This window comes from Diabrotica undecimpunctata, chromosome 9 (assembly GCF_040954645.1).
Source record: "Diabrotica undecimpunctata isolate CICGRU chromosome 9, icDiaUnde3, whole genome shotgun sequence".
Classification (NCBI taxonomy): domain Eukaryota; kingdom Metazoa; phylum Arthropoda; class Insecta; order Coleoptera; family Chrysomelidae; genus Diabrotica; species Diabrotica undecimpunctata.
The window spans coordinates 64844792-64916880 of NC_092811.1; the positions used below are offsets into that span (position 1 = coordinate 64844792).

Below are 72089 nucleotides of genomic sequence, written 5' to 3' on the forward strand. Positions count from 1 at the left end.
CTAGAATTAGTTCAAACGTAAAGCACTTTTGGAATTTTGTTAACAGCAAACGCAAAAATAATGGTCTACCAAACACAATGTTTTTTGGAAACACAATGCTTAATAATGGTGCGGATATCGTTAATAGCTTTGCGCAATGCTTTCAAAATATTTACAGAGCAAATGATGATGATTTAATACAGCCCATCTTAGAGTATGAGAAAACAGTGAGTCTAAATTCTTGTAATGTATCTATTGAAATCATATTTGAAAAATTAGCCAATTTGGACATTTATAAGGGCTCAGGGCCAGATGGAATTCCACCCATACTATTAAAAAAATGTAGATGTACTTTAACCCATCCCTTATATTTTCTGTTTTCTCATTCACTTGATTCAGGTATTTGTCCAAGTTTGTGGAAATCTAGTTTTATTGTTCCTATTCATAAATCAGGTGACAGGAGTAACATAGCTAACTACAGACCAATAAGCATTCTTTCTTCTATTCCTAAAATACTAGAGAGTATAATATGTGACTCTATTAAAACACCTTTATGCAATGTACTAATTGAAGAGCAACATGGTTTTCTTTCAGGTAGATCAACTTCGACAAATCTTTTACTTTTCACGCAATACATATCTGATGCTTTGGAAAGGAGACTACAGGTGGATGCTATTTATACAGATTTCTCCAAAGCATTTGACACTGTGAATCATAAATTGTTGTGTAACAAGCTTAAAACTATTGGATTTACAGGAAATCTGTATAACTGGTTATGTAGTTACCTAACAGAATACAACTTGTTAAAATTAAACACTTTCAATCTAGTGAGATCTCCGTAACATCTGGTGTTCCACAAGGAAGCCACTTAGGGCCTTTCCTTTTTAATATATTTGTTAATGACATTAAATCTCAAATTAACTCTAAATTTTTGCTATTTGCTGATGATTTAAAAATCTATAGAATTGTCGAAGACATCTCAGATTGTGAAAAACTCCAAATTGATATTAACAAAATTATGGCATGGTGCAATTGGAACCAAATGAGCATTAATGTTGGAAAATGTCACTTTATTAGTTTCTGTAGAAGAATTAACAACCTCTCTTATAATTACAAATTAGCTGAAGAACCACTGAAGGCTGTCTCAACTGTAAGAGATCTAGGTGTTCAATTAGATTCCAAACTAAATTTTTGAGCTCATTTTGATTATGTGAATAACCAGGCATTTAAAATGTTAGGCTTCATTATTAGAACCTCTAGATGTTTGCATAACATTAATTCCATCAGACTGATTTACATTTCCCTAGTAAGATCTGTTCTTGAGTATTGCTCAGTCGTTTGGTCACCCACTTATGAAGTCCATATAGCCAAGCTTGAAAAAGTCCAAAATAAATTCATTAGGTACTTAAGTTTTACATTACACAAACCTTTAAGCGACCATTCCTACTCAGAAATTAGAAATACATTAAACCTTCCTAGACTATCTTCCAGACGGATGTATGCTGATGTTTTGTTTCTTCATAAACTACTGAATTCAAAAATTAATTGCAATGATCTACTGTCTCTAATCGACTTTAATGTTCCCTCTAGAGTTACTAGAACATCTCATAATTTTGCAATTAAATTTCATCGCTCTAACTTTGGTAGGCATTCTCCACTGAGTAGAATCATTCTAAATGGAAATAGAATAGACTTTGATTTGTTGCTGTGCGCTTCGGAAAATGTCTGTAGAATGTGTTTAAAAAATTTTTGTAACTTTATGTGATTTGTATTTGCTATGTGCTTTATATAGTTTTAATATTTGTTTTTTTTTTCTATATGGCTGCATCGCCAATTCTTTTCATACATATTTGCTATATCTTTGTAATTATTGTATCACTAGATAATACTTGTAATACTTTGTGTATATATTGAATTGGGTGGTATCCCGTTAATAAATAAATAAATAAAAAAAAGATGCTACATTGATTTCCTCCAAAACAGATCTTATTAGAAATTGCATAGTAGGCTGAGGCTAGTTTATTACTTAACAAATCGATATGAAAGAACCATTTAAGGTTGCTGTCTAAAAAAAAATAATAACAATTTTACAGTAACACATTAAAAAGTTTTAAACTGGTATAATCATATGAATTCTGAGTCTTCGTTAATCTACAAAATGAAAGATATTATAATGGAGTTTTTTCTAGTTGCATAACTATGCACATCACTCAGTTTATCCAAATGTTTTTAAAAGCACCTATTTTTAACACATAACAAACATTCAAAAATAGCGATGGTTCATGAAGAATAAAAATGAATTAATGCAGAGCTGGATGAATTACTGCAGAGTCCAGAGATTTGTAAAGTCAGAAAGACTAAACTGGCTTGACCACTTAAAAAGAATGCCCGATAATCGAGCTGTACAAGTAATCCAGAGATTAAAACCCCAAACGAACAGGACAAGAGGTAGGCCCAATAAAAGGTGGATAGAGGATATAGAGGAAGATCTTCAAACCATGAACATCAGGCAGTGGTGAAACAAAGTAGCAACATGGTATTCAACATTTTACCCATCAAATTTTTAAGCCCTTGCGAAGTAGATATTTGTATAAAGAGACTTATTTAAGCATATATCTAAATTATTTTTCTATTATAAAATAGATGACTCAAATGTCATGCGCGATATCATACCTTGTATTCATTGTACCATGGGTTCGAGCCACAGTTCGTAGACTTACTACGGTTGCTTCTTCCGACTGGGGTGGGGATGCTTGAGTTACGTCACCAGAGTACACAAGAATACAAAACTCATTTATTCGCGATTGAAACTGAATGTAGACGGCAGGTCGATTGCAGTGTTGATTGGTTGAAGGGGAAGATTACGTCACGAGAGTACAGTTTCGGGGTTAATGTTCATTTTTTAGGCTGAAGAGGCAACCGTAGTAAGTCTACAAACCGTGGGTTCGAGTGGTCTTGACTACGTCACACTCCTGGCCAGCTGTCAAATGTCATGCGCAATAGCACAGCGTGGCGGATGGCGTATCCCGCGTATCAGTATGCAGTGATGCCACTCCTCACGATTTATCGTGAAATCTCACGAATTGAAGACAAATCTCACGATTGACGTCTCATATCTTACGTTTTTTAAAATTTTTAGACTGTTACTAAATCTCAAGATGAATAATGGATACCTAATAAAATGTATACGAGAAAATCAGCATTTTTAAAGTGCTCTTAGATTGTCACCTTGAAATATTCATAAATCGACTGTATTTTTATATAGAAGTGCTTGCACTACTCCAATTAATATACACAAAATAATATAAAAATAGCTTAAAAGGTTCTGTATTGCTTTGAAAGTGTAAATATCGGTCCATAAACAACTGATGTTTATGTATATTTTATCATTAAATTTCAAGAATAGCCGGAATTCTGTATGAAAGGATCAACAGACCAAAATGATTTAAGTGTGTGTTTGAGACATGAAACAAATCGGCAATTTCATATGACAATGACTTATATTTCATCTTCAATCACTTTGAAATCCTACAAGTGCCGATAAAATGTTAAGTCCTCAGAAAATAAAATTAGATTTATGTATAATATACTATACTTAATATTCTTGGGTAAAATAGGTTACTAATTTTCATTGAAGTTTAAACTATAAAGAATGTTTATAATCATTGCCTAATATTGAATCGATAAATCCATAGCTTGCAATATATAGCTGATACTGGTGGTTCCTCTAAAATAGGCCCTTTTCTAGTACACTAAATTTTAATTATGTACTTATATATTAATTTTGTTCTGAAGCTATTTTCTTGTGGCATTTTAAATTAATTACCATTTAAATGGGAATAAGCCACAATTAAAGGTTAAAATACGTTTATTGACGTTTTAATTTCCACTTCGGACATCGTTCTCAAACAAACATTAGTAAATTTTAAAACAATTTACTAATGTTTGAATTTTGAGAACGATTTCCGAAGTGGAAATTGAAACGTCAATAAACGTATTTTAACCTTTAATTGTGGCTTATTCCCATTTAAATAGTAATTATATATTAATTAATACGTATATAACAATATAACGTATTTAAAATAGTTTTTTATAATTATATATCATTTAAAAACTCCCATTTCCTTCAAAATTCAACTGTAGCGAAATCTCACGATTTCTTACGATTTATTTCTTCCGATATGTGTTCCGTTCCGATATCACGATTTCTCTTCGACTTCATGTGGCATCACCCTAGAATAACAGAGACACATGGAAGCGACATAGCGGTCCAAAAGCGTGTACCATTTTTGTATACGCATGCCCGATTCTGGTTGTATTACTGTCAAAAACACGTGCTTATTCTTTAATTCTGGTTGTTTTCGATAGTCCGTAGGCGTCTATGGTAAATACTCGACACAACAAGTGCATTTGACCATTTATATAATTTATTTATAGTTAAAAGGTTATAGTTATAGTTTATAGTTAAATATATAAGTTTATAGTTATAGTTTATAGTTAAAAGTTTAATTTATATTTAAAATGGCTGGATATATTTGTGCGATTCGCGGATGTTCATCTGTGACAGGAAAAGGAATAAGTTTGTTTAGATTTCCTAAGAATAATAACAGGTAATTACTATTGCTTTGTAATTATTATTAGTTATTACTAATTACATAATAGTATTGGTTTGACTTTCGAACAGTAAGCCGACGCCGACGTGTCTGTCCGAGCTATAAAAAAATAAACTTTGGTCTGCCAAGGGATACCTGGTTCAAACTGAAAACATTAAATTTGGTGACAGTGCTATTTCTTTTATTGAAAGACGCAAGTCTCCGAAGGCTCAGGTCATAAAATCAACAGATGGTGGCCAAATGTCGGCGCGCTCGAAGACAACAATACGAATATAGTATTTTTAAGAAATAAAAATATATAGAGGGTTTTATACACGGGAATATTTGATTTAAGAGCGTAGGCGCAAAATTTGGGGCAAATGTTTTTTAAATGTATTCATTTTTTTCGAATCCTGAAAAAACTAATAAGTATTTTTGAAAAATTTAAACGCAGAATGAAAGACCACATTATTACTGAGGGCCAAAAGTCCCCGAAAACTTTTATAATGTTTATTTTAATAAGTTACAGGGGTGAAAAAAAAGAGAAAATTTAGTGTGATTTTTAATTTCAAATATCTCATTCAAAAAAACTTTTTGTTTATTCTAAGGGACTTTCGGCTCTTTGTTTAAAATTTGTTCTGTTAAAAATTTGTAGTGCCAAAGTGTGGATAGAAGCTTGCAGACGAGAAGATTTGTTATTCAAAATGGATTCACTTTATAATAATTATAGGATTTGTGAACTGCATTTTGAAGATAATGTTATTGTAAAAGGAAATAGAAGAAAAACATTGGCGCATGACACAGTACCTTCAATATTTTCATATAATACGACAAACACAATTGACCACGGTGAAGATATCGAAGAACCACCAAAGAAGATTATCGTTTTAGGTTTGTGTACATTTAAGTTATAAAATCATATTTTTCGAAAGCAATATTTTATGCTGATATATTTTCACGCTGAGGTTTTTTTAGAGAATGTTATTGTTTCGGGATCGACCCCACAATTAAAAGAAACAGACAAATTAATTTCAAATTCTGAATGTTTACCTGCTGTTGTTCAAGGTAGGTATATAATTTGACCTAATTGGAGTGGAAGTTAGATTGAGTTCAACTTAGTTACAAGAGGTTGTAATACCAGACAATAATTTATTGTTTAATCTTGATAGTAAAAATCATTACAATATTTTACAATTACTTTTTGGTAATAACCTCTCAACTGTAATGGATTTAATAATGCGTATATTTCACAAACGATAAAAAATAAACGGTCGTTAAATTAATGTATGTTTTAGGACCAAGTACGAGTAACTACTTATTGTCACCTACAGCTGCCACACAGACAGAGAGTAATTTAAGCAACAGATCACCGCGAAAACAAAAACTAAGATTAAAAATAAGACGTTTGCGAAGAAATTGTAAGAAGCTGTTTGTGAAACAAAAGCAAAATACTCCTCTTCGAGATTTTCGACATTTCCAAATACGGTATTTTGAGAACGATTTCCGAAGTGGAAATTGAAACGTCAATAAATGTATTTTAACCATTAATTGTGGCTTATTCCCATTTAAATAGTAATTGAGATATTTCAAATTAAAAATCACACTAAATTTTCTCTTTTTTTTTCACCCCTGTAACTTATTAAAATAAACATTATAGAAGTTTTCAGGGACTTTCGGCCCTCAGTAATAATGTAGTCTTTCACTCTGCGTTTAAATTTTTCAAAAATACTTATTAGTTTTTTCAGGATTCGGAAAAAATAAATGCATTTAAAAAACATTGGCCCGAAATTTTGCGCCTACGCTCGAAGAATTTATATTGTGTAATATGCCCACTGACTATTAATTTTCTGGTTGTTAGCTGTCATTGGCGGCTTGGCCACGTAACTTCAAAGAACTGTCGCTTCTCTGTGTTGGGTTGTTCTCTGGCATCACTGCGTATGTGATGTGCGTACTGCGTATGGCCGCTGGCCGCCATTGAATGGTGACTATGGCGGATTTGTGTAATGTCGATGGGTGTAGGTACAAGTTAATTACGAAAGAAAATATGTTTTTTTTAAGTTAATAGGCAAGAGAGTCAACTTTTACAACTACAGGGTCATTTTTTCGAAAAGATGTTTCTCTAATCAAACTTTTGAATGTATATTTGACCACACGTAAGTGTCGGCAATAATGAATGTATCTTTTTTCCTGGAACAATGAATGTAAGTAATATCTTTAGATCATAACTACTCATTCGTCCTATTTTTAATGTTTTCTCTGTATTTTCCAAACTTTAATCCTATTCTTTAATATTAATCCTATGCTTAGTAACAGTAACATAAATTTCCACATCAAATAAAAATCAAGATGGCGCACAGTATCCAATATCACATTACCAAGCGTTTCTGTGTAGGCATTGCCCTATTATTTGTGAAATCGGGAATTATTTTACTTAGGAATAGTTAATTTAGACTTTGGTGTTGGTAGGTGATCTAGTGATTAAAATTCTCAATATAAGGATATATGAAGCCACACCATTTGTGCATGGCCACTTGGGACATTGTGTAATGTTGAAATGCATATTATTACCTAAATATTGTAAAAATGATTTACCTAACTTTCTTTTAATAAAACCAATGTAAAGAATATATTATTGAATGTTAAAATCGGAGTTCTTAATTTTATGATTTTATGGGAAATAGACTTCTATCTAATGCCTGCCATTATGCCCAAACATATCATCATAAAAAGGGTTGTCCATTAGAGTTGACCGACCCTTTATTGTTTTCTTCCATGTTTTTCCTCCATTCTGATCTGTTCTTTGCTTTATTACATACATTGTATGGGTCTTCCATTTGACTTTTTTCACAATGGTGTTCTCTCAATATTTTCTTTGGTGTTTTCCTTTTGCTTCTCTTGCGCATGGCTCATCCAACGTAAATTTCCAATCTTTATACTTACATGTTATAATGTTTAGGTTTAGTTCTTTGTATGCTGTCTGTAGTTCAAAATTATATCATCTGTACCATACATTATTTTCAGTCAGTCTTATCAGGGCTTTTTATATTTAGCAGCATTAGGTTTTTGTGTTTATATCAGATCTGAAATTGCTAATTAGACCATTATATTTTTTTTGTTAACAATCTGCATCCTTCTTTAAGCCTTTCTGACATTACTGTGGCTGTTGACAGCCAACTTTTCATGTTTTTCTGGTCTGTATAACTAGAATTCAAAAGCCTTGATTCTTTTTAATGTACATTTTTTTAATATCCATGTCTCAGCTCCATATAATAATATATATATATATATATATATATATATATATATATATATATATATATATATATATATATATAGCATTTAATGTTAAAAATGTGTAATATAGCATTTTTTAAATTGAGATGCATGTTAGGAGTGGCATCAATTGTATAAATGCTGATCTGCCATTGTTTGTTTCTTTGTCAAAGTTTCTTAGTATTGATATTTTTCTACTTGTTCTATCACGTTGCCATTTATTGTCAATATTTGTTTCATATTTTGTGATTCGTTTGTAATAAGCATACTGTATTTCATATGTTTAACATTTATATCAATTCCCATCTCTGCACAATTTATATTTAAGATTTCCACTGCTCTTTGCAACCATCACTGTCATCTGCATATTGTAAGTTGTTAAGTAATTTTTTATTGTCAGTCCATCAGATTGTACTGTAGCACTCTGGTTCTGCTATCTTTGGTTTGTGTTTATAATTTGATTGTTCTTATTAATGAGTATTGCTATGAGGTTTTCATGTCTTACTCCATCTAAAGGTTTTTATAGTCAACATGAGTAAGTTAATGTTATCACCATATATTTTATTATAGCAAATAATTCTCTAGTACCTATTTCATTTTGGAATATGGACTGTGACCCACCAATCTCCTCTTCTAACTTTTGATAAATTCACTTATGTCTAAGTTATAATAACTGATAATTTCTAATTAGGGTAATTTGATTGTTAGATTTAATTTCTTGTGCACAATTTCATTTTTCATTTGAGTGTTAGATTAGAATTAGAAGAAGTTTTATTTGAATAGAATAATTAAAGAAATGATTTTTATTGTTGAAATAAAAACAAAAATATAAGAAATATATATGAAATAGGTAAAAGAAATAAAATAAGACTTACTCACAGTCAATTTAATTTTACTACCAAAACGACTGGTTTCGCTTTCTACACTTTGCAAAGCATCTTCAGGTCAAACGATACAAAGTAAATTAAATGCTGAAATTATAAAAAGCCCATATTAGGGTACTGTCTTATAAAGATAAAGATCAAAACAGTTACAGTAATTATGCCAATATTACATGTCTGTGTTTGGATCATGATCTATACCATCATATTGTACATTATCTGGTAGATGAAGTGAGTTTGGTCCAGTCTTAGACATACTGGGCTAGGCTTTCTGATTTGAGGGTATTCCTACAGCACAGATTGATACATATTTGCAAACACCAGCTGCTGTTGGCTAGGGAAACAGTGGCAATTTGATCTTGGTCACTTCTATATTAATCAGGTGATAAAATATCTGTAGCATGGGATTTTGAGTTTTCAGTTGAATGTTGTATCTGCCCATTAGACCATCCATAAGATCAACACCACCCATATGACTGTTGTATATGTTTATTGCAATACAAACCTGCTCAGTAAATCCACCAGCAATTGAATTTGAAAAAGAGCCATCTTGTTCTACCTCTGGTAATGGTAAATGAGGTTGTTTTTTCCTAATTTTAACAGTAATTGTATTGGAATAAGTGTAGTAGTTTTAACAGGACATTTTCACAATGAAATTTCTGCAGTAGGCTTAGCAGAGTGCAATGTTGATGGCATGGTTGTACCAGTCATAATAGGAGATGATATTAATGGAATAACTTCTTAATTGATATTGCAAAAATTCAGTGGTAAATTATCATTTATAAAGTCTATTTGCAGCATCCATTTTCTTCAGATAATGAGACACAGTGGACTGAGTAGTCTCATCAGTGTCAGACGAATAATTATTTTTTACTGAATCTAATAATTGGAATCTGATATATATTAGATATAAAATCATATTCTTTTACTTTCTTTTATACAGTGGCGTTCCAAAAAAAACATGAAGTAAACTGTTATGACCATAGATGGTCATCAATTATAATGCTAAAAATAAATAGTAGCTTATTTATTTTTATAAAACCAATAATATATTCCAAAAATATGTATTATGATGTACTTATAGTAAATTTTTCAGCAAAATATAGACATAAACCACTTTTTCACTTATATGGAAATTCTTTTCAGACTACAATAATTTATACACCTATTTTGGCAGATGACTAAAAGCAACTGCTTGTACCTACTAACTTGGACAACAAGGACTGTTCAAATGCCTATTAATGTGCATCTTTAAGCTCATTTAAAAACAAACAACAACATTTAAGCTATTTATATATTAACAATTCTGGATTTATTTAGAACAAAAGTAAACACTGACTAGAGACAGTTATATAATGGTTAGAGAGTTAAGGTTCAGTGTTCGATAGTCTAAGTACTTTTTCAGGGATAGTTATAAATGCCGACTTCAACCAGTTTTTCAGTATTATTTCCCTGTCATACTGTTTTGTACTCTGTCAACACTCCAAGTTATCTTATTTATTTGACATAAACCCCCATTACAGTATATACATTCAAATCCATGGTTCTTTACGCATGTGTCATCATTTAAGCACATGAAATAAGTTGAAAATTTACTCCATGCAACAGCAAGTGACAGAAAATGGCTGCTGCTCAATCACAGAATATATTATAAAATTTGATTTTATCAAATGTTGTTTCAAAAACTTACGGTTTTTTGTGTTCTTAGACGTTGAGGATCCCTCGCTTCTGGTGGGTTCTGCAATCGGTCCTGTCCTTTGGCTGCTCTGCGGCTCTAGTATGGCTCTCGGCTTTGGTACTGCTCTCGGCTCTAGTCTGGCTCTCGGCTTTGGTACTGCTCTCGGCTCTAGTATGGCTCTCGGCTTTGGTACTGCTCTCGGCTCTAGTATGGCTCTCGGCTTTGGTACTGCTCTCGGCTCTAGTATGGCTCTCGGCTTTGGTACTGCTCTCGGCTCTAGTACCGCTCTCGGCTCTAGTATGGCTCTCGGCTTTGGTACCGCTCTCGGCTCTAGTATGGCTCTCGGCTTTGGTACTGCTCTCGTTCTCCCGGGTCTAGTGGTCTCTCTCTGCTACTGAGGGTGTTGCTGGCGTGGACTGTATAGGCTCTCTCAAACTTCCTTGAAGTATTCTGTTTCTCGATAGGACCATGAACAAATTCCCTTCGTTGGCTCAGTGAAGATGTTCGTTCTGTTGTAATGGAAACACCAAATAATAGTAGCAGAGTTTATTGTTGAGACGTACACTATGGGTGTAGACCCGGGATTACTTTGAGTAGAGACTGATGAAGTTGATCGTTGAAGACTATATGTTCGTTGAGTGAATATTGATTGAATGCTTCTCTAGTCAAGAGATATTAGTTTTATATAAATTCTATTTGGGTCAATATTTTTCTCGTACCTAGCATGATATGTGTATTTAATTTATGTAAATTGTTTAACTTTGTCAGTACTTTTGACTGATGTCCAAATTATTATTTATAATTGACCAAATGTGTATGTAACCTAATTAACTATGTGTGTGTATTTAATAACAAATAGATTCATTCGGTCTACTGGGTGATAAAATTATACTGTCCAATTTCGGATATGAATTATGAAGATTTGATATTGGACAATTATGTAAAGACTGAAACATTATTTAGCTCAAATAATATTGTTGTAAGATTTAAACATATGTTTTTCTTTTCTCATATTTCATTTTCATCACCATCAGAATTGGAACTGTTATCTCCAATGTTAATGATTACAGGTTCGATATTAATATTACACATATTTTCTTCTCTAATAAATTTGTGGTAAAGTTTCTGGCAAAGTAGTGTCTTCTCTTTTATTTCGTCTTAAGTCAACCATTTGAAAAGTGTCACTGTTGAATGAAGTTTTATATTGAAGATATCCAAAATTTTCTTTGGTAACTCTTAAGATCACTGGTTTTGAAATTTGAAATGACTATCTGTCAGTATTTATTTTCCGATTAATACATGGACCTGTTAAAGAATATAAGCATTCAAAATTTTTAAAATCATTAAGTTCCATGTTCACAACTTCGTATTTACTAGAACACTGACAAATAAATTGTTGTCAGTCTCAGGGTGTTAATATATTTAGACTGGGTAGTTTTTTCAGTTTTCTTTCAATACTTTATTTTTAATAATTTACAATCTATTATTTGTAGTTTCGGATATCTTTGTATGAGGTAAAGTGCACACATAACTACACATAGGTTTTTGGTCTAGCCGTAACAGTTATCTGCCCATATGGTGACACATTCGACGTCAGAGGAAGGAGTAGTTAGATCAGCCCACTTTAAAACTGCTGAAACAATTTCATTTCCTCCTCTGTTCGCTTTAGTTTCATCCCACATTACACAATTGTAGCACTGTTATATCCATTGTATAAAGTGTAATTCAAAGTCCATAATCTTTGCTTATAAAAATTTACACAATTGGTCAAAAATAGCGTTGGAAGTCACTTTTGTAGATCACCAGTCAGTACTTTGTGCTTGATACCTATTTGCTTTTGCTTCGATTATATTAACAGATTTAATTTTATATCTGCATTCTGCTTCTATTAAGTGCATATCTTTCTTATTTTCAATCAGTTGTTTGTCAGTATCAATATGAGCTGCTCTTATTTTAGCAGCAAATATATCACAGTCGTCGCAAGTGTCTACTTCTGGAGGTTTAAGTGTTAAATTGAATTGCTAATTAAATATATCGCAATACAGCCAGGGCTTTGTTATGAGTTCAGTAGCATCATTATTCTCTGTTTTTTCCTGTTTGTATAATTTATACATTTTTTCAATGTTTAAATGAGGCCCCAAATAATTCTTTTTGGCCTTTCTCGATTGTAGTGACACTCTTATTTTGGAAAAGATGAATTATGTGATACCACAGAATCAATAATTGTTTGTGTTGTCTTACTTGGCTCATAAGGGCCCGTAAGATCTCGTTGAACCATGCTTCTATCCTGCTGCTATGATAAAGCAGTCTTCACTACTTGTTGTGAAATACTTAACATATTTAAGAACATTGTTTTACATACTACAGTTCTAATACCCTTAATTACAAAAGAGTAAACTAAAGTATTTGTTCTTAGTTTAGATTCATTCTAATGAGTGCAACCTGTGTCGTTCTGTAGGTTTTGTTTGGACACAAGATAATATAAATTGCCTTTGGATATTATGGTCTGCTCCAATAGTTTTTTAAAATATCTTCCCTCTGAGCTTCAGATAATTTTGAACTACATTTCATGCAGTAAGATATTCCGCATGACACTTTTAAGGTTTTGCAAGGAACATTCTTACCCTTCTTACTAACATGGACCTTTTCACTGTCATAGTTTCTTTTTATCTCATTTGCTTTCCAGTGAAGAACATTTCGTGTCCTTTTCTTTGCAGTTTGCTTTATTTTTGTTTTATTGACAACTTTTCTCTTGGTCGCCAGAGAATTGGTATAGTCCCTTCTACTATATTAGCTACGGAGCCTAGTACAGCATTAGATGTACTTGAAACACCTCTGACAATGCCGGTAAAATTGCAGGAAGTCTACTTCCACTTTTATCTGAATCTGGTTGATAATCTTTATCCTTTATTGAACCATCGCTGCCACTTAAATAAAGGTCGACACTTACCACATAATTTTGATTATAGTGCTTTTCTTCTGCAACAGTAGCTGGTTTGATGATTGCATGTTGGCCACATTTATCGCTAAGTTCTTGATGTGGTGGAATTTCTTTATCTGCTCCTGCAAGTAATTTTTTTACAATGGAAGCAGACATTAAGTAAAATAATTATTAACAAATATGATTTTTTAATAAAATTTAGAAAGGCAGTAAACATTGTATTTATATTTTCTCGATTGACTCAAAAAAATAATATAGTGATAAAAACTTAAGTTTTTGTAGTCTGGGGTCTGTGTTTAAAGACTTGGGTGTACTGAAGAGCGACAAATCTAAAATTCTTTACGTTCTTTTACAAAGAGCCATTCTTAAAACAATGTAAACTCACTAAACCCATCTAAATTTTTTTGGTTCAAATTAAACTGAATTGAATACAAATCTTTACACGTTTCTGACTTTTAATCTGTTTGCTATGCTGGTAGGTTACTATATTACAGAATGCGCCTGCCTATCATTTACTGCTTAGCACAATCTAATAAATAAAGTAGAAATTATATATTCAATATCCAAAAGCCGTAAACGCAATCAATTGGGGCGCGTGCCACAAAATGAATACATTAATTGTAAACAGTCACCACTTAATGTGCACTTAAAGATTATACTACGCATTTAACTTGAGATTGTTAAAAAAATAAATATTAAGTTTTAAGAAAATGCACTCTACGTGTGTGTATTTTGTTATATACTGGATGTCTTTTCATTGAGAAGCATAAAATCCTATATTGGACTTACGATACGATTCGTAATTTTTCATTTGAAGGAATATAAGTTAAGTCCAGATAAGATGATAAAGACCTATAAAGCAAACTGAACATAGTATACCTAGTTTCTCTTTAATTCCTTTTTTAAAAGCGTTTGGACTTAGTATAGTATTCTCCTAAATAAATTAGGATATTCCTATGCCGGTCATGTAATATATTTTTTTTTTCGTCTTTATTGAAGGGGTGGGGTCTGGAATCTTCAAAAGACATCTCAGTCCAGGACGCCGCCTGACTAACTTTAGTGCAGGATTCGTTCTTCGTACTCCCGGCGATAGTTCCCGAGGTACTTTAAAATGCCCTCCCGTCGCCGAGTCTACGCTGAACGCCTACCTGCTAAACCAGACCCTCCTCTGTCATCCAGCTATCCGGAAGCGGAATGGCCGCTGTAAGGCCGGCATCACTTCCGAATCACTACCTTTATTCATTCATTCTCCATTCATATACATCCACACTCTATTCATCGGCAAGGAGGCTCCCTGTCTCGTTCCAGGAAGCGCGTAGAAGACACTTATCGCTCCTAGTTCGGCATCATTCCCAGATGGGTATTTCCTCCTTCCCCACAGTCTGACTCACTCATTCTAACTCATACAGTGTGACCCACTTTTCTAGCTTCACCTTTCAGCATCATTTACTCTTACCTTTAGCGTTAGTCCAGCAGTCTTTCTTCCTCTTCCTTTTTCTTGATCACTGCACGGATATAGCTGTGTATGTTAGTCTAAACTAATTTATTTTCAATCATTCTCTCAATCGTTTCTCTCACTGTAACAAAATTCACACCTGTCACTCTCTCCATTCTGTTCCTTTCCACTATCCATCTGCTGCAATCTAACATTGTATGTGTCACAGTGTCCGAGTATCCAAGTTTAGGCATTCATCTGTACCAGCCTTTCCGATCCTATAGAGGTAGGCCCTAAAACACCCGTGTCCTGCGAGCACCTGCGTCAGGAAATAATCCAGTCGCCTGTGGCCACAGTCCACCCAATCTCTTATGTTCGGGATCAGCATTTTCGTCCACTGTGCCACATCTTCCGTGTTGTTCCATTCTTCTTTACATCTTTCAACTGACCTTTCCCTTTCCTGTCTTCTCTCGGCCACAGTAAGGTTTGGACCTCTTCTCTCATAAAGCTCTTTTCTTTCCACAGCCAAAACATGCAACGGAACACATCCAGTGATGGTCCATAAGGCTGCCGCAGACACAATCCTGTAGGCGCATGCCACTCGCAACAGACTTGTTCTGTCTACTCGTGTCATGAGACTCCTATAGGCCGTTATCTCTACCGCCTCGCTCCAGACTAGTGCCGCGTTGAGGAAGATCGACTGTACAACACCGTGTAAGACCCTCCTTTCGGATTTGGGTCCTCCAATGTTCGGCATCACCCTCCCCAACGCAGCCGCATATTCGCAGCCTTCCGGACCACCTCCCGCACGTGCCCGTCGTCACACCCATTTTCCATTCTGGTGCAATGTCACTCCTAGATACTCTACTTGTTTCTTGGGTGTTATTCATGCTCCCGCACATTTTAATTCAATATTTTGCCTGTTCCTTGTCCACTTCAGAATGATGGCTTCGGTTTTCTCTGTCGCAAGTTTCAGTCCGTGCTGCGTCATCCATTTCTTTACGACGTCGCCTGCGTTTCGAACCCTGTATTTGAAATCTGGCTCATCCCTGGCCACTACCAGTACAGCGAGGTCATCCGCGAATGCGAAGGGGGTTGTACCCTCTCCGTATTCACAGTGCATAACCCCGTCATATGCCAGATTCCATAGCGTCGGGCCCAAGACAGATCCCTGGGGTACCCCGGCCGTCACGTCCACGATCGTGCCCTTTTCCACCATAATCCTTCTCTCGGACAGATACTCCGCCACCACATTCATCAGGTAACCAGAACATTCTCTCTCCTCCATTGCCTTCATTACCTCGTTCCACTGCAATGTATTGAATGCATTCTTAACATCAAACAACAGCAGGACCGCCCAGCGATGTTCATCCCCTCTGTTGTGCAATGCTTCGAGTACACTCATGATTGCATCAATTGTGCTTTTCCCTTTACAAAAACCAAATTGCTCAGGTGGTATCTGATCTAGTCCTGGGGACCTACGAGTCTTCAGTGAACCCAATGCCTCGATAAGTTCATCCATGGTAAAGGGTACAGCTCGCTCGGCTCCTTCATCCCTCCATACACCATGACATCTGCCTCCGGAAAGAGCTCTTTTGTTACCTCAAGCTTCTTGTCCATAGGCATTTCGTAAGGAGAATACGCATGGAATTTCTTCATGACGATCTTGTATCCCTGACCCCAGATATCCTCATCCAGCTGTTCACACAACTCTTTCCAGTGCCTTCTTTTTTCTGTACGGATTTTCCTGTACAGTTCCTTCTTTCTTGCGCGGTACTCTTCCTCGATCTCCTCGATGATCTCAGGGTTGATTCTTACTCTACCTCTTGCTCTTGTTAACCTTGTTGCTATACATACATTTCTTAGTGCGTCGATGTCCGCATTCCACCAATATGGCATCCTGTTGATATCTTGGCGACCAATCTTGCTTCCCTCCATCGCTTCTTTAATGACTCTCTCCAGGCTTTCCACTGTCGGTGATTGTTCATGTTCACTCTCCATTTAATTAGCTCCTCATATACTTTCCAGTCATTCCCATCGCCACATCTGCCCACCGACGTCCCGGATGCACGGACGGTGTTAGTAGCCCCCTTTCCAGTTATCGAGAACTCAATGTACTGATGTTCAGTTCCAGTGTAGTCTGACAAAACCTTCCAGCCTATTGCTTTCGCCATTATTTCTTGTGTCGCCATGGTCACGTCGATGTACGTACCTGTACCTCTCCTAACAAACGTAGGTTCCAGACCTGTGTTCAGAACCACTAGAATGTTGTTTCTTCCTTGCATTTCAGCGCTATGTATATATATTCCCTAAAAAATTGGACTTAGGATAGTATACTTCCCTATATAGTATAGTATAGTATACTATTCCCCTATATAGTATAGTATAATAAAAAATAAACATAACTAAACAAAAACAAGAAAAAAGGGATCATAAACGGAATAAATAGTGATAAAAAATTACTCTCTATGTTAAAAAAATATAACGAAATCACAAAATCAAACTAAAAAAAAAATAAATATAGACTATAAAAGAAAAAAATAGGAAAAAGCTTAATTAAATTTTTTAGTACACATTCACTACTAACTCGACCTGTAATTGTAGATATAAATAATAAAAAAAAAAATAAATAACTACAATTTAAGTTGAAAATACATTTAATTTGACTCCTACTTCGCATTCGTCAAGTATTTATTATTGCCGAGAACAATTTTCAAAGTGGAAATTGAAACGTCAAATTAAACATATTTTCAACTGCAATTGTGATCAATTCCCATTAAAGATAGTTAATATCACTAATTTTTTATTCCACTGATAGTTGGCCTTAACGTGAAACTCTCCTGCTTAATATTGGCTTGAGATATGCAAAGATGTTGGAAATTAGTTTTGAGCTTTGCAATCCACACATTAGTCTACCATTTTCGAAGTTTAAAGGGTTATTAAAATTAGGAAATGCCTTAAAAGCGCTTCATAAAAGGAATTGTACAAATCTGCTGATAAATTAACATTACATATAGCCAGATCATGTTTATACCAACCTTCATCTTTTAATATTATTTAAAACAAAAACAACTAATAGGTGTTGATTTACTATAACTTTATTATTTTTTGTTTTAGGTTAAAAGCAGAAGACGTGCACAAATCACTGTCTGAATACATATAAATGGATTTTTGGTTATTAAGAATTGCAGACATCATCGAGTTTGATTTTCTGCTTACTACCAAAGTCTTCCTGTAGAAGATGTAATTTTAAGTTTGGTTTTTTATGGATTCGAAGAATCAATATGCTGGTGTATCGGATCAACGATTAATTGAATGTAGAATATAAGAAATGATACCAGGATTAAAGCAGAAATAGCCGCTTGTGTTTAGAAAAAATAAAGAGATAACGGCGAATAGCATTCAAAATCTGGGTCTATTGTATAAATATATTGTTAATATTAAATGTTTTTTATGGTGTTTTATCAAGTTTGTTCAAACAGTAAAAGTAGTAGATATGTTATAAGTTTATTTGTAATAATCAGTAGGTTAGTGTCGGCTTTATATTAAAAAAACCGATTTATACTTATACAATAAGGAATAGAGAATTAAGTAAAATTCAAACGACGCCGCTAGTACTTACGAAAAGATATTTATTGCATTTTATGAAGTGGTAAATGGTAGATCATCGTCAAGGATTTTCAACACCAATGACGACATCCTTTGCATATATATTTATTATAATAATCATAGTTTAACATTGACTTCAAATTTGAAAAGTCAATTTATGCTTATTATAAAACAAGAAATTGGAAGCAAGTTATAGTCTTCATCGGAGATGAAAAGAACGAAAGTTACCTCAGTCCTCAGTTACCTAAGTCAATCGGTCTCAAAGATTGGTTATAATTTGACAGAAAAGTTTATATTTTGAACGAATGTTGGTCACAATATACTTATACTAACCCTTCTAGTTACTGTAGTATATAAAAGCAAATGCCGAATAAACGTGGTTCCAGCAATGTTAACAAACATTTTACAGTATGCCATGGTAATATCGCACATGTTACGACAGTTAAAGTAGTCTATATGTTACGAAGTTTATTTGTAATAATCATTACGTTAGCGTCGACTTAAAATTTAAAACAAGCGATTTATGGTTATAGAATAAGGAGTAGAAAAGTGAAATTCAATATGTATTTTTATGGCCTAAAAACTAGTAGATCAGTATCAAGGATTTTCAACACCAATGGCGACGTCCTGTATATAATATATTTATTTATAATAATCATTAGGTTATCATTGATTTCAAATTTGAAAAGTCAATTTATGATTATTATAAAACAAGAAATTAGAATTATATCAACAAGAAGATTCTACAAACAAATCTATAACTGTCGACTATAATAAGTGGATTGATCTGGAAGTTTCGGTAGCGCCTGATTTTTTTGAAAATCAAAGCTCAAAATCAACAAGTCATCTTTGATCTCCTTAAGAAGGTTATAAAGTGCTTTATATTTTAACTTGTGCACTCGTTTAGTTGTTATGAGAGTAGCTTTTTGCTGTACATCTTTGCATACTTTTATTTGCTCGGTAAGTGACAAGCAAGTTGAATAAATGTCCTCCCATGAGCTACCAAATCCTAAGTTTTATTCTGTATTAAAAATATATTTAAAGTATTGCTCTTTTACTTCAGCAGTTTTGTCTTGAACAGCTGTTATGTACTTTCGCCAAAGTTTCCGTACATTAAGTTCAGCTGAGAGGTACTTTCGACCCATCTTATTTGCACAACAATGTATTTCGCTACAGTTCAAGCTATTCAAAAAACGCATGACACTAGCTTTTTTGACTGTAAACTTGTTCTATCCCTTTCTTTTATTTGGCATTTCACCAGTAGTAAAGTACCTTTGGGATAGGCGATTCACCCTGGATACATTTAAGGTTTCGAAAAATGTATACTAAACAAGACATTTTTCTTTTCATTGTTTCATATAAAATATTTCGCTCTAGCTTGCTGTACTGTATTCCTATTATTTTTAGGACGCCTTCTTTGGATTTGCTGCATAGTCAAATGTTTTAAGATAAAATGATCTTGCGATATTTTATCCTGTGTTGAATAAAACTTTGAGTGAAAGCGTCTAATATCCTGGGCTGATATTGTTCTGCGTAATAGTGCTTCACTTTGGTGGTTGCATGTCGGGAAGCCTTTTGCCGCATATCTAAAAAAATAACGGAATATAAATATCGGTTAGATTGGTTATCGTCTATTTTTTATCTGAACATTCAAGTTAAGCTAGACATCTTGAATTTAACAATGCACAGTTGAGATTAAAGTTACGTTAAATACCTGCATTTCTTTGCCTCACTTCTCTTCTATTTTTCCGGTGCCTTCACTCGTTTCCTAACAGTTTCACCAATACTTTTGTTTACTGGTCGTACAGTTACATCCATTATTTTTGTATTTTATTACTTTAAATGCCGAAAAAAAACGACGATAACTTAAAAAAGTACGTAGGCTCAGCCTAGGTGGCACGTGACTGTAAGCCTCCAGTCTCATAGGCTGAAAGGGAGAACGTGAGTTCTGCAAGTTAATACGGCGGTGAATGTTAGTTTGAGTTAACAACGCGGTTTTTATTCATAAATTTGTATGAGACTGTTAGTTCGGCTCTGTCAAACTGAGAGAAATTGTGTCTTTCAATGTGGAGAATACGAAACAACTAAAAATAAATTTTTGACAAAAAGTGGAGAATGTGACTTTTGCATCTATACCTTTCATATGTTATAAGTTTATTTGTAATAATCATTACGTTAGTGTCAACCTAAAATTTAAAACAATCGATTTATGGTTATAGAATAAGGAGTAGAGAAGCGAAATTCAATATTTATTTTTATGGCCTGAAAACTGGTAGATCAGTATCAAGGATTTTCAACACCAATGACGACGTCCTGTATATAATATATTTATTTATAATAATCATTAGGTTAGCATTGACTTCAAATTTAAAAAGTCAATTTATGATTATTATAAAATAAGAAATTAGAATTATATCAACAAGAAGATTCTACAAACAAATCTAAAGCACGTGGTTATGTGACAGAGAAGTTTCTATTTTGAACGAATATTGGTCATTTACACCAACGCTTCTAGTTATTGTAGTATACAAAAGCAAATACCGAATAGAACGTTGTTACAGCCACGTTAACACATTCGTCTCCCGAACGTGTTGATATGTTGATGTATACATGGTGCCGGTTAAATTTGTAAAAGATATTAAGATTAAGATAAAAATTGTAATCAGGATCTTCTACGTCCGATTCTGGTAACACATCTTTCTTATTCTCATCCCGTGGAGTGATGAAAACAAGCTGGAATGACTTGGTCAGTACATAGTTTCTGAAGATCGTCGTATTTCTTTTTGGAAATGGGCAGTAGTGATTTATAGCAGGACATAAGTGGGACCCTAGTCTTAGGCTGGAGTTCAACATCGAATAATTTGGCAATAGAATTCATAGATGTTTTTATACAAACAAAGTGTTTGGTCTTTCTTAAAGTTGTAATGCGAACTTTACTTATTTTGCCAGTAAGATATCCTTTGAAATGTTTGTCACCAATGTTATCCCATTTTTTATATTGATCATAAGATATTTGCTCAGCATTAAATGGCGATGGATTCTTTCTAGCAGTTGAGAAAATGGTGAACCTTTGGGAAAGTGCATAAACAGTTATATGTTTAAGGTTACATATCGTCGTGGTAAAAGCAATAGGTCGTATATGAAAAATAGCAAACTTTTTAGGAGCGACAAAAAAAACCTCCTCTCTTGTGCTAATTTGCTCAAATTCGTTTGGTAATTTACCATGGTAATTACATTTGCTTTTAAATACGTATGCTATTATAATTTTAAGTTAATTTGCATAATTTTACTATCAAAGTTGATATACGACCTTTTGTTATCCTATTTTGGCAGAATGTTTAGACATACGACAAATTGCATTGATGAATTAACGTTGAAGTCGACCATATCATTTAAGTAAATTAGAAGCTTTTGAGCTGAGATTTGGCACATATCACTAGTGTATCCGTAAGATACTGAGATTAATTATGATTGATGCAGTATGCACCTGGGCTCACTCCTGTTGTAGGTACCAGGGTAAAGATGAAAAGTTTCTAATTTTCAAGTTACCATAAATTAAAAACACAAAAAAAATTGGTCTGCAAATGAAACAAATTAATAATTGAAATTTGTTATAATTTGTCAACTACTGGTTTTGCATTAAAACCGTATTAAAAGCACATAAAAAACTAAACTAATGCACAAAAAATTTTAATAGTAGGCATATAAGAAATAAAAAAATTAACTAAAGAGTATTTTTAGACAAAACGGCTTAATAAGAATATTAAGAATTATTAAGAAAATAAATAAAAAACCAACTGTTATTATTTAAATGGAAGTTTAGTATAAAAGTCTCTATAGTCACTTGGGATCAATGGTAGTAACTGTTGCAGGTGTTCGTACTTGCTTGTTTCAATGGGGCATGGTTCCTTTATACAATTTTAAGCGTTTGAACTTCTCTGATCGCTTAGGTTGTAACAAAAACAAATGAGGAGTGATGTAACAAAAACCAATAAATTAAAGCTGGCTAGCAGAATGTGCCGGAGAGTGACTACTTAACACTCAAAAGAGGATTCGGCCAATTTGCATGCCCTACAGAGACCGTAGAATAAGAAAATGAATGACAGGATACTTAAAAAAAAATAGAAATAACCTAAATGAAAGTAGTAAATTATAGAAATTGCTCTAAGATATGATTGGGCGCCAGGAAAGTATTAACATATACCTTCCAAGGTATCTTTTAAAGCTGTTTGCTACAATAAACGGGAAACAGGTATTAATTAAAATATTTAGTTTTCACCACAAATTTTAATCCCTATCCAAATATATACAATATAATTTTTTTTATAGCTACCCACCACCAATTATGTACAGTTAATCTAGTTACTTATATACAAAGAAAAATACCCTGGTTACACACAACTGATCCTTGATAAACTGAATTTACAAATAATAAAATATAGGAACAAATTGAATGACTATACCTAAAAAGGTAATTTACTTGCCTACTAGAGATGTAACTCTGATTTCGGCTTTCAATTAAATGTCTTAACAAGTAATAAGGACACTATCCTGAAGGGATAGATGTCCAAAGGTTTAAATATATAATAATAATAAAATATCAAAAAATAACTCTCAGATTAAATGTGTACACAAGAAATCGTACAAATGAGTTAAACGGGAGGATTTAAAACCTCAACCTACTTAGTCCCTAAATATGATTAAATATTATTTTAGAAAAAAAATGATGGTTTTTTTTATTATTATTTTAAAATAGTATGTGTAAATTTATCAATTAATATAAATACTGTGTGTGTATGCAATCAAATTACTGTACCTGTGATGTTAATGTAATACTTCTTCTTCCTCAGTGCACTGGGTTGACTCGGATGGGACAGAATTTTCTCAAAAGGTCATGTGGTCAGGTTACACAAAAATACTGAAGTGTTTGTCGCGCCGATCTATACAAGACTATCTAAACTAAGATTGAAGTGCGTGTCGAGTGTCGTCTCGTAGCTTGCTCCCTTAAGACTTTTAGGGGGGGAGGACTGTACAGGTCCGTATTAATTCACGATTGACAAGACATACACACACGTTAAGTAAAGAATTAAATATAAAAATAAAATAATAAAAATTATTAATAAAAAACTAAGACAGAGTAGGGAAAAACACAAGGTTTATGAACCTTGAAAGGTTTTATAAAGTTTACTTATGAAGTGTGGAAGCAAAAACTTAATGGTTTTGTAAATGATGGTGACCTTCGTATGGCTTGACCGTATTTTAAGTAAAATGGATTAATTATATCGACAATTTTAACGAAAAGCATGATATGGATAATAATATATTTTATAATATAATGAACGGTATACGACAAAATATTTTTATCGGTACTCTTAATAGATAATAAATTGTTTTAAATATAGATAATTATGTTTTTTAGGGCCGGGAAGTAAAATTAAAATACATATGATTTTATATCAATAACACCTTCGATTTACATGTTGAATTTCCTTAATGAAACGATGGGAAACATTTCAGATAAATATATCGAATCAAATGAAAAATGACAATACTATAGGATCTCAAAAATGGCTGATGGTTTTTATATTTTCATTTTATTGATAATTAGATAAACTTACCGGCTCAGAGTGGTTATAAACCAACAGGCCACAAAAAAAACCAAACCAAAACTTCCTGCAACTTAAAAAAAACTTTAATATTCTAAATAAAAACCTTTTATGCCTTCTCTGGCCCCTACCTCTAAACCCAAGTGTCTCTACCGAACGTCGAAACAGAAGTGAGCAATCAGCACTTGTTTTGAGTTAGCTAAACTATGATTCCAAATATGGACGCTTGGTGTCGCTGTTTACTGCGCTGTTTACTACGCAACTTAAAATTTAAGAATTAAGACAATCATTAAGAGGATTTGAATTTAAAAATTTTATTTAGAAATGTTTAGGGATTATTGAAGTGACGGACTCGTTACATTCCCCTCTTACTCGACGAAAAAAAAAATTTGAACGAATTTTTTTTTTATTTTATTTTTCATATCTAACAACAATCATAGAATATGTATGAACCGTGCTTAATGGCAATAGCTCAACAGACGCTTAACTGTTGGTTAGACAAAGTTTCCATCATTGCAGCAGAAGCAAAGGATACAAACCAATCTAAAATTTAAATTTTTAACCATGGCACTAGTTTGCCAAATGTAGCTAAAATACAATAACTTAAAAACTAACTTCCGAACAATCCACATCGATTCGCAAGATTATAATTAACCACAGATGATGAATGATGTAGAAAGAAGGAGACATCTAAAGATATCCAAATATTGCTAAGTGACTTCCAAGTCACATACTATCTACAGTACATAACTACATTAAAGCTTTCATGTAGCCTAAAATAGTCGTAAAGACAAATACTGTATCTCAAATTAATGTGAAATCGGACACTGATTCCAAAATTGACTATTCGGTGGACAACAGATTTATAGTAGAATATCCAAGGATAATCATCAGGCAGGAGTGTGGACCGATTCACAATTTATAAGTAAAAAATACCAAACATATATAAACCAATTTAAGTATTGAATTGGGCGCTAAATCCAAAATTGATCAACCAGTGGACAAAAGATTTATAGATTAGCATATCCAAAGATATAATCAACCAGGGAAATAAGTCACCAATCTCCTACTCTAATCAAATAATCCAAAAAGTAACAATAAGAAAAATGCCAGATATATATAAACCAATTTAAGTGTTGAATTGGGCACTAAATCCAAAATTGATCAACCAGTGGACAACAGATTTATAGAATAGCATATCCAAAGGTATAATCGACCAGGCAAATGGGTAACCAATTCACACTCTAATCAAATAATCTAAATAAATTAGGTCAACATATACCCACATCCGGTAATATGTGCCTAAACCACAATATTCATAGACTAAATCATTGAATCTAAATCAACATCAAACAAATTAACTCATGCTGATATTCACTGACTATAGCAGGTAGCTACAACAGATTTATAAGAATATCAGACATAAGTGAGTTACATGGCATTTAGTAAACCAATAATAACTACTCAACATATCCAAAAAGTAATAGTTAAAGAAGTAAGTAATCAAGTAAATAGTAAATAAGTAAGTAATCAACAAACAAAATATCAAGAACGAACAGGCCAATTTCTGTAGAAACTGCAAATTACTGATTCGTTCTGACATTACTAAGAAAGAACAAGATATGTTCTAGATCTAAATCCAAAATCAATAAGTGAATGCCTAAGGAAAGAAGTGAATGTAACTGTAAACAGTCATTTGTTGACTAAAATATAAATTACTAATTTCAGAAAGCAATCTAACTATGCTAGCCATAGAGGTAGCAATGTCAAGAATATCTTAACATAAGTGAGACTAAGAAGTCAGCTAAAGGAAATCTTTTGTAATTATAATTGAACATAGTCTGGGAAGACTCAAGATTAAAAATAAAATGTTCAAATTAGAATTCAAATTGAAGATGGTTAACTAATTATAAACGAATTATCTTACTGCCTAGTTATATACATAACCTGTCATGAAAATGGTGAATTCCGAAACTCATCGAACAACTGAGGCCTCTAATTGAACAATAACTTCGAACCCACGTATTCAATCAAGTATGCATAGGCAGAATAGTCCACATGGCATAAGAGTATACAAAAACCTACAAATTAAGTATGTAAATAATTCCTAGTAACTGATTTTAGAATCCTTCCATATAGAACATGAAGATATTAATTAAAATAAAGCATGACTATGACCAATAAAGTGACTAAATCTATATACAAAGAAAAATCACAACATTCTTTCCAATATGGCAAACCAAATAACAAAAGATGATAATCAAATTAACAAACAAAATATATAATAGTAGTACTTAATATAGTTCCATACCAGTATAAAGTAAACAAAGATAAGTGTACCTAATAATAAGAATGAAAAGGGTTAATAATTTAACTTATATAACCAAATAATAAGCAAGGAATAAGCTGTACATATACAATGTCTGGTGATTAGTAATAAAGTTCCAAGCAAATACCAAATCGTAATCAAAACCGAGCCAAAACAATAATAGTCACAATGGTAGATTAACTTTATTAGACAAACTTAAGTTAATCTTCATCTGAGGAAGAGGATTTTATGTCATCCACTGTATTATCTGGAAGTAAATCCTTTATATGAAATTGACCAATTCGTCTATTTGTCGAATTGTCTTTTAATTCATAAACTAAAGGAGAAATTACTCGAACGACAGTACAGGGAATATATTTCTGGCAGAACTTAGCAGAAATGGCATCACCCTTACTTTAAATCTGATACAAGATATTAATTGACCTTAGGTAATTTAATAAGTTTTTTACGTGGCAGTTTTCTCCTAATAAATCTGGTAGAGTATTTGGTATATTGTTTATGGAACGTTCTCTATGGTATTTTGGACACTCGATTAACAAATGGACGACGGTAAGAGGCGTAACACATAGGTCGCACAGCGGGCGTTCACTGGCAGAAAGTAAATACGAGTGTGTTATCTTAGTGTGTCCTATACGTAGGCGCGTTAGAACCGTTTGAATAAACCGTGTGCTAGCACTAGTTTTTCACTGTCGTGTATCTGGTTTTAGCGATCTTAATTTAGATTGCGATAGAAACCATTCGCGCTGCCACTGACCCATCACTTTTTGTTTAAAAAACGATTTGAGATCTTTACACACACTCTCACGCACTAATTCAGATTCCGCACTTGTTGCTGCATCACGAGCACTACTGTCTGCCTCTTCATTGCCGATAATTCCTATATGCGATGGGATCCATATAAATTTAGGAGTTATGTGGTTCTCTTGGGCGATTTGTAGTTCAGTTTTTATTAGTTGCTCCAATGGCTGTTTAGGATACAGATGCTGTATTGCAAGAAGAGAGCTGAGCGAGTCAGTGAGAAACAGAGGTTTTGAAATTCTTGAGAGGTTTGCATGTTTTAGGGCACGGTACAAAGCAAACAGTTCAGCGGTGAAAACACTTGAGCTAGGCGGTAGCTTAAATTTGAAAGTAGACGTTGGAGTAACAAAAGCACAACCAATGCCATCAGCAGATTTAGATGCATCGGTAAAGATGTTTGTGCAGTTAAGGTAGTCTCGTTCAAGAATCTCATTTAGTTTGTTTTTGATTATTATATTGTTATTGCATTTTTTGGACAACTCTATTAAAGAGGTGTTGCAATTTGGGATGCTTATCAGCCATGGAGTCGGATGTTGGATGTTACAGTGAAATACATCTGGGATTGTTGTGTCAAAATTATTCAGAATTGATCTTACTCGTGTGTAATAAGGTTTTCCAGTACGAGGTTTATTAAAGAGAAAGTCAAGATTGTTTTTAGAAAAAGTATTTTCGAAGAGTGGATGATCCTTATTAGCAGCTACAGAAGAAGCGTGTGAAAGTGTTAAAAGTGCCCGCCTATACTGCAATGATGGTTCTCCAGTTTCGGAATGTAAGCTTTCTATGGGTGAAGTGTGAAAAGCTCCGAGAACGATCCGAAGTGCGGCATTGTGGATTGTATCTAATGGTTTTAGGGTACTCTTGGTTGCGGAGGCATAAACAATTGAACCGTAATCGAGTTTGGATCTAATTAGTGTTTTATACAGAAGGAGTAGTGTAGAGAAGTCGGAACCCCAGAAACGATTTGATACGGTTTTAAGCAAATTGAGTCTTTTGTTGCATGTTAGCGCCAAATGTTGTATGTGCTTTTTCCAGGAAAGTTTTTGATCCAGCCACATACCAAGGAATTTTACGGAGTTTTGGAAGGGAATAATGCTGTTGTGAAGATAAAGGACTGGTGTAATGCATGACTTTTTCGTAAACACCATACCAGTTGTCTTGTAACGGAGAATTCGAAGCCTGTACTAGCTGTCCATTCATCTAGTTGGGTTAAAAATGTCTGTACTATTCTGCACATAGATTCTTTTTGTGCTCCTTTAATGTATACCACTAAATCGTCGGCATAGAGGCGAGCTTTGAGAGGTTTCTGTAATTTGTTTAATATGTTGTTTATGGCAACTAGGAATAGGGTAGGACTAAGTACTGAGCCTTGTGGGGTACCGTTTTCTGCAGTATAAAAATCAGAATAAACGTTATTAACTCTTACTTGGAAAGAAAAGTCTTTTAACAAATTTTCGATATAGGCTAAGCAGTGTCCTCTAATATTGGATGCGTGCAATTTTTTAATGATGTTGAATCTCCAACACGTATTGAAGGCTTTCTTTATATCGAAGAAAATAGCTATGCACATTTGATTCATTGCTAACGCTTCTTGGACATCACTTTGTAAGTCTACGATATTGTCCATTGCTGACCGATTACGTCTGAAGCCGTTTTGCTCTGGTAAGAAGAAATGAGATTTTTCCAGTGTCCACATAAGCCGGGCATTGACTATTTTCTCCATTAATTTAGCCATGGCACATGTTAGAGAGATGGGTCTGTATGATTCTGGATCAAGTCCAGGCTTTCTGGATTTTAAAAAAGGCAAAATTGTGGCTTTTGCCCATATAGACCGATATTGTCGTTGTTGCCAAATTTGATTGAAAATTTGCAGTAGATGTTGTTTTGCTAAGATTGATAAATGCTTCAGGAATACGACAGGAATATTGTCGGGTCCTGGACTTGAGTTTTTCATATCTTGTAAGGAGTTATTTAGTTCTATAGTAGTAAGAGGTTGAGATAGGGGGTTTTCGTGGGATTCTTCTAGAGACAAGATGGTGCGTTCTTTCTTTAGCTTGTAGTCCCTAAAATTAATGTCGTAGTTTTCGCTAGAGGAATGTTGTTCAAATGTGAAATCAAGAGTGTTAGCAATGTCTTGTGAAGAAGAGACTGTGGTATTGTTTATTTTAAGAGTGTTAATTGATGAAGAATACTTTAAACCGGAAATTTTCTTTACCCTTTTCCAAACTTCGCTCATTGGAGTAGAACTATTTATTTCTGAGACGTATTTTGACCATGAGGCTTTTTTTGAATTTTTTATGATTAATTGGGCTCTAGCTTTTAATCGTTTGAATTCTATTTTACTTTCTTGGGTTTTGTGCCGTTTAAACCTATTGAAAGCTTTTTTACTTTGCTGTATTGCTTCTTTGCAATCCTTATTCCACCATGGTACTGGATGATGATTGTGAATTTTTTTTGTTTTTTGAATATAGAGTTCTGCACTTTTTAGTATTAAGTCATTAAAATTGGTGATTGTTCTATCGATATCACAGTAATTTATTTCACAGCTTTCTACGGAATTATCAATATATGTTGAAAAACTCACCCAATCAGCCTTTTCTGTTTTCCATTTTAAGACAAAGGTGTCTTTTGGTTCCGGTAGGGCGTTAGTATTGCAGATTTTTATGGGGTGATGGTCGCTGCCGTAGTTGAACGACAAAACTTCCCACGATAAGCAAGGAGTTAAAGTTGGATCACAGAGACTTAAGTCAATTGCCGAGGATTCTCCTGATGCTGAGTTGAACCTCGTGGGGGTTCCATCATTAAGAAAATTTAAATTAACGTTATGTATTAGGTTTTCTATTATTCTTCCCATCTTATTTGTGTTAGAAGATCCCCATATTATATTGTGTCCATTAAAGTCACCGACGACTATACGTGGTGTTGGAATTTGGTGTATAAGGTGCAGTATATCTGCATAATTTACCTGTGAGTTGGGAGGAATGTAGATATTACATAGATAAAATGACATCAAGGAATCAATTTTGATGACTATAGCTTCTAAATTGCTTACTACGGGAAATAAATTTGCATCGAAAGATTTTTTTACTAATGTTATAACACCACCACTAGCATGGCTAACAAGCATCCTGTCTTTACGAAAGCATATGTATTGTTTAGGACTGTATTTCTGTTGAGGTTTTAAATTGGTCTCTTGGAGACAGATTATGTCTGGACAGTTTTCGGCAATGATAATTTGTAGCATAGCCAAGCGATGGAAGAATCCATCGATATTCCATTGTATGATCGAGTTGAATGTAAGAAATAAAAAAAAATAAAGACTAAACGGTAGCTGCTAATAAGTGCTGGTTTGTGATGCATCACTTTGTACTTCAGAGCCCACCTCTCCAAGATAAGCAAATATTTTTTTGTTTAAGTTAGTTAGTCTCGATTTTATTGACCTTTCTTTTAAATAGGGACGGATTTGTTTTAACATGTGAGAGAGACCTAGCAAATCAGGAGTGAAATCCTTGATCGAGATTATAGGATTAGATAAGCCGGCAGTGTTGTCTAGTAGGAGGGCTAATTGTTCACTGTTCAGTGGAAATGGTGGTTCGTGATTATTGATGAAGGTTTTGGCTGGTTCTATCTTGGATGAAAAGGATAAATCCGAATGCATTTCTACAAGTTTAGTTTTCTTTGGCTTTTTTCGAGTTCCTGTAGATTTTGGTGTTACAAATGGGCTTTCTTGAGGTGCAGTGTCAGTTTCTGGAGAGATGACTTCATTTATAGAGCGTTTTGAATTCATTTCTTTATTTCCTGTTTCTTCTGTATTTACATTGGGTAATTCTGACTCGGTATGTTGTAAAATGGTGCTTTGGTGTGATAATAGAGGTAGAGTTTGGTTAGACGGCGACGTTGAAGGTTGGCTAATTTCACTGGCAAAGGAATCCATAGAACATTCTTCAACATGAACTTGTGAGTTTTCATTGCAGCGATGGGCAGTATGTCCGGTCTTTTTGCAGTTGTAACATACCATACTATCTTGAGACAGAAAGATTCGATATGTTGTTTCGTCATGATTTATAGTAAACGAATCAGGTAGTTCTATACTATGAGGACTTACATAGACCTGTCTTCTGAAGCTGAGAATATGACTATACTCAGGTGATGTAGCGCTGATTTTTAAAAATGTTATTGGAGAGACCATGTTAAGTCCGATATTTTGTAGGTAGTTGATTAAGAAACTATGCGGTATGGTGGGACACACATTTGAAAGAACAATCCGTTCCGCAGGGGTGATTAATCTTCTAGCCTGTACAGTTACATTTTGAATTTTTATATGACCGTGGTTTGTCATGAACTCATCAACAACTTTTTTATTTGCTAGATACATACAAATACGGTTATTTGATAATCTGGATGAAAATATTATATTCTTAGGTTGAATTATCTTGCCCAATGGAATTAAATAGTCCTGCAATTTAGTATTATCCAAGGCACTGCAGACAATCGCTTGTTCTTTCGATGGGAACTGCATATTTGCTACTGCTGATGAGTACGTTGAGCTATTAGAGTTTGTTTCAGACATTAGTAGTGAGGTAGGTGAGATGCTGCTGTTAGTAGCCATATTTAATTTTCCAACGTATTAAAATTATTGAAGGATTTAATACGTCTGTGGCCAGCTTTACAGCTGGCCGGTGAAACTGGATTTAAAACGAAAAACTAATAAACTATTTTGTAGTTGTTGATAGTTTTTTTAAAACACTACTAGTTGAAATTTTTTATAGACGATAGATAGTCCAAAATTTATAATTATTTATTCAATATGTAGAATAAAAAACTTACTGACTGTTAATCACTTCATATGCAAACTTACAAATATTATTTCACATTTTATCAACTGTATTAAACACCAACATTAAATATCAATTCATCACCCTTACTTGATTTTACAAAATTTCGCTTCAATACTCGATCGCCAATAAAGAATCGCATGTCTCGTTTTCTCAAATTATACTGACTCTGATTTCTAAGGTAAGAAGCTTTCAACTTCTTCCTAATGTCAGCGAAGATTGGAGGTAAATTTTGGAGATCATCCATACGATGAAGTTTCTCCGAAACTTTAGGAAGGGTTGTTGAATTCTCAGAAATTAATCCAAAATAATCACCTGACAAAGGAACATGCCTACCAAAATTAACATAAGCTGGAGAACATTGGGTAACTTCATGAACAGAAGTTCGAATGGCTTGAGCGACTGAATGAATATACTGATCCCAAGGTCTATGATAAGTGTAGGTATAAGATCGAAGAGCAGTAACAATGCTGCGATTTACCCGTTCAGTATGATTAGCTTGCGGATGATAAGATGCATTGTAGAAAATCTTTTGGACCTTATATTTATTCAAAAGATCTTTAAAGGCTTTTGAAATGAATTGTGGACCATTGTCACACGAAACTATTTGCGGAGTACCAAAAAGCAAGAAAACTTGTTCCTCTAAGAATTTCAATATGGCTTGAGTTGTAGCCTTTCGAAGAGGACAAACTAAAGGAAATTTGGTGAAGTAATCTACAACAACCAAACAATACGTATTACCTGAATAACTACGTGGATATGGCCCAATAAGATCTAAAGATATCATTTGCCAAGGAAAATTAATGTTCCTAAATGAACCCATTAATCCAGCTTGAGGTAGGTTACTCGGCTTGCATGTTGCACAAACTGTACATCTCGAAATGTATTTCTTAACTGAGTTGCGCAAACCAGGCCAGTAATATAGCTCAGCTATCTTACTAAAAGTTTTGTAGAAACCAAAGTGACCTGATGTCACATCATCATGAAAGGTTTTCAACACTTCATTCCTATTAGCTGTTGGGACTACTATTTTCCAATCAGACATATTCGATAAAGATTCGACAGGACTGATAACATGTTTATAAAGGATATTATTTTCCACCTTGAAATCAGGATATCATCTACTAGGTTCTTGGGTGACATTATGAATCATCTTTCGATACCAATTATCTGGAAATAAAGTGGACAGATCTAAAAGATTGATATCGAACGTTCGTGACAACGCTTCTGCAACCACAACACCATTGGATTTGCGATGCACAATTCTATAATCAAAAACAGAAAGCCTACAAATCCAACGGGACAAACGCTGTGAAGGATTTTTCATAGAATGTAACCATAATAAAGAACTATGATCTGTAATGATAGTAAACTTACTACCTTCAAGATAGTATCGAAAAGCATCAAGACCATGAATAATTGCAAGAAGTTCTCTTTCTGTAGTGGAATAATTTTTCTTTGCTTTATTAAGCTTTTTGCTGGTATAAGCTATTGGGTGTTCCGAACCATCCTTTATCTGAAATAGTACACCACCTGAAGCAGTGTTGGAACAATCTGTCATGAGGTAAAAATGCTCTTTAAAATTCGGAGACGTCATGACAGGAGCACTAGTAAGAGCTTCTTTTATACGCCGGAAAGCATCATCGGCTTCTGAAGTCCATGTAATAGTTTGGCCTTTTTTTCTATTTTTAAGCAAATCTGTAAGGGTGGACAACAAAGTAGAATAAGACGGAACAAACCGACGATAATATCCACACATTCCCAATATCCTACGGACTTGGGTGGTAGTCTTAGGTATAGGAAAGTCCTTAATGGCTGTAACTTTATCAGGATCTGTCCTTAAACCTTTACTATCGACTACATATCCTAAAAATTTAAGACTAGGACGACAAAACTGACACTTATCTAAATTAATAGTCAAGTTAGCCTCTTTGAGACGTAAAAACAACTTATCAAAAATTTCCATATGAAGTGAAAAATCAAGAGTGACAACCAAAATGTCATCCAAATAATAAAAAACATAGGGCTCTAATTGAGGACCAATGACTAAATCCATCAAACGACACATTGTCTGAGGAGCTGAAACAAGACCGAAAGTAAACCCTATGTATACTTCACCTTTCATTCGCAGTTTTTTGTTTTTATATCTTTTCCATTCATTTTTATTCTGACCCAGCTTCCTTTTTCTCTTCATGGTAACTTCAACATCACCGTTTGTGTTCACCAGATTTCTTTCAATATTATTGTTTATACCAGTATTAGAACTTTCTTGATCATCACTGGTATTTGTAGCTTCATAAGTTTCGTCTTCGTCACTAGAACATTCATATGGCACAAGAGATACCACCCTTTGATTTTGTTCATTTGGCAACAGTACTTGTTTATTTAGTAAATTATCTAACGCGAGGTTTACAGAGTTATTGTCATCAGAACAGCTGTTATTCAAAAAATGAATTTCTTGAGATACACTATCACTTGATATAATACAATTATTATTATCCGCTAAAGAGTCAATTTCGTTAAAGTCTTTTAAGCAATCGCTTAAGTCAAAGTCTTTCTGCTCCGTACAATTTTGCAATGTTGTAAGCGTAGTAATCGTATGATTGTCTTCAGGCTGAGGTTCGTCTATTACCATAACTATAGGCGTACTGTCTATATTTAGGTTTTCCCATTCGTTAATTTCACCAGAGTTTACCAGTTCGTTTACTAGTAGAGTGTCTATTTCGTCGCTTCTATTTACAACTAAGTTTTCGTTAGCCATTGCAAGCATACGCAAAGTTCTCTTCGACATGATTACTATACAGTTTATTAAGACACACAAATTCTCCTATCAGTAAATCGCTATCTGTTGCCTACTTGCAAATTCTCCTATCTGAAAAAAATTATAAAAACTAGATCTTTGTCTATGTTTATCGTTTTATTCGAATATGTTAAGATAAAAACCATATGCAAAGACTGTGCCAAAACGGCATTACGTCATATCTCCATTGTTGGTCAGATCGTGACGTACGAGGGCTCGTTGGAACGGGGAGAGGATAACGAATATGTTAACAAAAGACAATGACAAAAGGACACTAAGCCTGTAACGTTCAAACGTTTATTTTATTGACATTTAGGCTTTTCAGATCAGAATATAAACTTATATGTAATTAAAACAACCTAAATTAATAAACTACACTACTTCAAATCCATAACTATATGTAAACTAAACATTTTAAATTAAAAAATAACCCCACTTTATATTCGACTGTCACTTTCGAGTACATTTGGTTTGCCTATGCACATGGCTCACTTAAATATATCATAATTATAAAAAAAAAACTTTACACTTATTATATGCTAATTTCTTAAGAATGCCCTCATATAAATAATTTTTATAATATTCACTAGTATATAACTTATAAATTAATTTTTTAAACACTATTTTTCTTTCTCCTATGTCCAATATCATTTCAATATATATAATATATATATATATATATATATATATATATATATATATATATATATATATATATATATATATATATATATACACAGCCGCCTTGCTTATTCTTAGATTCTTAAAAACTAAAAAATAAGCTCGGTCGAGCTGATTATAAATCCACACGTGATAGATTTCGCGCAAAATTCTTCACTGCGTCGGCTGAGTGGCGCCAAGGCTACCAGCTATTATGTAGGCCCCGCCCACTAGCTGATTTTACACTTGGCTTGTTTCAGTCGACGGCTTAAGGTACGTGGATTTTGCTTCGATGTCGATTTAACACTCGCGGGTTTTCTCCTATAGTATAATAGCATTGAAGACGAATATAGCGTATTCAAGACCTTTTGAAGATCAAAGCTGTTGCATAATGTAGAAGAATCATCTTTATGGATTTTTTTGTGACTTGAAACGGACTTAACTTTCTTCTTTTCCTTTCTCATTTATTTTATTTTTACGCATAACAGGCCATTAAGGCCTAGGGCATTTTTTTAAACATAATCCTAATTTTAACTAATTACAATTATTTTAAACAAAACTTTAACTTAAATATGTATATACAACATTCTTAACTGCTCTGAAGGACCTGGTGGACAATATTTCTCCATTGGCTTCTATTCGCTCACCTTCACGTGTTTAAGGTCTTCCTCCACTTTACTAATCCACCTCGTTCTGGGTCTACCTGTTCTTTTGGGGCCGATTAGTTTTCTGGTTATTACTGGTTTAGGCATTCTGTTTGCTGCCATTCTTTCCACATGTCCCAACCATTTGACTCTTTGTGACTTGACAAACTGAATGGTAGGTTATTTGTATAAAGCCATTAAATCATTGTTGGTTCTTCTCTCCCAACCATCTTCTGTCTTCCGTCCTCCGAATATGCGTCTCAATATTTTCCTTTCCCATCTTTCCAGAGTATCCTCTTCCTTCTTAGTTAATGTCCATGTCTCACCGGCATATGTTACTGTGGGTCGAATTACTGTTTTATATATTCTGAGTTTACCTTGTTTAGAAACGTATTTTGAGTTCTGTAGGGCTTTTAAACTACCTAATTTTTGATTCCCTTTTGCTATTCTGGCTTCGAGCTCCCATTTTCATCGGAAACTACACCCAGGTATTCAAATTTGTCCACCCTTTTAAAACTATAGCTTTTACCACTTACAGATCTCACACTAAAGTCTTCTTTTTTCCCTTCTGTCCCTCCCATGATCATATATTTGGCTTTGTCTTCTTATTTCCAATCCGAATGTCTGTGCTTCTTCAATGATTTTCTTCACAACTCTTCTTAATTCTTTCTCGATTTTTGCTAGGATCGTTAGATCGTCAGCAAATGAAAAGCACTGGTGCTAATTTTTCATGATCGTTTCTTCCACCTTCATGCTGCATTTTCTGATTACAGTTTCTAACACTAAGTTGAATAGTGTAGTGGATAAAGGATCTCCCTGTCTCAAGCCTTTTGCAACCGTAAATTCATCTGATATGTGACCCTGCCCAGCAATTTTACACGTAGAGTTATTTAGTGCCATTTTAACTAGCCGGATCAGTTTCTTTGGCAAACCCAAATGTTCCATTGCTCGATACATTTTGACTCTATCAACTCTATCATATGCTTGTCTAAAATCCACAAACAAATCATGGAGGGGAACTACCTTCATAACAAGTCGTATGTATTTCCTTTAATGAAAAGATTTAGTCTACATAGTAGATCTATCCTTTCTAAAGCCGTCCTGATACTCATGTAGGATTCTTTCCGTATAGCAATTTAGTTTATTTCTCAATATTCTTGCCAAGATTTTGTATACCGTGTCTAGTAAGGCTATACCTCTATAGTTGTCACACTTCAGTTTGTCTCCTTTTTTATGCAGAGGGCATATGTGGGCCTCATACCACTCCGATGGCATTATTTTCCTTTTCTCATACTTGCGCTAGTAGCTGGTATATTTTTCTTTGTAGTTGTTCTCCACCAAACTTGATCATTTCTATGCATATGTCATTTTTACCAGGACTTCTTTTATTTTTCATTTCCTGACATCCTCATTTCTCGACAGATCTGAAAAATCCATCAGGTAATATTTTTTGTTGAACATTGAAATTGATAAATAATATTTGAATTTTTAGGTAAAGGAAAGCGACTGATTATTTGTCACATAGGCAGCGAAGACGGATTTGTTCCTGACGCTCTATGGAGTTTTGAATCAAAGAAAAGTGGAGATTACCATGAGAAAATGGATGGAAAAGGTTTTGAGAGTTGGTTTGAAAAAACGTTACCCAAATTGGAAGCAAATTCTGTGATTAACACATCTTCTAGAAAAGCGGATATCCAAGAATGGCTACATCTAAAAAGCATCCCCTTTGACGACTTACTGCTCAAAGTGCAACTTTTAGCACTTGATAATCAACATAAAAAACGGTGTGATAAATACATCATCGACGAAATGGCGAAAAGTCAAAATAAAATTGTTTTAAGATTGCCCCCATATCACAGTGAGTTGAATCCCATAGAACTGATATGGGCAGATTATTACTTATTTCCAAATATTGGTTTTAAAGCGTAAAATGTATAAAAACAACTTTCTATTTTTTGCCTTTTGATTAATACCACAATTAACTAATGATGTGTGAATGACAGTTTACAAAAACCAATATTTAATTATACTTCTTTGGAAAATTAATCATTGATTACTATTATTTTAACAGTAATCCTAAAACTTATAAATTAATTCATTTCAAATTCAGATGTTATAGACTGCTAGAATCTTAATACAACCCTGTAAAATTATATAAACATCAGGTTTCGCGTGTTCTGTGCATGCATTTGTTAACCGCTACTTTTCTGTTAAATGAATTTAGTTTAGTCCCTTATAAAAACAATGTGTTGGGAATCCCCTAATCTAATCACATGTTGAATCATAAATGTTATGACAATGACGCCCACGTTGCATCTTGCTTATTAGTCGATTTCGTTGTGATTTCACATATCGGCGCGTTTAATCTTCAAAATCGTTCAATAAACTTTTGGTGTTTATACATTTGCTTTAAAAATACAAACCAAAAATTGTATAATGGATATCTGTTCCCAAGTTCATGACATATGGGATGTGAATCAGAAAACCATTTATTAAAGTTTCTACGATGTCAGTTGGACAAGTATAAAAACAAAATTCGACACTCAAGTGTCGGCGCCTTCTGTAAAACATAGGCGGCACAATAGAAATTAAATAATAAACTTTTATTTTTAACCCTTAAATACAGACATACCATTATTAGTACGTAACAACAGAGACCCGGTATTTTTTACCGGTCATTATAAAATTGAGTCAAAATATAAAGTTAATAAAAAAATACATTATGTATTTTTCTGTAGTGTCTAGATATGGGAGAACTGGTGAAATGAGTTATTTTAGTAATAAAATACAAGATTTGTAAAAAATAATCTAATAAGCAATAATTTTGGTAACATTTTTGGTCCATTGAAACAAACAGCCATAATTGCCTTGAAAAAAAATTTTGATTTTTTTTTAAACAAATAAACCTAATATATAATCATAAAGGAAACATAAAATAGTATTAACGAAAATCTATACATTCATGTGAAAAAAACTGCAAGAGATCAAGTTGTCAAAAAAATTAAGTGGCACATTCCTTGCAAACTCTTGCCGTGCATTGTAAACATATCGGAATCTTGCACGTTATGCAAATACGAGTGGTTTTTCTTTCTTTTTTGGCAGGACATCTTTTGCACGTTGTTCTTTTATTTTCTTCAAATGGTAGGACTTCAAATGGAGTATCCATTTGAAGTATACGTTGCATAGAAAATCTGACGTCACGTGGCATATTCGAATTTTGGAATCTACGTTTCATTTCTTGCTGTACCAGCATCATTCCTAATTGTTTGTTGTACTCATAGCGATCCATTGTTTCATTATCTCGATATGCTTGGTGAGCGATAAACGAATTGACAGATGCTATGTCTAAAAGTCTGAAGAAAATGGCCATGGTCCAACGACGAGTTCTGCGACTAGATGAATACACCTCCTTTTGTTAAATTATAATGCGCAATTATTTCTGGCTTGTTGGTCTTTGCATCATTTATTTGGTTTGGTGCATTGATGATACCAGCAAAACAGCTTTGTTCTTTTTTGGAACATGGGACAATAATGTTATATCACTTGTAAATCCATAAAGAGACGAGTCTATTTGCCTGTGCCTATTTGGTAAAAACGAAGGTGGAATTTCAGCTTTATTTTTTTTTAAAGTTCCCACAAATGTAAGCTTTTTGGTTTTCAAGACATTTGTATTGATGAAAACCAATTATCCGCTGTGATGTTGCGATTGGTATTAAAAAGAGGTTGTGCAAGGTTTAGCTTTGCCTGTGTAGGTTTAGCATATTTTTTTAAGTCGTCACTAAGATCATACCCATCAGAGTCTTTTCCACAGTATATATATATATATATATATATATATATATATATATATATATATATATATATATATATATATACATTTTGGAGGTACCCGGTCCTCGCATCTGTTAATGCCATAATCTTGATCCCGTACTTAGCAGGTTTGGCAGGCATATACATTTTAAATCTGCATCTGCCTCGAAATGCAACTAGCATCTCATCTACACACACACATTTAGACCTACAGTGTATACAGTTTGACAGTTAAAAATAAATGCATTAAACACTTCTGATATAGCAGCTAACGGAACTTGTTTTAGCCGTTCGTTTCTGTTTTGGGAATTATCAAACCTTAAGCAGGTGAGAACTATTAGAAATCGGTTAGCATTTGTGACACATCTGAAAATATCTCGACCAGGTCCATCAGTGGCAAAAAGAGATCTGACTTGTTCGTGGTTTGATTTAAAAACTGAGGTCAGTATCACTAATCCCAACATAGCTTTTAATTCTATAATGTCCATGTCTCGAAGATCAGATTTATTAGCACCATTTTTATATTTTTCCCTTATGTTACTAATTTTTGCATTAGTTGAGTTCAGAATTAAATTTAGAATATTATCGTCAAGGAAAATACTCCATACTTCTTCAGGATTAGCAGAGTAGGAAGTGCGACTTTTTAGACCTGGACATTTAACAACTAGGTTATGTTGCAATGTTCGAGTATGTTTAGGTACTGCAGGATCTACAGACCATTTGAAGCGATTTTTACCATAAATATAATTTGAACTTACGTCAGCTTTAGGGTAGATATTTCCTAATTTTTCATCGTCCGCTTCGATTTCTGATTCACTATCGTGGTCTGATGGTAAACACTCTTCATCTGAATCAGCATCACTTGTGCCAGAATCAATTTCCTCATTCCATTTTTGCAAAATTTCCTCAAAATTTTTATCACCAAATTTAACCCTTTTTGAAGCTCCAGGATAACTTTCAGAGTCCATTTCTTTACTTTTTCCTAAAAACACAAAAATATTATAAACAGTTCACATTTTACAAATATAAATTTTGTAGTACCCATATAAGACTAATTTAAAAATACTTACTCAATCACAGACCCCGGGTAAATTTTACCGGTTAAGATTTTTGATGTCCGATACGAAAAAAAATATTCACAATACACGCCGACCGCTTTGACTAGCACTGTTATACAAACTGCCCGAGAGGTACTGAGACGCACAAAATTGCAAGTGGTGGGGTTTCCACGAAATCCCCGTTTTGGGACCACCCACCGGTAAAAAATACCGGATGTCTGTAGTTAAGGGTTAAATTAAGGTCTAATATTTTGTTAAACAGTAATAATATTGTTAATTATTTACATTTCTTTATGAACTTGACACCAAAGATGGTTAAAAGTTAATACACATAGTCCATTCACTAACGGTAAAATATTGTAAAAACCTCTAAATTTTAAAGAACCACTGGGATTGACATGAAATTTGGCATACACATAGAGCTAACGTGTCAAAGAAAAAAAGTGATATTGTGCCGATGTGTATTTTTGCCCTGGCGGCGGGTACCTTCTCGGAGGTGAAAAGATATACATCCAAAATAAGTCCGGAAGTGGATAAACTGACTAATTCTAGGCAACTTTTGTTCTATAGTGGTTTTTACTAAATCAATACGTTTCGAGTTATTTGCGAGTGAATATATTCATTTTTCAACAAAAACACCACGTTTTTGGACGGTTTCTCGCAAATAACTCAAAAGGTAAGTATTTTATGGAAAAAATTTTCTTAGCAAAAATACAGTTTATAAAAAAGTGAAAACAATGGTATATGTATGAAGGGGCGTAGGAAATTTCGACACTAAGCAGGTAGCGACTAAAATTTAATGGCAATTTTCGACACCAGGCCCAATTCCCGTTTTTATCTTACAGGTATATTCGACACCAAATAAATATAGCGTATTTGTTGGGATCGTAGTTTATCCATCATTTTCTCCAAAAATGCCAATTTAGCCTTAACAGTAGTATCTTTGATTTTTGCTGGTATATGTAAACTATTTATTTTGACATAAGTGTCCACTTGAAATTCTTTTAACTTTTCAATAAAAATAGAAGGATGTGTTGAATAAAAAGAAGAATTAAATCTCGAATGAAAGGATTCACAGGCATTTGTGGTCCTCGCAATAGACGGATTCTGATTAGACCATATGTGTGGTGGAAATAGAGCGCTATCGAAAATGTAATTTTCCAGTAAATAATCTGCATATATATCAAGTGTTGCGTTTATAGGTTTATATGACATTAAATCATAAAGAAAGCATTCTTCAACTTCTGCTGGATTTAAATAAGTTAAACCAAACGTATGCCTTAACCATTTTCCAATTTCTGAATTTGTATCCTTATATTCTTGTACCAAACCCAAAGAATGAATTTTTTTAAACCAGTTTTGGTGTAAGTGAAAACGGCATCCACTAATTTTTGCATTGGGCCACATATACAATAAAGCACAGTGAATTGCTTTTACAAAGTCCACAAATATTTCAGTTGGCTCTAATGATAATTGAAATGTTTCAAAAATCTTAGACCTTAATAAAGAAAATAAATTTTTGTATGTCATTGACAATTTGTCCTTTAGCAAACAGTATGCTAAAGGAACATAATGTCCATTTTCCAAGCCATGTATAGTAAATAATTGTAGACAATATTTGGTACTGTATGAAAATGTACCATCCATATACAAAGTTTTTAATTTACACAACAAACGAATATTTGTCTCACATGAAAATACAATTACATTTAATTCAGGATGATTTAAAAACAAAAAACTTTCATTGCGACAGGTTTTAGGAGAATAATTACTAACCGCGTTATGGACTTCTGATATGCTTCTTGGTAGCGGACCTGGTAACAGTTTACGACGACAGTTGTAAATGTTCTTTCTTATGCTAACTATGTCAGGAACCGTCAGCAAATTGGCATCACACTCAGCAACAGCAGTTCTTGTAATTTTGGCAGGCTTTTCCGATATGTCCTCTTGGGCTTTTCTTTTACATGCATTGGTTACCATCTTTACTTCAAGCTTTTTTGGATCGGCTTCATGATTATGTACCAAATCACTTCTTGTGATGGTGAGGTCCTCACAATGTACTTTTGCGGAACACTTAGTGTTTCTTTGGATGCAGCGCCAAAATATCTCGCCGCTTTTTAACACTTTCTGTTTCGAGAACGAATGATGCTCCACCACTAATAAATCTCGACCACCGGAACTTTTTATCAAACTCATTTTTTAAATATCCGTATACGTGCACAAGTCAACGTCAAACAAGAAATAAATTACAACTGAAATAAATTAGTCACAAGTACACAAGTGCCACGCCCCCCGCCGTGACAATAAATATTGGGAAAACCCGCTTGTCCTGCTTGGGTGCAAATGTCCATCGCCGCTAATTACCTACCGACCTGCTTTACGCCGCGGTGTCGAAATTTCCTATAATAAAATTTGACCCTTCGATTACCCCAGGTACAAAGACAATTTGGTGTCGAAAGTTCGCCCGCCGGTATGAAGTCTGTATACCCAGCAGAGAAGCAGAGTTATAGCTAATGAAAAATAGATTCTTACCTATTCGTCAAATTTCATATCGAATAATTCAACGTGAAATAATAAAAAAAATGTTTTTTTACTTTTTTTTTAAATTGTTTAAAGAAATCTTTATTCTTGATTTTTAAAAAAGTTTCTAGCATCAAATGTAAGCAAGTTACGCTCAAAACAAAGTTGACCCTTTTTTTGGTAAAAAATAATCATGAATATGATCCGTAAGTTTCATCGGTTTAAAGAGCTTATTTTTAAAAGATACTTACATGAAATCGGCCAATTCATCTTACAGTCGAATTGTCTCTTAGGTTATAGATTAATGGAGAGATCACATTTACTACGGTACACAGAACATATTTTTGACAAGTTGTGGAAGTCTTTGTGGAAATATTCATACAATTAAACACTATCACTATTCGTGTGTCCAGAACTTGAGTCGTCGTTTGTGTTTATAACTACCGGTTCAATTGGTGGTAAAGTAGGATTTTCTTTTACTTGAACATGAGCTACACAATTTTTCCAAATGTCAGTTTTGTTAAGTTCTTCGATCACTGTTCTTATATTTTGGACAACAACGTCAGTTAATTGGGGAGATTGATTCATTTTCCGCAATTCCTTTTTTACATCGACCCATATCACTTCAATTGGGTTGAAAACACAATGATATGGAGGGAGCCGTAAAACCTTATGCCCGTGGCGTTCAAAGAGTTTATCTATTACATATTCTTTTTGAAAATTTTGTTGCTTAATTAATTGCAACAATTCCTTTTTGGTACATTTACTAGGTGTTGCCATGCCTTTGTTCTCCATAAATTGTATGATAGCTCCTTCTTGGAGCTAGTATTTGGAATTTTATTGTAGAGTCTAGAATGGTATGACGCATTATCCATTACTATCACGGAATTTGTTTTAATATTCGGTAAAAGCTGTTCCGTTGCCCATTTTTCGAAAAGTTCGGCCGTCATATCCTCATGATAATCAGGTGATGACTGTTTAATGTTTTTGGCCGATAATAACAAGGCATTAGGTACAAACCCGCTCTTAGTTCCAGCATGTAGAATTATAATTCTTTTTCCTCTCGAACAAGGAGTACTCAAGCAGCACTTTTTGCTATCATCCATCCAGTCATATTGAACTACATCATGGGTGTCAAACCACGTTTCATCAAGATACACAATGTCTCTATTGTCATCTCGATATTCCTTTATTTTACGTAAATAATGTTGCCTTTGTTTATCACAATCCTTGTAGATTCCATAATTACCATTCTCTTGTCTAATTTTTTGTAACTAAATCCGCATTCTATTAAAACACGCCTCAATGTATCAAGGGATTTATATGCATAATCGGGATATATTTTCAACTTGTCCTGAAGCATTTCCAACGTTGGAACTTTGTTGCCCTGATAAAATTCGTAGACATAGCGACAAATAACGTCTTTAATGGCCATATCAATCTTTTTAAGGTTTTGTCCAACTCTTTGACGTTTAACAGAATGATCATTTACATCCCCAGCTGCAGTAACACGTAAAACTGTCGTACGCGCAAGTTTGGTAAGTTCACATATCCTTAACACAATATTGGGAATATCAGGAATATATATTTAGAACAATTCTTTGCGCTTGAATATGTAAGTCCTTATTTACAAATTCCCAATTCATTGGTGTTGGATCTAAAAGAAATATTTTTACTTTTAATTGTTAAAAAAAGTAGATTAAGGGTGAATATTATGACCGAGCATCCCTATACAACTAATTATTAAACTTGTTTTAAATAAGAATTTACATACCTAAATCGTCCGTTGGATTGTCGGTAGTATTCTTGTTGGTATCACATTCAAATGGTCGCCAAAAAGCCATCTTTAATGTATTTACAACTTATTTCTACTGTCTTAACTCAAACTTAACCAAAACACAACACTACTGTTTAAACAAAAATATTAAAAATATACGTGAACTTGCTGTCGTACACGACGATACTGAATATATCGTTTAGTATGAGAAACCTGAGAAGGCATTTTTGACCAGATAACGATAAAGTTTGAGCGTAATAACTTCCGAAGAATTTGACTAATTACATTTTAGTAGTGCCTGATAAGATACGTAGAAAATAATAAGCCACAGCTGCAATGTGAACAATACCGTTAGTGATCAATTACAAATAATGTTTATATTTCTGAATTATTCGGGACTGGACACGAAAAATTCCTTAACTTTTATTGAAATTTAAAATTGGTGATTAAAAGTATATACATACATAATGCAAATGAAATGTAATGTGCTTGTTAATTTAAGAACTAAAAAATGAGACTACAATTTTACTATAAAAATAAAATAATTATAAGTTTATCACGACGGCACTGTTATTGTGTTTATTATATGCTTGCCGCCTTTGAAACATGAGAAGCAATTTTTGCCAGATAACGGCAAAGCCAGATTTGGTTTCAGTGTATGCACTTCCGAAAAATTTGACCAATTAAATTTCAGTATTACCCAATAAGATACGTTAAAAAGTAATAAGCCACGCCAATACCAGGAGTAATCAATAATTACAGAATTACAAAGATTTATCTTTATTTCTATGTTCGTCGTAGAATTACTGACCGGACCCCAAAAATTGTTAATTCCTAATTCATATCGTTTCTACTTTACCGACTTTGTAAGTGCATTAAATCACAGAATACTCCATCCCAACGAGAAGCGAAAGCTTTGTCGGAACCTTTGATGTTGGGAGGACAGAAATTTCGGAGTGACAGTGGCAATGAAACTACATACTACACGAAGAAAAGTAGTGAGGAAGTCGTTCAAAACCGTAGTCAAATTATGGTTACACTGAGAAACGAAGTAATCATTTTTAAGTAATCTGTTTTGTATGAATTTTATTTTTTCTGTAAAATTTAGTATAACTTATATATCAATTCTGTACTGATAATTAAAAAGTTCTCAAGTCAAAAATATCGATTTGTTTTTTTTTTTAATTTTGAAATTTCTATTCACTTTGTCTTAAGTTGCTGATTTTTTTGTTTCCTGTTGAGGAATTTCTTTGAATGTGAATATCTATTAACCTCCAACACATTGATATTTTCGCTGCGCGTAAAAACTCTGTAGCTGCGGCTAGAATGACTGTATACCCCTTCGATTTCTTTCCATGCATCTAAGGTCTCTGAAACTTCTGGTTGTACAGTTATATTCAAAAAAAAGGGTACAAGTATTAGAAAGAGAAGTTAACGCCATCCTATTTGTGTAAAACCGGCTGGGATTTTTGGAGGTTATCAAATGTCACAGGTTATTAAAAATATAAATCATTGGCGTTGAGCATTAATTAGACGAAACCATTTATTCAACAATTATATAAAGAATAATTTTAATGACTGTTACAAATAGAATTTAGTATTTGGTGATAGAACCGTCTGCTTCTATAACTTTATTAGTCTATTTGGCATACTTTAAATTATATTAGATATCATATTTGGATCAAGATCTTCCCAGCACTCTAAGATTGTATCCCACAATTGATCTGAATTTTGTGGCATAAAATTTCTTTTATATATTTTTTTAACAATTATGCCCCAAATGTTTTCAATTGGATTTATATTTGGACTGTGCGCAGGCCATGGCAATACTACCAGGTTTTGCGTTTGAAACCAATTCCTTACGGCATGGGCACTGTGGACTGAACAATTATCCTGTTGATATATAAAAGTATTATTAGGATACAATTGCTCAATAGAAGGGAGCATTACGTGTTCCAAAACGTTAATGTAATTGTCGGCAGTAAATCTTCCCTCTAATCGCCAAAAAACACCAGGTCCATGTATACTAATCCAACCCCATACATTTACAGAAAAACGTCCAGATTTATTATGAGAGTGAATATATCGTTCTTCAAACCTAGTATTGGCTGGACGATAAACACGGATTTGACCGTTATAGGTCGACTGAAAAGTCTTTTCATCAGTAAAAATGATCCAAAATTGTGGGTTGCGGTAAATATAGTTTAGTGCAAATATTACTCTTGCTTGCCGATGTTCAACACTTACTAATGGTTTTTTAGCAGCTGGTCGGTTTTTTAATTCAGATTCATTGATCCTTCTGCTTACAGTAGGTTGGGCACCAGGAAATCCCGTATGAATGCTTGAATCCTTCGACGTCGCAAATGGATTATCTCTTAAGAATTGGACTAAATCAGCATCTTGTTGAGGAGTAGATACTTTGGAACGCCCTGAACCAACTTTTCTTTTTAATGATTGTTGTTGGACCCATCGTTGCTTAATTCTGAAGGTTGTTTTCAAATTTCTATTATAGAAATTTGCTAGCGCACGAATTGTCCATCCTTCTTCCATTTTCGTAATTATTTGAGCCTTTTCAATCTCACAAATGACGAGGCATATTAATTTTTTATTGTACGTAACGTTAAACCTTCTATCAAATTAAACGTCTTTGACGTCTATGAGTTGCATTTTTGATCACTTATGACATTTGATAACCTCCAAAAATCCCAGCCGGTTTTACACAAATAGGATGACGTTAACTTCTCTTTCTAATACTTGTACCCTTTTTTTTTTAATATAACTGTACTGTACTAAATTCAACTCGCCAGGACATATCAAACTTATGGTAGGAAAGGGTAAAAAGTTGTAATAAAACAGAATAATAATAAAAATTTATTGTATCCGACATCCGACGGGATTGGATGTAAAAAGTCTTTTAAAAAGTTAAAAGTAATGTAGATAAAATAAAAATAAAAAAGTAGTAAATTAAATCATCACCTCTAAAGAAGATGGAGAAAAGTTGTCAAGAAATCTTCTCTTCTGGTCTGCCGGTAACATAATAATCTTTTCAATCTCCCCAGACAAACCTTCTCAACTCTCTCATTCCCCATCATTCCTTTTTAACCAATCATAAGCATTCATCTTTCCCACTAATTTTCGATTTAGAAAATTTCCAACATAATATTTAAAACAAATAAACTACTTTCACTCAAATTACTTTTCAGAAACCATTAACAATTTTGCCTTTTTCAACAGAAATAAGTTTCCAAATTCTTGTTATCTCATATCTAAATCTAATTCTTATTTACTTTCGAAAAATGCCCACCGCAAAATACAATTACAAGTTTATTCTTAAATCTATAATGATACGGGTTCCATTGTCCTTTCACTATTCACTCAGTCTTTCAAGGAAAAACTCGTCCGGGTACCGTCACGGAACAATGTCTTCTCTTATTCTAACTATTACAAATAAGTACAGGGTTGTATTTTAACTTATATGCCCGCGGTATATTAAAATAATAAAAAAACTCTTTATTCTATTTCTGATTGATAAACTGATCCATAACAATATATATACCACACTTTTTGTACACTACAAGACTATACCTAGTTAATGCTTAATGGAATCCATGCAAATCCTAGCATATGCATATGGTGACTCTTTAAAAGTAGGTACGTATAATACAATTCGTTAAATTAAAAGTTAATATGCTATTGATATGATCCGTGGCTAATGAATATAGTTTTTAAGTTTTAGTTTTTATTAACAATATCTTAATTATATTAACTTCATTAATTTTACATCTACTATGTATACATAAAAATATATACTAAACCAAACAATAAAAGACCAATTATAACGTGGACATTCTAAGTTGATTAAGAGAGTATATAAGACATGGAAAATATAAGAATGTCATTGGCAGTGCTACATATACAACCATTCTGAGATTTTCAAGGTGGTCTTTATTGAGTCCCAACAAGCTGCACATATAAACCAAATTTTATTTATGCAACCAAATTACCTACAGATGCAAACAAGTCAACTGTACATAGAACTGGGCAAAAATATTCAATTAAATCATCACCTCTAAAGACGATGGAGAAAAGTTGTCAAGAAATGTATGTGATATAGTTTAATAATATACACACAACCAAACTTATATGGAATCACCCAGTATTTCCGATTTTGTAAAGTGTTAATAATTTTTTTTTAATGGAAAATGAACTACATTTTATACTAAACCAGCTAAATTACTATAAAAAAAAAACAATCAAAAAATGTTACAAATGCTTTAAATTAACAAAAACGCAAAAAACACGAACAAATGAAAACATTGCAATGGTTGGCTAAAGAAAGATACAGTCTTGTTCATTTTAATAGTCAGTGTTGCCACCTCTAGCTCTAACACAAGCTTCAATCTGACGGGGAATGCTTCTAATCAAAGCATCAACTTGTTCTTGAGGTAAGTTGTGACATTCCCTGCTCAACAAGAGCAACAATTCTTCCCCTCTGAACATCTGACAAACCTACATAGGACATATTACCTTTTTTGAACTCAAACTTAACTTTACTCTGACGTTTCGGTTGTACAACTTACAAGTAAACAGAAATAACTGCGATGGTGACGATTTGACTCGACCAGACATTGATTGATGCGGTGTTGCCTAATCGAATATTATTTTAGAGGTTGTCCATTGAACTGTAATATTAATACTCCATAATTACTGTAATGAGTTTATAATTATATTTATTATCAGAGCCCTAATATCAAAGTTAAAATGTTTGAAGTAATTGATAAAATATGTTATTTGCTAAAGTTATTAGTCATAATCATTAAAATGAACTGAATGAATGGAAATCTATTAAATTAGAAAGCTAAATTTGTTTCATACTGAGAATTGCGATATTTAGTTAAAATAAATTGTTTCCGACGGTTGTGGAAATAAGCTTATAAAAATAAATTTACCTGTTTTTATTTTCAAATATCAAGTTCGCTATTTTCGCTGTCGGAATTTAATTGTAAATCGTCGCTATCTGAATCTTCATCTGGATTAATAAGAATATGATCTACGACTACATAAATTAGTGGCTCTTTTGACATCAATTCACGTTCAGTTGCGATGACTTTGTCTGTTATTTTTTTCCACTCCTCCACAGGAAAGGTTTCAAAAAATTCGTCCGACAGCTGCTGGATTGATGTAAATGTAAAGTCTACATTTCTGGCTCCTACATATGATTTCAAAGCTGCCCAAACCATTTCAATGGGATTCAAATCTGGATGGTATGGTGGGAGTCTAAATACATCATGTCCTTGTGCTCGTATAATTCTATCGATTGCATATTTTACATAACGAGGTTTATGCAATTTTATTATGTTATAGAGATCAGGCTTCAACATAGAGGCAGTATATGCAATATTTCTTTCCCGAAGCCATTCCTGCATAACACACTTTTTCGATGCAGACAGGTGCGGATGGGCAAGTAAAATTCTACCGGGAGAATAAACGACGGCGGCCCAAAATTTAAATATATATATATATATATATATATATATATATATATATATATATATATATATATATATATATATATATATATATAATATATACACATGGGAGTTTTTTTGATTTTTTTAAACTATAGAAACTTGAAACTTGGAATATAAAATACAAAGTTTGCTCTAGAAAATTCTATATTAAGATATTTAAGATATATAAATAACAAATTAATGTGTTATAAGCTATAGGTGAATGAAATATCGTTTTACATATATAGCTATCACTAAATGGTAACCTATTATTTATTATATTAATACATTAAAGCGTCCTTCATTAATTTGGTTGTTTGACCCAAACGATTAATAATTTCATCATTGTTGATATCGCTCAGTATATCATTTTCAATATTCATCAGCATGAACGACTCGAGTCTATTATCAGACAAGGAGTTTCTTAATCTATTTTTGATAAATTTTAAAGTTGAAAACGATCGTTCACATGCCACTTGCGAGATGGGCAATGAAAGTATATATTGATAAGCCAATACCAGCGTGGAATAAGCCCCCTTAAACAAATTATATTTTAAAATTGAACCGTAGCAACAAATGACACAGTTCTGACATTTGTTAGATTCGATGCACACCCTTGATTTTGTACTCTGTTTTGTTATACAGTCATCTTCGTCTACATCTGACTGTGCAGAAGAAGAGTCGTCTAACCCCACATCAAGTCTAGCATAATTTACTTCATATGAATCTTCAATTGTTAATTTAATATGTTTCCAGTTGCTTGCAAAGCTTGCTAACTCTTCTTTCAACTTTGCAGGAGTTGCAGAAGAATCAAACTGTATTAATTTTTCTGACAATATTTTTAGAGAATTCTCAGGTAGCTCACCTTTGGCGATTTCTTCAAAATTATTTGGATCTAAAATGCTCAGATCCCTACATAATTCAGCGTTGTTTGCAAATCTTCTACTGATTGATTCTACTGCAGTATCCGCAATAACGTTAAAAAAAACAATTCTAAAATTTTCTTTTGGGCTTACTGGGATTTCATCAGAAGTTTTCTCATCAAAGAATTTCTTTTTCTTTTTTGATCGAAACTCGGGCAATTGTTCTTCAATAAAAAATTCGAAGTCTCTCCTTTCAAAAGAGAGTTTAGCCCACCCTACAAATTTATCTGCAGATGCTTCAATGTCTGGAAAATTTCGTTGCATTTTTTTTAAACTCAGTATAGAATCATTAACCATAAAGTTACATTTTAATAAATCTAACCCTGTTGTCTGAATATATCTTGATAAAGGGCCTGTTATAGAGAACAGTTTTAAGAATATGTGCCCAATTAAAATATTTTCGTATTTCAGTAATTGTGCTTTGTAATTTGCAGCAGTCGCTCTTGCATCTGGCTTAATTTTTTGTGAATTTTCAATTGTATTAAGAATGTCAATTAAATCAACGTACAGTGCTTTATTAGGTTCATTAAAATTACCAAAAATTTTACTGAGCGCTGCTTCCTTTGACCACCAACGAGTTTCTCCTATCAACTGAAGTTTCTGTGATCTAGCATTGTTGCCAATGTCCAACCAGTAACCCATGCGTTGATGAGATTCTTTAAAAAATGCTGCTATACAATTCAGTAATGAAAAAAATGATGCGGCCTTAATGTGGGATTTAAAAATGTCTGTCAGAACAAGATTTAAAATATGCGCATAACACCAAACATGAACATGATTTGAATTTTCCTGGACCATGAAACTGGAGAATCCCGAATATCTCCCTTGCATATTAGCCGCCCCATCAGTAGAGTCAGCAATACAATTTTTTTCATCCAAACCATTTTTTACCAGTATGTCATGAATCATGGTATGGAATCCCTTCCCTGTTGAATTGTGACAAGGAACAACTGCAAGAAGGCGTTCGTGAATTGTTCCGTTGTAAACATACCTGAAATAAAATAAAATAAGCAAAGGTGAAGATTTTATTATACTTACAATTTAACATACCTTGTTACAACTGAACATTGGTCTGTTACTGAAATATCTTGAGTGCTGTCTATTTCTATAGAGAACATAGTGGCAGTCTGTATCTCTGAAGAAATCTTCTTTTGAATAATTTCTGTGATTATGACAATGATTGAATTTACAGTAGTTTTTGACAAAAATGTGTAGAAATTTCCAGCTCGACGTTTGATTTTTCTATTGTGATAACTTTTGCTTTTTTTAACAATGGCGTCCAAATGTTTCTTCAAAATAACATCAAATTTCGATAAAAGTAAGATTATTTCCAAAAAATTACCATGATCTAGGTTTTCATTTTCTAGATTGTATGCAGCTTCATTTGCTGTGCCCCGATAAGAAAGTCCTCGTTTGCCAATTAGTTTTATAACATCAATAATAACATCCAAAACGTGCCGATTGCTTGCAACTTTTTTATTTCTCATTTCAACAACGTTTCCAAAAAGTATTTTTTCAATTGTTTGATTTTTAATATACATGAAATATGTTTCGCAGTTTTTTCCATGACTGATTGAACTTTCATGCTCATTTATTCGCTGATATACATGTTTCCAATCAGACATACCCCTTGCAAAAGCAGAACTTTGATCTTTATTACTCTCAACTGAATAAGCAAGACAAATTGTGCAGAAAAGTGCCTTTCTTTCTTCACTATAGCTCAACCATTTCCTTTTTGTTTTATTATTACGTGTAAACGCTTTTTCCACATTGAAAGGTATATCTTTTTGGGCGACAGGTACCTTTGGATGGAATTCAAAAAATAGCTGTAATTTATTGGGATCCGGACGGTCGAAGAAATTGCCAGATTCTGTCTCTTCCGGCTGTCCCAGCTTTAGTAGCGCCTCTTCGTCTTTAAGTGCCTTTTTTACATTAGCTTCACTATCGCTTTCATCACTTGTCTCTATGTCGTCGTCCGAGTCCTCTGACAGCTTTAACTCAGTTTCAAATTTAGTTTCTGAAACCGGTAAATTTTCTTCGGATTTTTGCTCTTGCTCTTGTTTTTCCGTGTTAATATCACTTTCTACCCCTGAAGTTGAAGGAACAGAATAACTGTTGAGCAAATTATCCAAAGAGTGACATTTTTTTGCTATTTCACATCTTTTTTTCTTCTCCCTTTCTAGTTTTTTTTCTTGTCCTCCTTTTCGTTTTGGTGGCATTGGTATTTGATTTTTTATTCACTTAGTATATTGGTTCTGACGGCTATCATACAAGCAGTTTTCGTCCTAACGTAACAAATTTCATAATTATTGAACAGCTAGAATAGGCGCTTTTTGAGCATGTTTATACAGAGTATTTCATAACTATACCTACAAACCTTTAAACGTGGTAGGAGACATCACAACCAACATTCTTGCTTTATAAACAAACGCCCAAAAACGATTTGTTTGCGAATTAGACGTAAAAAAACACTTGAAAGCAATAGATTTTTACAAAATTTTATAGTTTTTTACAGAACTTAACAATACTACAAAACACTAAAAGTAAGTAAATTTTTTGTTTGGGAAAGAAGATGAAACAGGATGTACGAGAATTTATTTTAATCGAATGATTTAAACAGAAAGCTTGCACCTGCCTAATTTATTTTTATTAATGTGTTTATTTAAAAAAAATACGAACTTTTAGTACAGAATAACACCTTGTACTGTTTATCCGCGACTTTCTGGACACGGTGTATAGTGTTGAAACACCCTGTATAGTAAAAATTATTTTAAATAATTATTTCCTACCTTAAACTTCCACTCTAATAAATCGGCTTAAGTAATATATAACGTTATTGGTTAATTTAGAAGTAGGTAAATGTTTATTATTATCCTTCTACGCCACTATTCAACTAATCCCGAAGTAAAAGCGCACGTCACATAATAATTCGTGTCTTTTGGAACCGGAATAACTTCAGTGAAACAGTCAGAATTCGTGGCAAACAGTTGGTCAGTGAGAGAACAATAATACAGTCATCAGTATTATCCTCTTTACTCGTGCTGATCGACTTTCGCTGAGAGTTTCTGACGGTTCGTCGGCTGGAACAAACCCTATAATAAATACCACCTACATACTTTGTGATTTAAACCATTGGCGTACCAGAAAAATAAAATAAAAAGTTTTTCTACAGACAAAAATTGAAATAAACGATTAATTTATAAAAATATGTTATGTACATAATAATGAAGAAAATAAAATAAAGAATAATGGTTTATTGGCCTTTACTAATGCTAATAATTCGGCTCTAACCATATCTTCTGTAAAGACTATGCCAGAATTCATGCAGTTGAAAAATTAAGGGTTTAGGTCCGCGCGTGGCAGCCCACAAACGACGGCCCACCGGGAAAATTCCCGGTATCCCGGTGGGCCCATCCGCCCCTGGATGCAGATGTGGGACATTTATCTTCCTGTGTATTATGGTATGGCGCATTATCTAACACTATTACACTATTCGGAGGCAAGTTACACAAAAGATATTCTTCCAACCATTTTTTAAAATTTGCATAGTTCATGTCATCATGATAGTCTCCAGATTTTGACGTCGACTTCCACCTCACATAAGAACCAGGAACAAAACCTTGTTCATTTCCTGCCCCAACAATAATTAAACGTTGCCCTTTTGACACTGGTTTTTAAGTCCATTATTACTGGTATCACACCAATTGTTTTTTGCAATATGGCTCGTAAGTAAATAAGTTTCGTCAGTAAACACTATAAATTTATTTGCATTTCTTGCTTCCTTGATATTCCTCAGATATTGCAGCCTTAAATGTCTAATTTCGTGTTTCTCTATCAACATTTTTCTGTTGTCGACTGTTTTTTCCAGCGAAACCCAAGTTTGTGGAATTCCATCCTCATACTTTCTCTACTACCTGCATAATTCAATTCATTTACAAATTTTTGGTGAATTTTTTTAATTGTGGGAACTTGTTTATGGCGAAGATGAAAATCATATATTTGTCTCCGTAATATACTTTGATCACATGGATCTAGCTGTATTTTTGAGGACTTTTTTTGTCGTTTATTAGGTGTGGAGAATCCGGGGGTTTCTCCATTTTCAACCTCATGACCCTCTTTAGCTATTTTTCTGACGCTGGATAAACTGACACCTATAACAATTGAATTTTATATTAACTTTTTCCTCTTATTCGATTATTTTCTATATCTCTATAACACCATCTCTTTTTTTAATTGATTTATAACAAAAAATGGTAATCTAAGTATGCAAAACATTTATAATATATATATTTTAATATAATTATACAATCGATTTACCTGTCAAAGCAGCTACTCGTTCTTGCACTTTCGATAACTCAATAAGAAGAACATTTCCTTCTGCTTCCTGTTGCGTAAATTTCAAAACCGAGTATATAATTTCACGAGCTTGTGCACTCAGAACCCGATTTTTTACGGCACTTACGTGATTCATTTTAATAATAAGAAATAAAATAATAAGAAATTTCACCTCTTGCGTACTAGAATATTATGAAAATTCAACAAACAATCACTATTTCACGAATTACGAGGTTATCTGACAACGTAGCAAGTAGCAACGTAGGTTTTATATGGATGTTTACGCTTCGAAAAATTGCATACAACTGACTATCGGCTCCTCCGTTTATCGATGAAGTGACCTTGAGCATTGCAGCTATATCTGTCGAATTGTACACAAATAATAAAATTTTTCAATGTGTACTTGATCAAACTTTATCAATTATGAATCGTATTTCCAACAAAAACTTTTATCTCTTATCTGCAAAAAAAGTTGTTATACATTTCTTATTATTAGTAAGAAATACTGGGCGATTCTATATAAGTTTGGTTGTGTGTATTTTAGATTTCTTAAAAGTTTCTTAACAGTTCGACAATATTATTTCTTTTAAGTACACTCAAGTGCCTATTTCTCTCTTCATTTTGAAAATGTTGATGTTCAATGATATCATCATCCATTTCAATTTCTCCATCTTCATCATTATTGTCCATGTGCAATAAAATGGCATTATGTAGAATGCAACAAGCACTAATGATCTCAATGCCAAATTCAGGATTTCCTATATCTAAATACTTTAATCTCCTAAATTTACCCTTCAACAGACCAAAAGATCTCTCAATAACAGATCTAATGCTGCTTAACCTAGTGTTATACCTAATGGTATCCTCAGTTGTCGTTGTCCCTAAATGGGGTTAACACATTCCTCATAAGAGGATATGCAGAATCTCCAATAATATGAAATTCCTGTTGCAACAGTGGATTTACATCATTATTTAAATGTTCAAATATTGGGCTGGTATGGAATACCCTAGCATTGAATTGTTGGATCAAAATATATAATTACCATTATTGCTTCATTGTGGTTATCTGGCCACATTATATATATTGAGGCATTAATAATAAAATTGCTGACACAATTTCTTTAAAAATATTATGGGCTGTGCTCTTGGCTATATTGAACCTGTCGCCACAGGCTAAAAAAGATTCTGGTTTAGCTAAAACCCAGATGGTGAACAGCACTTTTTTTTCTAAAGGAATTGTAGCTCCAATGGGTATAACTCCTAAATTTCCTAGTTGCTGAGTAATGACCTAAAATATTTATTTGTAGTTTTCAAAGAACTAATAATCTTTACTAAAACCTACTTCAGCACATTCCCTACTCATGCGAAAATGCTTTACAAAAAGATCTCCCATGTAATGGGGAATGGTTTCCTCATAAAAATTTTGATTACGAGGCACTTGAGCTCTATCAACATTATTCAACTCTAATTCCTCATTTTGTGCCAACTGATCCACAACATTTCCAATTAGCTGGATATTATTTTCCTCGTCCGCTAGTTCTTCCACTAATATCCTAATTATGTCATTGCTTTCCATATTCCTATTATATGAATGTGGCCTAAGACGTAAGTTAAATAATATTTAATAGTCAAGCTAAATTGGCAATCTATTCACAAACGTAAACAAATTTAATTTTAAAATGACAAATTATTTCACATTGACAGATAAGGTAGCGGTAGCGGAATCCAGCAGGTTTTGACTTATGACATTTGGTCCAGCGCTTACCGATGAATGGACTACCTAAGTCCTGACGTCACAATGGGTGGGGATTTTGAAAACCTTTCCAAACAAATCTCGGTTGCATGTGTTTCTCCCGTAAGACTTTGGAAACGTTGATTTTTTTATATTTAAAAAAATAAATAAGGATTTTCGCTCCCAAATATCTATTCTGTGCGATTGGTTTTATAGGTTGTTCGTGAATTTGTGAGGTAACAGTATCAAAGTATTAAGAAATTTACTGTCAAAGTTCCTATTTTGAGGTTATATTGTGTGGGATTAAAACTTTAATTATTTTTTCTTTATTTCAAGGTATTTTATTGTTGTTTTTATCCGATTATTTCAAAATTAATCAATAAATCTTTGAATTTATTTACAAAGTTAAAAAAATTTAAATTTATTTTTTATTTTTTTTTAAGTGACTTTTATCCCAAAAGTACTTTAGATATATAAGGATAGGACTGTTATTTTATTATTACGTCCATCCCATTATTAGTAACATGGTTGTGTGCTTTGCTCCAAACTGTAAACATTAGAGTGAGCAAAAATGATGCAAATTTTTTGTATTCCCTTCGAAAATTTCAGAGAAGCAGAAGTGGATCAATCTCATTAGGCAAAAGTACTTATTAGTTTGTTTTAATATTGCTTATATTTTAGATATTCTGTGATTGTCTTTTCAGGTTTATACTAACTATCTGTCATGATTTTTAAAGATAATTTAAAATGTAATTGTGCTATTTGTATGTTAGGCTAAAATTAATAACTTTATTTTGGTCTGTTTTCAGGAGGCAAGATAGATAACCATCTAAGTACTCGTTAGTTTGTAGTTGTCATTTTGTGGATCAAGATAGGAAAAATGGACCTACAAATTTTGAGCATAACATAAAGAGAAAATTTGTGTTCTCCACTCCAGAAAAACGGTAAGCTTAAAATCGGATTTAAATGAATATCTTGATATAATAGGAATACTTATTTTAGCAAAAGACAGGCTCAGCAAATAAATTTCTCATTAGATGAACTTCAACTTCATCTTCAGTTGATATTGTAGATGAAGCAGCTGGACCATTAACAAATAGTCCTGAACCAGGTCCATCCACATCAATCCACACATAAAAAGTGGCTGTATCTCTACCAGAAAGAAGTAATGCATCTGTAGGGGCGGAAAATTACTTTCTTAAAGAAGAAGTAAATCAATTAAGTGAAAAATTAAAAAATCTTTTATGTTGGTTTAGTTTTGAACAAATTAAAAATAATGATGCTCATATTTTAATGTATACAGGAATGCCAACCAGTGCTCTGTACTTAACATTATTTGAAACTATGGAAGGTTTTGAGTTAAATTATTACGCAAACTGGCAAGTAAAAATTTTACCCAAAATTGACCAATTGACATGGATACATGCCTTGCATGAAATTTTATTTAACCCTGCTGTCCCGTTGGATTCAACTACACAAATGTACTGTTCGGGTCAATATGACCCAACTATGGCTTACGCCCTTAATCGAAATAAAATAAGCTAATAGTGTTAAACAAAACTTTACTAACAAAAAATTATGGTTAATTAAACAAAAATGATGTTGTTAATGTAAATTAAACCTTATTAACAAAAACAAAAGGTATTTTTTTCTTTCATTAATCAGAAAAGCCTAATAACAAATATCTACAAAATTAAATTTAGTTTACAACTGGGACAGTAATAAAAAGAATGGGTTTTACAAATATGTTTATGACGTATACAACATAAAATATTAGTCTTATTATCGTTTTTAGAACAAAATTTGGGGATTTATTGATGTCCATAAAACGAACGCGTTGTAGGCAGAAATGTCCAGCGTATTATAAAAAACAATCATGGGCCAGCGATTTGTCTTTCTCTTACATGTATATGTACCAACAAGATTATCTAGAGTATCCACTGCTCCCTTACTGGAATTATAATCTAAAATAATTTGGGGCTTTTTGTCATTTCTGTCACTAATAGCATTTTCATGATGCAAAGTACTCATGAGAACAACATTTTTATTCTTTTTAGGAATATAGTTAACAACAGTGGTATCTTGCGTGAAGTAAAAATACGAACTATGAACTTCTTTATTCGCAATTTGTGCTGGAAGCTCTGGTTTATTTTTTCTTATAGTCCCCAGCATTGTATTTTTTCTTTTTAGAAGAAGTTGGCTTAAATTGTACGATGTAAAAAAGTTATCGCAAGTAATATTGTGGCCTTTCAAATCATTAGTCAAGTCGCACACCACACGCATTCCCTGAATTCGTTCTGACGCGGCACCTGCTTCTTTTCCTGTATAGATCTGCAATTTTAGAGCATAAGAACTTTTGGTGTCACATAAAGCCCAAATTTTTATGCCATATTTCGCTGGCTTGCTTGGAATATACTGTTTGAAGGGACAGCGACCTCTAAAGGCTACTAATTGCTCGTTGATAGTAACATTTTCATCAGGGTTAAAAAATTTTGGTAGATTTCCCACCAATTTTCCCAAAATTTCACGTATTGCAGCAAGTTTATCTAATCGTCTCCTATCCTGTCTAGTAGTCTTGTTATCAAAACGTATCACTTGCGAAATTTTTGTAAACACTTCAAGGGACATTGTTGCTCGAAATATACTACGACCAGTTTCTTCATTCCACAAACTTTTAGTTGATTCACCATGGGACTTAAAAACTCCAGCTAACAATAAAAGACCAATGTATGCTTGAAAACCAATTTTATCCAAGTCTTTCCAGTTGGTTCCAAAAACACGCTGGCCTTCCATGTTTGTCATATTAATAATTTGGTTTGCAACTATGTCAGAAAAGAGCACGTCAAATGAATTTTTGATATCGAAAATTCATGCACATGCGTACCTTGTAACTCCTGGAGCATTATTTATAACAATGGCCGTAGAAAAAAGACCGCGTTGATAAGGACGATCAAGCGACCACTGAATATTACCATCTTTCGAAGGAACTGTTACAGAAGGTTCTACAGGATGTGGTACGTAGAATGGAATAAGAGAATCATCACTACTTTCTTCTTCACTCTCACAGCTTATTTTCGGTTAGCGTTCTTCGATGCGACATTATCAACATGCAAAAATAGACTGAAATATATATGAATAGCATGAATGCGCTTGACATAGGTATCATCAGTGTCCTACCACTTGTCTATCACTCCGACTTCCTTCTACATGACGTGCCCTTCTACCTGACATCGTCCAGCTACACTTCAAATTTTTTACAAGTTCTAGCTTGCAGAAACTTGTTTTTATTTATAAACTTACATGACTGACAAACACTGTTAGAAAATATAAAACACTACCAACTAAACATACGTACACAGGAAATTTTTAATGGTTCAAATACGTGGGTCATATTGACCCGAACGTATCATAGGTAACAATTTAATTTTTATCAAAAAAATCAGGAAGTTGAAGTTTTATCTCATATGCAATTGAAAGACCTCAGATTAGGTAATAAAGTCACGGAATACCAAAACGTTACGCAGCGTAATAATTTGTAAACTAAGAAATAATTTTTTTTTTTGGGTCAAATAGACCCGAACAGGACAGCAGGGTTAAACAAGTAATGGAAAAGATACCCTCAAGAAAAAAAATCAAGCATGCCTTCCAACTGCATTTTCATCATTTAGAAATTGTAGAATCATCTTAGATTGTACAGAAGTGTACTCAGTTACTCCCACTAGCATGGAAAAACAAAAATTAACATACAGTTCTTATAAGCATCATAACACCTGGAAGGTTCTTGTAGGAGTAGCACCAAATGGTGTCATTACATATGTCAGCAGTGCCTATCCTGGATACACTTCTGATAAACAAATTGTTAAAAACTGTGGCATTCTAGACCAAATGACCTATGGTGATGTTATTCTAGCGGATAAAGGTTTCTTAATTAAAGATTTATTGCCTGAGGAGATACACTTCCTTTTCTAAGTACCCCTCAGTTTACAGAGGAACAGGTGTATGAAACAGAAACCATAGCAAAAGCTAGGATACATGTTGAGAGGGTGATCCGAAGAATAAAGTGTTACAAAATCCACAAGGAAAATAATTCCTGTAGCTGGCTGTATACCACGTATAACAAAAGAGGTTAGTCTTTGTATGTGGGTATATTTTATTTTATAAAAACCCTTAAAAGGGCAACATTACAAGCACGAACGTTTTCGGAACAACTGTTCCATCATCAGGTTAAAATGCCTAAAATAAGTATAAACCATTTAGTTACAGCAAACGTGGTTTAAAATTTTGACTAAGGTTAAAAACAATAAAATGGTTATACTTACAGGTTAACATGCCTGAGCCACCAAAATATTTGGGTAAAAACCCTTTAAATTGAAAAATGTTACCGAAGAATGTACATGATGTTTATAATATTATATGATGTTTAATATTTTAATTAGATTTTACTTCAGGTAACATACACCCATGCTTAAGTGAGTTCCAGTGTCCGGAGAGTAAACCTCTTCAAACGGACTACGGTTGGCAACTGATTGATGAAATACTCATGAGCGGTGTCAAAAACAAAATGTCAATGAACCATGAAACAGTGTTAGTTAAACATTATATTACTACAGCCAAAAGATTAAAAAACTTTGATGATGTTAAAATGATAACAGTAATCCAGGTGTTGGAATTTAAAAATTTCTCTATAATTATTTAATATTGGATGTAAAAGATGTAAATTACTGGTGTTGTTGAAGGTCATGTTTAAGAAGATGACGTATGCATTAGGCAGCTTATTTTACTCTTTATCGTATGGAGTGTGGTCTAATTCTTCACAAATTACACCTTTTAGACCACACTCCATACGATAAAGAGTAAAATAAGCTGCCTAATGCATACGTCATCTTCTTAAACATGACCTTCAACAACACCAGTAATTTACATCTTTTACATCCAATATTAAATAATTATAGAGAAATTTTTAAATTCCAACACCTGGATTACTGTTATCATTTTAACATCATCAAAGTTTTTTAATCTTTTGGCTGTAGTAATATAATGTTTAACTAACACTGTTTCATGGTTCATTGACATTTTGTTTTTGACACCGCTCATGAGTATTTCATCAATCAGTTGCCAACCGTAGTCCGTTTGAAGAGGTTTACTCTCCGGACACTGGAACTCACTTAAGCATGGGTGTATATTACCTGAAGTAAAATCTAATTAAAATATTAAACATCATATAATATTATAAACATCATGTACATTCTTCGGTAACATTTTTCAATTTAAAGGGTTTTTACCCAAATATTTTGGTGGCTCAGGCATGTTAACCTGTAAGTATAACCATTTTATTGTTTTTGACCTTAGTCAAAATTTTAAACCACGTTTGCTGCAACTAAATGGTTTATACTTATTTTAGGCATTTTAACCTGATGATGGAACAGTTGTTCCGAAAACGTTCGTGCTTGTAATGTTGCCCTTTTAAGGGTTTTTATAAAATAAAATATACCCACATACAAAGACTAACCTCTTTTTTTTTTTTTAAAGTGTTACAATATATTGCAGCAAATTCCAAATTTTTGCATGTCTCAAATAACCGTGATATTCAGTTATGTGCTGCTTTAACGAATTTTCAATACCCTCTTATTAAAGAAGTTGAGGAGTATTACTCATAAAGTACTTTATTTGTGTTAGTAAGGGGGCGTAACATTTATTCTTGTGAAAATAAAAAGTGAATGTAGATGGTGAAAGATAAATTTGGATCTGTGACATCAATCAAATTTTGTACTTGGGCCTTTTGAAGTGTAAACTTTTAAAGAAATACTTATTTGTTGATGTATGTAACTACAAGTAACATTATGTTTATAGAGTATAAAAAATACAATAATAATGTTTATACAATTCTCTAACAAATAAAAATGATTAAACTGTGCTTTATATTTAACCCTTTGTGGCCGGAGTTAATTTTTTCTTTTTAATACCGATTTTTTTGGTTGATTTATGAACCGGTACACAAATTAAGTGCTTCCATAAAGTGACCACTAGGAAACTAGACCAAAATCAGAATCAATTCTTTTGGTGAAATTTTTAAAAACAATTGTTTTTTTCACTTAAACAGAGTCCAACACGACATGTAGAACAATGCCACCTAGAACGATGTGGTTGCGCACGCGTACTGCAATGGGTACAACGAACCTTATTTCCGTGGATTGGAAGATGGGCACATTTATCATATTTTATTTCAGGGGGAACTATAGTCTTAAATTTATTTGGTACACCTTGAGAACTCCTTCTGCCCTTTTTATCTGGATCTGGTTGTGCTCCAATTAATTCCAACGCTACAGCCAATCTAAAGTCTTTCAGAGAAAAACTTGTTACGTTTTCTGCCCGGTGTCTATATAAAATATAACTATTTACTACAGTTAGATCCAGAAAATGCCAAAACAATCTATGCCACCATTTCTTAGACTTGCGATTTATTTTGTATAAGAAATATACATATCTGACTGGTCGACATACCCCATACCCCCTTTTTATTGGCTTATGAGGCATATATTGACGAAAACCTATTCTCCCTTTATATTTGACCATCGATTCATCGATACTTTGATTTTCACCAGATTTATAGCAGTTTGCAAAAGTATGTGTTAGCCTGTCAATCATTGGTCGTAACTTGTATAGTTTATCATAGCCCTCGTCACCTTTCTGGGGTTGCACTGTATTATCGTTCATATGCAAATTTCCCAACATCCATGAAAATCGATCCCTGGACATGACCGATGATATAAAGTGATCCCTTACTTGAAATTTAGATGACCAATAGTCTTTATAACTAGGCTTCTTCGTAAGTCCCATCATCAAATTTATTCCAAGGAAACACTTCATTTCGGCAACATTCGTGGGCATAATACGTTCACCAAATTGCTGCGTTGCATATAGATTTGTTTGAAAAACCATGGTTTCAATTAATGCATTCGGAAATAGACATAAAAACGTATCTATAGGACTTTCAATTTGCTCAGGTATGCTGAGTCCAAAACTTTCGGTAAAGGGTGCAGTTGTAGTAAAAAAATTTGCATTACTCGTCCATCTGAAATTTTTGATTTGGAGCTGCCTCAATGTCAGCATCCTCGTCATTCTCACTGTCGCTATTATTTGATATGACTTGAAACTCGTCATCCTCAAACTCACCTAATTCATCCTCAGATGGAGCCCCTGAAGTGACAGACTCTAAATCTGATGGTATTTTTCGTCAACCAAAGCATATGCCTCGTCTGAGGCCAACTTCCCAATGTCCATGACCAACACCTGAAGTAAAACAAAAACAGAGATGTAGGCATATCCCACTGACCTGGTGGTTCCATAGGAGAACCACACATTTTATTTGCAAGTAGTAAATTTATGCTAAGTTTTACAAACACCAAATTATTAAATATCACAAAAGAACCGCATAACAAACAGAAATAACAAAAAACTTACCGAATAAATTGCTGATTTCAAATAAAATATATTGTTTGTCGTTCTTCACTTCACAACACTCGTGACTTATACAAAACAACTGTCGATTAGTGTGTCTGAACAATAAAATATTACGGTGGCAAGATTTGCATGAAGTGGGGATATACACAGAAATGCACTCCGACAGTGTGGTTCCAAGCAATCACTTCTAGGCCGTTAACAAAAATTATTTTATTTGTGGTATCTTCATGGAACCACTAGGCCCCAAAGGGTTAACAACAAATGTTTTTTTAACTTGGTTTTGAATCTTCAATGTTTCTTATAGCTTTAACTCTTGAAGGTATAAATATATCTTTACAAATCAACAAATTTATGACATGCTAGCTTTGTTGTAATACAAAAATTATTTGATGATCAATTCCTAATATTTTTTATTAAATTTTACCATTTGATCTCTTTTAACATGAAATATGATTGTCACTTATTCCAAATTGTCTTCAAACCACGGATATAATTTTAAAATCTACCTACTGCTACGCTACTGCAGTTGCTTCTTGTGTAGAGAAGATAATTACAGTGTTTACAACAATAATGAATTATTTAAATTTTTGGTATATTAAATATATTTTTTTAAATTCATCCTGTTTTTTTTTTCACACTTCATTCACCCTTGTATATACTTAATGAAACACTATTTACTTTTTGAAAAGTTTATTAATGTTATAAAATTTATATATAAAAATAAATTTATTTTCTCACAATTTATCAATAAAAATTAATATAAGCAACAAAAGAAATAATGTTACAGCAGTAATGTCCACACAACTATACATTTATTGTTATATAAAAAAAATGAAATACAATGGAACAGCCATTTGATTCTGTTGATCAAAATTTACATTTAGTAATATAGAAAAAATAACCAACTTTTGCTATTAAAATTTATCGTAATAATAAATAGAAAATGCAACAATACAATAGTTTGATCAATGGTGGGTAATTTGGAAAGGTTTGATAGCTTGGTTTGCCTAAAAGGGACATGGAGGATAACAATTGTGGACTGAAACTATGGGAGTGTAATAAATAATGACAGCATAGTTAGACCCTTGTGCATGCATCTGACCTGAAGAGTTGTGATGTTAAGAGAACTTTCAATGTTAGAGTAATTGATTTCGTCAGCTGTATGGTGACCCTTAAACGAAATAAATCTTAGGAATTTATGTTGAACCCCCTCAATAGCCTGAATATAAACATTATGGTATATTAGGTTTGCTATTATTTTTATTACCAACATTGTTAGTTTAAGCATTTACATTTAGAGAAGCAGAAAACTCATTAAAGAGAGTGAGGTATTGAGTTCTAAGATATTCTTTGTGAACTTTCTGTTTCTGAATAATTTTAACTTTGAGATCTGGAGAAAACCAAACCGGAAATTTCTTCGTTGGAAAAATGTTTCCATCGCTGGTACATTTATTAGATAAAAAGCCAAACTGACTATATATATATATATATATATATATATATATATATATATATATATATATATATTATGTAAACCAAATGTAAAACATGATGTACAGTTAAAAATAACCCGTCATTCATTCAACAATTTTGGCAAATATTGAGCCAAATAAAATTTTTCTAACAGATCAATGTTTGGGGCCCAGGTCAAATCTTTTTCTATTATAACTGTAATTATCTCCTTCAATGTCCATATACATAAATAACAATTTTGTCGTCCTAAAATATGCAGGCAGCCTTGAATTTGGTGGTAGTAGTTATGTCCAGTATTAATTAATACTTCATCCTGATCATTATATGATATTATATATTTATCTGAATTTTTCAACTTTTCAGATAATTTTTCATTCCGAAATGTATATGGACACTTAACTTTTACAATGCCATCATCACCAATTAAACCATCTGGACTAGCTCCTAATAAGCCTGACTTTGTCAGCCAAATACCTGTAGGCTGCACATCCAAATTCAGTGTATTTCTGAGATACTCTATACCACTCTTTTCGTGTGTTCTTTAATACTGTTAAATTTAATTAATGTTAACTGTTAATTAATAGTCTTCCTGAATTGAGGGTTTGTGGTTTGTGTCTGGTTACTATGTTGTGGAGTTTGAATTGTATCTGATGTAGTCTGTGGAGGGTCACCTTATTGGGGAATCATGGCTTGCAGCATTGATATATTCTGATGGTTAGCATTGCTAGAGATATGATTAATGGAATGGTGAGCCAGCTTAGCACATGAGTAATGAACCAACTTGACCATAGAGTGTCCCACCAGGATCGTGACTCATTGTCGATGGAATGGAATTCTTCATCAATGAAGCTGTAGTAGTCCAGAGTTGCTTTTGTTGATTTTATGATGGGATCTCCTTTACAAGAGGAAATGCTGGGCACCTGCATGGTGTGCAGAATCTTGTTGCATGGGAGATGGTGGTGGATGTGAGTACAAGGATCCAGAACAACAACATGAGCATCCATGACCACCTTATCCAACTGTATAAGCATGAATGAGCCTTCCTTAAGGCCTTCCCTACTCATTATAGTCTTCTTCTTCACCACACATGATGTTGAGTCATGATTAATGGCTATGGAATCAAGTGAAATCACCGACACCTCGAGATTTCCCTCTCTAGTAACAATCAGACTGTCACTCATGACACTTAATCTAAAATCACCCACACTATGTGGTAGCTCCTGGCAGGCTTCTGGAATTAAAGGTTCGAATGACTTGCTTGCTTTGCAGTAAGGAGCCGTTCCAAGGATGGGGGTGCAGTAATCCAATTCATATGCCATGTGTGCTCTGTTATTTGGTAAGATCTGAAGATCCCAAAGCTGGCCTGGTCGTGATCTTCCCAGATTGGTCTGGAAAGGACATAAGAAATATCTCTTTCCTCTAAAATTCACAATGGAATATCCAGTGGCTTGGAAACTGCTCATGATTTCTGAGCTTGAGACCACCATTGATGCCGGACCTTGAACATTAATTTCATTCTCAAGGGCTGATTGTGACAATCCATAAACTTCAGTCCATCCAGAGTTCTTGATAGCATACTTAACAGCCTTTCTGGAACACTTGCTTGCATACTCATCCTTGAAATTTTCCCAAAAGCACCATTTTTTATGTCTCCATAGCATTGTGTCATTGTCTCCTGTGGATCTGAAGTAATCCCCATCCCAGGCACCAGGGTAACCTTGGTCACTACATTTGCCGATAGAGTTGCACTTATCAGCTCCATAAAAATAAGCATCATCATAACTTGTCTCAAAGTTAGCAGTGTGGTACTCCAGATTTAAAGGAAACACTTGTCTGGATTTGTTGATGAAGATAGTATTTGCGTTGATATGTACTGAATCCCCTTCTGTGGCAAAAAACGAGAGAGAAAACAAGTTATTGGCCTCAGCTGTTGGTATCCTGACTCCATGACAGAACAACAGAAACACAATAACCTGGACTTTCCTAAGAGTAATGGTAATCTTGCCATTGCCTGTCCCAATGATGAGAGGTGCAGGGGCCCTATCTCTCATCAGAATGTCTCGAGCAGGAGCCTTTTCAACTTCAATGGTTGGTCTGAATAAAGGTCCATAACTTCTGACTTGCTGGTATCCTGGAGGAGCTGCCCTAGTTCTAAGGTATAAGCATCTACTGACTACATAGATTGCCAGTAATATTATGACCAACGGTATAACAATAACAAGAACATGTCTGAGGGGAACTTTGGAGCAGTCCAGGTCTAGTAGAATAGAACTGAATTGATTTGATGCCGTCCAAATTATAAGCCCCTAAAAATGATAAACAAATATTTTACTTTAGCTAGATATGAAAGGAAACAAAATGTGTTTATTATAAATAATAGTGTACATTCTTAAAACGTATCAACAGTTCAGTTACCCTACACTACCATTTTTAGACATATGCAAACAATAAATTGAAATAGAATCTGATGGAAAACCTTCAGAATTTAAGCATTGTATTTGATTGCAAATAATAGAAATGTAACAGTACATACCAATAAGTGTTTTAAATAAACTTTCTGGATACTTATTTCTCTTGCAGCAAGAAATAATGGAGCCAAAGTTGCTAGAATTAATTCTATATTTTCTGGCAAGAAACCATTTTTCATTGAGTACCTGGCCTGTTGTCTCATGTACTATTTTATATCTATTTAATATAAAATAAATTTCTATAATAAATGATATCTTCAATTAATTAAATATCAATACTTTCTGCTTCTAGCCGTTCTTCCTGTAAAAGCCAAGTGAATCCCACAGTATTACCAGAACTACTTAATTTGGTCTTTAATTGTTTTGATTCATTGGATAACATTTTTCTATTAAGGGCTTTATATGGCCTAGGAGGATATAGTGCTTCTGCAGTTTTACTTTCTGTCTTACTTTGGACAGGAATGTTCCACGTACATGTTTTATCAGTAATTGATATATTGTAATGTCCAAAGAGAGCTATAGTGGCTATATGATGGCATTTAATACCCCTAGGACAGGAACAATTTGCAATTTTGTCCAAAATTATGCGCTGTGTTGTAAAACGTGAGAAGCAATCAACAAACATCAAACAAACCCTATTTTTATGTCCTTACTGTCATGTCCTGTCAGTTGTCATTGTAATAGTGATTGAAAATGGATTGAAAGCGTGTCACAGTCACAAAACGAATAAACAAAATGGTAAATAATGGAAAATAAACAAGAAACTGAAAAGAAAATAAGTAGGATTGAGGTTTAATTTTTATTTCTTGATTTAGCAGAAAAATATGAAAAAAAGTGTGTGATAGTGGTACACCCTAAAAACTAGAATATGGCGCATCTAGACTCGATTAATTTTAATAGGTGAGTATATAATTATATATTTTTTTTTTCCTATTTAACTACAATTCATTTGATTGTGGGATCTGTTCACTTTTTATTGCTTATATGGTACTAAGAATAAGAACTATTCCATCATCATAGGCATATGAAAATATGTTCTTAAAGTGGCAACTGGGAACTGCAAGGTTCTAGTAAAATATCTATGGAAACCGAATACACCAAAAATTATAATTATGACTCTTTCCTACATATTTGTAATACTTTTTTTTATAATTATGTAGTTTAACTTTTTTTTTATTTTATTTCAGAATACCTTATGCACTGTGTCATGAGCAATTGATGTACCTGTCTAGTTCCATGGTATTTTTCTATGTTTCCTACAGACAACTTATTGTGGAAGGAGTTTACTTATGTGCTTTTGAGGATAACAATGATGCTCCTGTTATTCGTATCAGCAAAGAAAATGTACCTTTGCAATTGAAAACTGTTGCATATACCTCAGATCGGTAAAATGTGAATACTACAAAAAGAACATGTTCAACTAATTTGTCTTCCTCAGAAACTGAAGACATACAAGTTTGCAAATTATTTGCAAAGTTATTTTCTTTACTTAAAATATTATCAGGAAAATAGGATATTTTGAAAAATATACATCATTTGTAATATTTTAGCTTTAATAATCAGTTATGAATGGTACTTTCAAGTAAACAACAGATTAAATATCTTAACCCAGCATCAATGTCGTTAATTTTATTACACCATCACTGTCGTGTTAGATTTTATCTAACATTAGTGTTTTTTCAATAAAACAATTTTAGTTTCCCAATAACTCATTTTAATAAGCAAAAACTGAAACTAAATTATTTAACACATTCAAACTTAACATAATTATGGCAACAAAACCGAAGAGGGTAAGTTAAAAGATAAGAAAAAGTAAGTTTTGGTAAGCAAAGTATTCCCTGTTTCGCTTAGACTCTGCGAACAATTGCTTAACGTTATTCTGTCTCACTGCCTAAAAAAAAACACAAAAAGGGAATAAGTAAGCTAAAAAGGTAAGTAAACAAAAAACTTACAATGATTTAATTTTCATCATTATCGTCATCTGTGCATTCCGTGCATGTATAACTTGTTCTCTGCGTGTGTTCTTTACAAATTGGGCATTTTATCTAATTTTTGATTGGTGCAATCAACAATATAAGAAATTATCTCATCGGGGAAAAACAATTGCCAACAATCTAGAGCTGTTTTATATCGTTTCGCTACATTTTTTACGCCTGGCAACTTCGTAATTATATTTTGCCGGGAGGTTTTATTTCTGAGATCAGTTCTTTTGTGATGAAGCCACTCTGTTTTGTCTTTTCCTCTAGAGATTGGCACATCAATTGGCAAAATAGTTATATTTGAAGCACTTGTGGATGGAACCGGCTCACTTTCAATTATTTCCTCACTCTCACTCAACCCAGATTGTTCTGTATCGGAACAGTGTTCACTATGCCCAGATGGAGCATCTGAATCCGAGTTATTATCCATTTCCACATCACTCTCACACTCCTCGAACCATTTTATCAATTGAGGAGCAGACTTTCTATATGCATTTTGTCCATTTTTTCAAATTTTCAACCAAAGATGGCATCGCAAACTATATGTATATAGCCACCATTTTGTGTCACGAAAGACGTTCTAAATGCATTCTGTTGTCTGCAAATTAAATGAAAAAAATACCTTGGACTTTCTATGTGCTGTATGTCCATTGACGGTAGACGAACTAAACGAAGTTTGTCCGTGCGCTATGGACTAATTGCGATTTGTTTGTCGTTGGCGGCCGTTGTCGTTATATAGTTGGTGTCTATACTGTTAAGTTTGTTTTATGTGCGTTTGTTTTTCCGATTTTCAACAAAACAATATATAATAATGGATGTAGTTGTGACAGGAGATCATGTAGTTGGTGATACGGACCACGGTAGCAGAAAAAGAAACAGATAAGTATCTAACTTCTAAAGTAAAGCTTACCTAACATTGCGTAAAAGCAATGTTAGGTAAGCTTTAATGACTTATAGGTTACTTTTGTATTTTGGTATTGTTTACT

The 72089-nt window shown here is 33.4% G+C and overlaps 1 long non-coding RNA gene across 1 annotated transcript; it reads left to right on the forward strand.

Annotated features, from left to right (window-relative positions):
• The first annotated feature begins 4239 nt into the window (after positions 1–4239).
• Positions 4240–18238, forward strand: LOC140450114 (uncharacterized). Its single transcript, XR_011951963.1, has 2 exons — positions 4240–6772; positions 17897–18238. It is a non-coding gene; the product is annotated as an uncharacterized lncRNA (long non-coding RNA).
• Positions 18239–72089: the final 53851 nt, after the last annotated feature.